The 71,604-nt window shown below is 49.1% G+C and overlaps 1 protein-coding gene across 1 annotated transcript; it reads right to left on the bottom strand.

Annotated features, from left to right (window-relative positions):
- Positions 1 to 13,756: 13,756 nt before the first annotated feature.
- On the bottom strand, positions 13,757 to 53,024 carry BCOR (BCL6 corepressor). Its single transcript, XM_054383674.1, has 14 exons — positions 52,939 to 53,024; positions 51,361 to 51,439; positions 47,618 to 50,446; positions 46,895 to 46,948; positions 46,255 to 46,438; positions 38,354 to 38,635; positions 37,592 to 37,945; positions 31,893 to 32,221; positions 31,287 to 31,559; positions 25,004 to 25,170; positions 17,553 to 17,698; positions 15,594 to 15,671; positions 15,232 to 15,382; positions 13,757 to 14,051 (listed from the first exon to the last, which is right to left on the bottom strand). The coding sequence occupies exons 1-14, from the start codon at positions 53,022 to 53,024 to the stop codon at positions 13,757 to 13,759; spliced, it is 5,307 nt and encodes a 1,768-aa protein (XP_054239649.1).
- Between the last annotated feature and the right edge of the window lie 18,580 nt (positions 53,025 to 71,604).

The raw sequence follows: 71,604 nt of genomic DNA, 5'->3' as shown, positions 1-71,604 counted from the left end.
GTTACTCACAGGCTCCAGCGTGCTGCTCTTTCACAACTTCTTGCTGTCCTCTCACCCCCACCCTCAAGCCGTTGTGAGTGCCTTAATATAGTCCAGAAAGAGGAACCTCCATGCCTGGTGAAGCAAGCCCTGCTGATAGCCACCAACTGTGCCTGGCAAACGACTGCCCCAGCATGCTCCAAGGCTGTGCACAGTGGGAGTGTGAGCATGCAGCCTGCCTGTGCTAGCCTGCCTGCTCCAGGTATGCCTTGCCCACCCTCCCAGCTCACCCCTGCCCATAGTGTCAGCCTCTGAGCCCTGCCTCTCTCTCTCAAGAGCCCAGGGATGCTCCCTGTTGTGGTCATACAGGATGCCTTTTTTCACACTGGTTTATACCCTAGGTTTGCTGTCCTGGTGCTCCTGAAGCCAAATCCTGTGTCTGGCAAAAAGCAGCAGGGGCTGTATCTCAGGGTCGTGGGACAAATACAATGATGAGTGTCACCTCTCTCATCTCCCTCACCACTGCATGCTGTCTGTGCAGCTATCCCAGAGCAGGGAGCAAGGAGGAGCGCACACAGGGATGCTACGCTGATGTCAGAGCCTTCAAAGATGCAACTTTCAGACCTGAAAAGTTACTTATTTTTCCAGCAGTGCTAGAGCTGGATTTTCAACAAAGCTGCAGCTCACTGGGGTTTTAGTCACTCTCCCACTCAGCAGTGCTTGCTGTCTGGGGGCTTATCACCATGTGATAAAAGTTTCCTCCTGAAACTTAGTTTCCTGCTCTTCTTGTGTGCTTCCCTTCGTTGTCCACCCACGCCACTGGCTCCAAATGAGTGCAGAGAGTTCCCTAGAGCCCTCTACCACCTACTCATCACCCTGCTGTCCTTCCTCCCCTGCCCACTTGCCCTCTCCTCTCTTGGACACAGTGGAGGTGGGAGAACACAAAAAAACGGCTGGGCTTTTCCAGGGATTTGTGGCGGGATTTGCTCTCTTTCTTTCCCCAGAACTGAGTGGCCCATCTTTCAGATTTTTACTGGAAGATACACATTCTGCCACAAAACTAAAGGAAATAAGAAATCAGGAGGAAGAAGATAAAGGCAGCAGTTAAAAAAAAAAAAAAAAGTGAAGAACTAAGGTGCGAGGCTCACACATCTGACTGCAGCTTCTTGCTGGCTAAAACTGGCACAGAACTCATCAGAAGCCCATGAGGTCAGAGCTAGCCGTACAGCACAGCCCTGCTGTGGGATGCTCTGTCCCAGCATGTGCAGGAAGAGGGGTGATGTTCCCTGGTCCCCAGGCAGGGCTAGGGGAGGTGGGGGTGGGGGTGGAATTTCCTTCCCTCTCCCTTGGGGAACCAGCTTTGCTGCAGGAGAAACACTGCTGGTAGGAAACAGCAATTTTGTCAAGTCAAACTTTTGCCAGGGGCAAAGGCTTTCCTGGGGCCAGAGCCATGCAAGGACTGGCAGGGCTGGGTTTTCACATACTCGAGATAGCTGGCATTCCTTGGGTCTTGTAGGTGTTGTGCAGCTCTTTTTCCACTTGCTGAGAGTCTCTGAGCAGAAAGTGTCTTTGACAGCTTTGGAGTCAAGGAGTTATCGCTCAGATATAATTTCCCTGTCCTTCATAGAATTATTGCAGGAGGGAGAGGATTAGCAGGTATGCAAATCACAGTGGGTGGGAGAGGGAGGGAAGTCTGTGCTAAAAAATTAATAAATGCCACGGTGGTATTGCTGTTCATGCTCTCCAGTGCCTTTTTAAGAAAAAAATAACGTGTTTGCAGGGTGACTGCAAGCCTTATGGGAGAAGAGAGCCAACCTTCCCCCTCCTGGTCCCTGCCTCAGGTCAGGTAACAGGATCTCCTGCACAGGTGGGGCTAGAACAAGCAGCCAGCACCCTTCTGCACATGCACACCCACGGTGCAGAACTGTAGCATCTCTCTGCATCAGATACTGGGGGCTGCTGCAGGCTGCTGCATGCTGAGCAGAGGAGATGGCAGACAGCAGAGGATCCCTGTTAAGCCAGTAGTGCTGTGGGGAATTCCTGTGGTACCTGAAACACTGGCCTGTGTTGGGACTGTGTCATGCTGCATGCTTGCTCTTCCTGGCTGGCTGTCATCTGTCGGTGACTAGGGCCGGGCAGCAGCCTCGGGTGAGCAGGCAGCTGAGTCCCTGTTTCACCCTAGGCACCTCCCCGGTCACCCTGTCCCCACTCCCAGCCCCCTGCCCAGCTCCGATTTAAACGGGAGGCAGCACATCTGCACTCTCACCTCACCTAATCCAAGACAGTGTGCATTGCTGGGGGCTGGAGAGGCTAATGACAACCTAGGGTGATTTAAATAAGCCCCTTAGTGCCCGACTTCAATTCCTAAATAAATCTGCTTTAAATTGCATTGATTTATAATTCACCAATTTTTATTTGATCAGTCAGCAGGGCTGCAAAACCATCATGTACTTAACGTGTTTCTAATCTCCCTGTCCTGCCAGATGGAGACACCACTTGTAAAAGGCTTGGGTTTAACCCCTGAGCTCACCAGCCACTTACCCAGGAGCAGTGGCCAGAAACCTGTCTCCTCATTCCTCTTACTGGAGCCATCTCATTCCTGGCTTTTGTACATCACGGTGGCCCATTGTGATTGCCAGCATCTCTGGCGTCCCCAGCTGTCATGCTGGGACACTGAGAAGAAACTGGAGTGAGGATATTTTGGCCACTGGCTGTGACAATACACATCCCTAGGAGTTTACATTTTACCATTTGTACCAGGAAATCAGCTCTCTCGGTGTCAGAGGGCTAGACAAATACCTGATAAAGAAATAAACCTGTCAAATAAATTTACTTTACAAAAAGACCAAGCCCTGCAGACGTCTCTGTGGTGTATTTTTAAAAATGCCTGATGACTTCACAAGTGATTGCCTGGGATACTGCACTCCTTTGCACTGTGCAGAAGTGGGCTGCACATATAGGAACATCCTTTGGGACTGTTTTGCTGCAACTCGGCATCAGCTGCCAAGCAGATCCACTCTCCTCCTCCCTCTCCTCTGGGGCTGGCTCACCTTGCTCTGCCTCAGAAGTAACCTCAAGGGCTCCACCAGCTTGCACTGAGAGTTACCACAGGTGAGGTTAAGGCAAACGCGGAGCAGGAAAGGACTCCGACGTTGTTAGAAAGACAGCCGGGTGTTCGCAGCCGGGGCGAGCTAAGCACGGGCTGAGCACAAGGCTGTCCTTTCCACAGCTGTAGCTGTAGCAATAAGCCCGGGAAGGGACTTCCTGCATTTCTCCAGCCTGCGCTGCCCCCATCGCGGGGCCTGCTGTGCTCACAAGGCAGCCCAAGCCCGGGTGCTTGGGCAGCAGTGGGTTGCTCTCCTCCTGACAGCACTTGTTTACTATTAAATAACCTTGAAGACAGAGAGGCTGTTTTGTGTCCACAGAGCCAGGAGCTGGTCTGAGCCACTGGTTCCTCCAGAATAACAGCCTCCCTCTGCTTCTGTTTCCCAACACCCAGAGCTGTTGCTTGCTGCTAGCCAGGGCGCTGACTCTCACAATAACTGAGGCACCTTTTTCGCTGTGGCATATTTGCATCTCCTTGTTGACTTTGCTAATCAAGCTCACTTCTGAGCCTTTGAAAACAGTGGGAATCAAAGGCACACCGGCTCTTTGGGTATGGCAGCTGTTCCAGGAGAGGGACCAGGCACTTTCAGTCACTAGACTGTTAACAGCTGCATGGGAAGCTGGTGGATGGGCTGAGCATCCAGGCTCCAGAGGCTTACCCTCAACCATCTTTCTGAGACAAGGTAATGCCACACTGCCACCAAAAGGGCAACGCTTCATTGACTGTCCCTGACCCTTTGCCCTGCTCCCACAGCCAGGCAGCACTACCTCCTCCTTTTGCAGGAAGCCAGGGTGTGCTCCTGCCCTGTATACTCCTACCACCACGAAGGTCTCCTGGGTCCGGCTTTTCCTAGGTTAGTGAATGCAACCAGCTCATGGGGATGCCAGCTAGGACCACTCCATCCAGCAGCAGCAATCTCTGAGATGGGCCTGCTCTATCACACAGCTGTCACAATCACTGCTCTGCTGAAGTGGCCCCGCAGAAAGCCACGCCAAATCCCCAGGTGCTAGCAGCAGTCAGTGGGTAGCACACATAGGGTCCCTGGGCTAGGGAAACTAAGTTGGCTAGGGCAGCCAGGCAGCTATAAAGCCACCCTTGTGAGGTGGGAGCAAAAGAATGGACTCCACTCTAAAATCAACTCCCATCCCATGCTCAACTCTGCCAGTGTGTTGGCCCAATTCAGAAAGGAGATTTTTTTTCTTTTTGCATAGACTGGCACACCACAAAGATATTTCCTGATAATTTCCTTAAGATGTCAAAGAGAGGGGGGAGATGATATATCCATCCTTCAAACTATTTGTTTTGGTGCTTTATGCCACCAGTTTCAGCATCTCAGCAGGGGAGCCAGAGCCTGGCCCCACTGAGCAGTCAGACACCAAACACCCATGAGATTCCTGTGGTGATGGAGGAACTTCTCCTAAACAAGCACCCACAGACCACTGACCTGTCACGTGGCAGTCACAGCCCAGGTCTCCCCGGGCTGGGCTCTGTGATTAACTGCAGTGGTCTGTGAGCAGCCAGGCCAGGCTGTTAGAGTCCCTTCAGCACGCGTTGGCTCCAGTGCTAAATTTGCATACTGTGTTTGCCAAGGTGTTGATCAGCTGTTAAATAATCTGCCCTTTTCATTTCAGGAGGCCTGTCAGGACTTGCCTTCGCATAGGCTTTACTTAAACAGGAGTTTTATGGCATATTGGAAAAGGGTTTTCATTAGGGAGCCTTTTCCTTGAGATTTCAACAGTGACAAACACTAAACGCTGACATCACAAGCATCTGCCACATGTGTTGCCTGACCCTCTGCATCCTCAGCATGTGAAAATGGCTGCAGCCATGGAGCAGTGGAAATCAGCATATGGCCCAGCTGGCACCCCTTGTTGTGCCAGGGAAGGACCTGGGAGAGGAGATTAAGATAAGGACAGATCCCACATCAGAAAATGAAATTATCCCCTGTTGAAGAAGGGTATTGGAAGGTTGATGCATATAGGTTTTAAAACCAGCCTCACCCTAGTCTGGACCTGCAGGGCTGTAGTCTTTGAAGTGACTTACGGCTGTGTTTCACCATCTTCAGTTTTAGCTGTGCCTTGTTGTGCTGGTTTGGGGCCAGACAGATCGTCTCTTGCCCCGAAAGGGACAAAAGAATGAGACTCACACAAACGGATTGGAGAGTGATGGAAAGTTTAAATGGAAAAGCAATTGGTGAAACTACAGAAGACTACAAAGCATAGTGGCAAAGAGTATCCCAAAGCATACAGAACCCCTCACAGAATTCCCAAAGCTTCCCAATCCTCCCTTCCTCCCACCTGAGGGTATACCCAAAACCCCCAGGGCTCTTTTCTTTCCCCCCGTTTCTCCCACTGCTAGGCAAGTCTCAGGCTGGCCAGGTCTGAGACTGCCCCCCCCGCCTCCATTCTCCTCCTGGCATTAGGCCTAGACAGGCCTAAGAGGCCTTGAGGATACTCCCCCGGCATTACCCGATAAGAGAGGACATCTCCCAGGGGAGCAGAGAGGGAAGAAAGAGGAAGAGAATGACTTTGCAGATGGCCTTATAGGGCGCAGGATTTATGGGTAGAAATATGTCGTTTCCTGTGTCCACCCCTGTGGGTGGGCACCCAGGACACCAGAGGTGTATCTCATGCAGCAGTGGCAGGGGGCACCCAGCCTAAACTGCCACACTTGTCTCTTCAGGGCCATATACCCTTTGCAATTAGCCAGCCACAGAAGCTCCTGAGCCTGGGAGCACAGGTCAGCAGTTCAAGGAGCGTGGATTGTGACTCATAAGGAAACAGTAGGATGGGGTAAGAACTGCTTTTACCTCATGGTTAGGCAGTGCCACAAAAGGCCTCTGGAAAGTCAAGCCAGGAAACCTGAGGACTGAGACAAACTATGCAATAGCCAGCTGGAGCCCACACGTGTAATTACTTCCAGTACTCTACAACTTGTTAAAAGAGCGAGAAAGAGATTAAAAATATGGATGCAGCAGTGAGCTGAAGGGGGTGTTAATAAACCAGTCTTGCATAGCCCAACAGAAAAAAAAAAACTGTGCAACTTTGTGGGCAAAGTTACCGGCAAGTGAAGTAAAATACCTGCCCTCAGCATGGCCCTGTGCTCTACTCCTCCCTTCCCCCCTGCCTACAGAATTTGAGTGCCTCTTGAACTCCAAGGGTTTACCCTTCCCAGTTTCTTCATCACAGGGGTGCACTCTCCCCACCACGCCACGTGGAGCATGCTGCCCATCACCCACCTGCCATGCCAGGGACCTCCTGAGCCACAGCTGGAGTGGCTGTCAGCAGGGATAAGCAGGAGCAGCCAGGGAGCAGCAGGGGCCCTGGAGAGCCACGCTGGCCACATTTCCTGCAGTTGTGTCAGAGAGGGGCAAGCAGGACAAGAAGGAGGCAGCAAGTAGCACACCAGGCACAGTCTTCACTTTCTCTCATACCACTCCTCTGGGGGAAGAAGCAGAAGCAACTATGGAAACCAAACAATCTGACTGTAATGTGTCACAAAACACAGCATCAGCTGCCTGCCTCCCGCTCAGCAGTGACGTGGTTGTGCCTTGCTGGTACTGTGTCGTGGCCATCAGGTGACAAAGCCAGCCATTAGAATTGATTAATTGATCTATACATTAACCAGGTACTCCTGCTCAATTATTGGCAGGTTTGTTAATTGATTACTACGTAAATGATCCTGATATTTCTAATGGCACGCTAATTCATAGATGCACATCTACTTTAAAAAGTGTACCCCTTGTGTCTATTAACATATTAAAGAGAAAATAAAACATCCAGGCTGATACAATGCACAATATGGCATTACTCTGGGTGCTTCCTAAGCTAGGGAAATATTATTTGTTTAATAATAAGTCAATCATGAATATGCAAATCTGCACCAGCACAAGTACCTCACTGCTGTCACTATTAATGAGTTGCAAATTAATGTGACAACAAAAGGAAAATCTATTTAGTGGCATATTTGTGGATCACATCTAGCTCAAGAGAGCAACCATCTACAGTCACATCAGTCTGCAAAACCTGCACGTGGTGCAGACAAGGTTTGCTTCAGGGCTGTCAAGCCAGAAACAAGCAACACACTGCACTCACCCCAAGGGTGCAAGGCAGCTTGGCTCCTAACGATCCATCATGCTTAACCTGCAGGAAAACACAATCCTTTCACTCTGCAGGGATGGTAAACCCATGCAAACCACACTAATGGGTGAAATGCAGAACTGGCAAGACTGATGTAGAATCACAGAAACATAGAATTGTCAGGGTTGGAAGGGAATTCAAGGATCATCCAGTTCCAACCCCCCTGCCATGGGCAGGGACACCTCACACCAGATCAGGTTGCTCAGAGCCACATCCAGCCTGGCCTTCAAAACTTCCAGGGATGAGACTTCTACCACCTCCCTGGGCAACCTGTTCCAGTGTCTCACCACCCTCATGGTGAAGAACTTCTTCCTAACATCCAATCTGAATCTACCCACTTCTACTTTTCCTCCATTCCCCCTAGTCCAATCATTCCCTGACACCCTAAAAAGTCCCTCCCCAGCTTTCTCGTAGGCCCCCTTTGGATTCTGGAAGGCCACAAGAAGGTCTCCTCAGAGCCTTCTCTTCTCCAGACTGAACAGCCCCAACTCTCTCAGTCTGTCCTCATAGGAGAGAAGCTCCAGCCCTCTGATCATCCTTGTGGCCCTTCTCTGGACACTCTCCAGCACATCCAGATCCTTCTTCTAATAGGGGCTCCAGAACTGGATGCAGTGCTCCAGGTGGGGTCTCACCATAGCAGAGCAGAGAGGCAGAATCATCTCCCTGTGTAAATGTGGAGAAGGAGTGGACATCTTGGACACAGTACTTAGAGAATTTCATCTACTTCAGATATATTTTGGGATTTTTTGCCCCTGACAACACTATGAGCTCACAAAGGGAAACTTGTTGGATTCCAGTCACTTCCTCCTCCATCCCAGCCTCCCTAGCAGAAATGCAATGGTGAATAAGTACATTGAGAAAAGACCTAATATGTATCTTCAGAACTGTGGCATTCACTCTGCCTTGTGCACTGGTGCCAAGCCCACTGGACCCATCCTGAAAAGAAAATAAAATGCTCTGCAAACAATTTTGAATAGATATTATTTTTTTTTCCAGTTAGCTTGTATCTGTCCAATTTGAAAGTAGCAATGTGTGCCCTTTTCCTGTACAAACTGAAGAAATTATTCTGAATGTTTACCAGCAGCACCACAGAGCCTGGGAATGGCAGCTGCCTGCGTTTACCACTCCCTGACACCTTGTTCACATTAGTGCACAAATGACTGGGTCCCATCTATAGTTTCATCCTTTAGCACAGAAATGAACAGAGGAGTCAGCTGCAAAACTTTTGATTCATGGAGTGAATCTCGCCCCTGGGAGCACTTTTGAAGGCTTTTCACTCTGCTCTTGTGATCCTGCAAACTAGAAGCTGGGTCAGCCTTCAAGCAGGCATCTGGTCTCTCCCTTTAGCAGTTTGCTTTCCAAAAAAAGCCCAAACAAGGACCAAACACCTCTGGTCCTTGCTTGCCACTCACTGTATCAACATCTGGCACAAGTCTCCAGCTAGGCCACCAGAACAAAATGGGGAGACAACAGCAAAGCAGAAGAAACGAGAAGAGTGTCCAGAAGGAGAAATAACCCAAATGGGAAACTCACAGGTCTGACCTCACTATGTAGAACCTGGTCCTTTTGGGTAAGGCAGGAAGGCACAGGAGGAGTTCACTATTTTGCAGTCCTCAGCAGCATTGCTTATCTCAGGGAGAGCCTTTCAGCACTGCTTATGCTCTCTTCTCTCCCCTGCCAGGCAGCCAACCTGGAGTTCAGTATTTCCTGGGATTTCCCAGCCAGTGCCAAGTAAAAGTCTGACAGAGGAAACTCCCTTTAGTGAGGCTCACCTGCCTCCTCTAGCTGGAGATGGGGATTTTCCCTATTGCACCAGTGGTTCTCCAACACCTCCACAGGGCAGCACAACCTCCCAGCCAGGCAAATCCAAGTGATAAGCAAGGGAAATTCAAGGAAACACCTTAGTTTAGACCCCAGCAGCATCAGTGCTGCATTCACCTTGTAGAAGGCAGGACACAGGATTGGCAGGGCTGTACCATCGCCAAAGGCTGCACTTCGTTTCCTTGTTTTTATTAACCTGGAGCAGAGCCAGCAGTGTGAAGTGAGTTTCTTTGGCCCAAGGAAGACACACAGGGAAGTGCTTTAGAGGAGAGAGTGGTGTGAGTGTGGAAGCTGAAATGCTGATCATCGGCCTCCTCTGAGCCCTGCCCTGCTGTGCTGGTTGGAGCTAGCTCAGTCCCCGGCTCTGCACCCCGCAGTACCCAGCAGGTCCTGGTGCTGGCATTTCAACTCCCCTGCCTGCGTTTGCTGACACAGAGTTTACTCCCTACCGGCATGCTGCCACCTCTCCTTTCCCCAAGGTAACTACCTCCTGAGCTTGCCTACTGCAAAACTGCATGTGCAGCCAGTCTCTCCTGTGACAGACTCCCCCAAACTGCCCAGAACAGGGTCAATCAAGCCAGCCTCATGCACCTAGCAGCACAGGACACCACTCTCCTCCTTCACTGCACTCTATGTGCTCTGTCAAGCACTCTCACACAGCATTCTCATTATAAAAGCACATCCTGGAAGATAAAATGGTTGCATTATGTCAAGGGACAGCACTGTGGTCAGGTGTTCCCCACCACAGCCCTATTTTTAGAGAGCAGAGGGGCCCTGGGGCAGGCACACACTTACATTACAACAGCATGAGGCCAATACTGTATTTGAGCATGGATGCAAGAGCCAGTATGGAGAATTCCCAACTGTACTCAGTGGAGATAGTGGAAAGCTGACTAAGCTGAGACATTTGGGCAGCACATGCTCAAGATCATTTGATGAGGAGCTGGCCAAAGGAGGAAGCCATGTCAATCTTCTGTTTGCCTGTAGGGCACAGTGAGAAATTAGGTGTCTGCCATGCACCCCTGGAAGTGGTACAAAGGTGATTTATGGTCAGCTCAAATCATCCAAGCATTATGCAGCTGATCAGATAAACGTCTGTAACAACTGCTTTTAACAGTCTCCCTTGCCTTAAGTTTTCTGGCCCATTTTTGCTTTCTGGGAAAATTAGGAGGTAAAAGCAGCTGGCACTGCAGAGCACAGACGTCTGTGTGCAGATCCTTGCAAAGCTGGAGGCTGGCTTGAAAGGAAACCCAGTGTGTGAGTGTAAGCCATACAGGAGAAACCATCAGTCCCCAGTCTAGGGGAAAGATCCCAGTGGTTGTATTAGGACTGAAAATTCCTCATCCTGTGCAGAAATAGGGCTTCAGCTGCAAGGAGCAGAAAGCTCTTGGACCTCTCTCTCACCTTTTGGCTCAGCTACAAAACCGCCTTACCCCCAGCAGCAGTCCCAGTGTAAGACACAGTTTGGTAAATGAATCAATGGCAACACACCACCAGAGGCATCAGCTCTGCATCTTTCCATCTGAGGCACCTTCAAGAACGAGAAGTTATTCTCCCTTACCTAAAGGATAACAGTAATTCACACCCACACCCTTTCTTAAGATCCTCCAGGAGTAAAGATTTAACCTGCAGTACACCATCAAAACCTCTGAGCTTCACTGCTCCAATTTTTTTCCCAGATGGGCCAGGTACTCTGCTCAAGACCCTCTTGTGGGGGTGTCCTGGCCCTAATCAGAAGATCATGATTTAAGTATCTCAACTGAAGCATCTATCACAGAATCACAAGAAAACATCTTTTTGGAAGAGACCTCCAAGATCATTCAGTCCAACCCTTGACTCAGCACTGAAGGGTCAACACTAAGCCATGTTCCTAAGTGCCAGGTCCACACACTGCTTGACCACCACCAGGGATGGTGACTTCACCATGGGCAGACCATTCCAATGTTTGAGAACCCTTTCAGTGAAGGATTGTTTCCTAACATCCAGCCTGAACTTTCCCTGGCACAGCTTGAAACCATTTCCTCTTGTCCAGTCTCCTGCCACCAAGAAGAGGCTGGTCCCTCCTCGCTCCAACCTCCCTTCAGGTAATTGTAGAGAGCAATCAGGTCTCCCCTCAGCCTCCTTCTCACCAGACTGAACAACCACAGCTCCCTCAGATGCTCCTTGTAGGTCACGTGCTCCATGCCCTTCACAAACTTCATAGGGCACACTTCTGGTACAAACCATCCCAAAGCAAAACTCAAGGAGTTTGGGCTCACAGCAAGAAGGAACTTCCACAAGGAGGAAGGTCAAGTCTCAGACCCTTAAGAGAGAGTCTGCCCAAGTCCAGTGAGTCCATCCTTTTAGATACAAGTACCCAAACTGTGCAAAACTGCCATTCTGGTCACTGTCCATTTAGATCCTCCAAAAGTGTGCTCATAGCTTTAATGCTCCACGTTAAAAACAAAGCACTTACCCTGGTACCATTTTCCTCCCCTCTGCAGACACCACCGAACAGCGAATTCAGACAATTCAACCTAAAGCAATGACAAAAGAGGGGAAATAATTGAACCTATTCACAATTCTTCAACTAAAAGGCGATGCAGAGAGTGTTGTGAATGCTGCCTTTAAACTTCTGTCCCACAAAAGGCGCCCAACACCAGATGTTTTCTTGCAACCTTGAATTTAGGAAGCCGACACGGATTCCACCTCAGATTTCATCCACTGCTTGTGGGCACCTGTGCCAGCTCTGCTCTGGGAACCTGTCACAAACAGTAATGAGCTGGAGCTCGTTTCATAACCAGGCATAGTACCTTAGCTTTAGGAGTGGACAGAAGCTATTTTGCCCCTTCCCAAAGGAGTAAAATGAAAATTTTCCACACACAGAATTGGTATGTTAAATGGAATACTATTCACAGATATAAACATCAATGCAACATACAGAATCACAAAATTATTGAGGCTGGAAAAGACCTCTGAGATCATCAAGTCCAGCCTATGACCTAACACCACCACATCAGCCAATCCATGCCACCCAGTGCCACATCCAAGCTTTTCTTAAAGACCTCCAGTGATGGTGACTCCACCACCTCCCTGGGCAGTCCATCCCAGTGCCTCATCAGCCTTTCTGTGAGGAAGTGCTTCCTAATATCCAACCTGAACCTCCCCTGGCACAGATTCACACCATGCCCTCTTGTCCTGACACAAGTTGCCTGGGAGAAGAGCCTGACCCCCACCTGACTACAACTTCCTTTGAGGTAGGTGTAGAGAGTGATAAGGTCCCCTCTAAGTCCCCTCCTCTCCAGGCTGAACACCCCCAGCTCCCTCAGCCCTTCCTCATACAACTTTCCCTCCAGCCTCTCACCAGTCTCATCACTGGTTCCCTAACCTGGGCTTACCACAAAACCTCACTAGGTCACAAACCTTCCAAAGCCTCCCCCATGTCTATACCAGCCCAAAACCCAGGCTGTAATGCCCCTGCCCCATACCTCCCTGCCTTCCCCCCCACCTCTAATGGCATAGCTAAAAATTATCTTTGCCAAGGCTGCAGAAGGCTGAAAACCTTCCCCAACATGGCAAGAGATAAGGGTCCACACCAGGAAGCAGGGGGGGAGAGAGAGAGAGAGAGAAAGGGAGGGAGAAAGGGCAGAGTAGACAGAAATGTCCATTTATAAAGGGAAGGTGCAGGAATGATGGGATGGAATAACAAAAGATTACACTTTAGGGTGTCTAATTCCTAGGCTATCTAGTCCCTTCTGGAGGACTGTACCCTCTGGTTAAGACATCAAGACATCCAGTCTTAAACCCACAACACACAGAGAATTAACAGGAGTCACTTTAGCCTCTTCATTTCTCAACAGTTTTATTGCCTTTAAGAAAATTTTTGTAAAATATAAATACAAAGGCAGGAGATTTACTTACAAAGTTAAAACACAGATCTCAAACATAAACACACAATTCAGAAAATTTAGTTTTATGTACAGTTTTTTCAAGCAACTTCAACATGTTAGTTTTTCAATATTTTACAAGGTACAGAAAAAATAGTTCAAAGTCTTCTTTAAATAAAGAGCATAAAATGTTTAAACATATATAAACAATCCGGTTTGATGTGTGAAAACTAAATTTCACAGCTTTTAAATTAGGATATAAAAGTTCTTACAATTAGTTGATGCGTATGGATATGGTTTAATTTATATTACAAACTACTGAATTATATTCAGTAGTGCTTACCTGGCCAAAGCAGGTAATTCTGTAAACAAAAAAAAAAAAAAAAAGGAAAAAAAAAATACCACCAAGTGCCTTACTGAAGTCTATCTCCCAAACAAGCCACACGACTTTGATCACATCACCTAGGAAAAAAGTATGTTCTGTGTAATCAGTGCTTTGTATGAAACAAAGTCAATGTGTGGGTGTGTTCTCTTTAAAAAAAAAAAATAAACCAAAAAAACGTGTTCAGAGTAATAACAAACTTATCCCAAAGCCTGTGTGCATTTAAAGAAACATTATATAACAATTCTGTAAAAACTGATTGAAGGTTTTTTCTTTTTAAAAAAAAAAAATTTTTTTTCTTCCAAAATCCATCCAACTGGAATCTCAGATCTCTTTTATATAAAGGAAAAGATATTTTCCATATTTAATAGTGTCCTTTCTTTACAGAAACAATTGCATTTGAACACATATACATAGAGGAGGAAACTGTATAGAGAAGCTGTACATTAAAGGGCCTGATGGTTCACCAGAGGATGTCGAAGGGAGGGTCCTCGTGCGGATGCAACCAGTGAAGGGAGGAGCCCAGCAAAGTCTTCAGTTCGCTTGTAAACTCCACCAAGTCCAACAGCTCTTTGCTCTCCGGGTTAAAAGCTTCGAGGTCCGTAGCGCAAGAGAACAACTGGCTGAGGGAAGTCTGTTTGTAAAACTCTGCCTCCGTGATGGTGACCACTTCCAGGTTGGGGAAGTTGCAGCGGAAGATGCGCGATGACATTTTTAACCTCTTCACCACGTCCGAGAGCAAAAGCCAGTTTCGTGGCCTGTGGAAGCGAAGGAGAAAGAGGCTCCAATAGACAACATAAACACAGGTTTCTCCACTCTTCACTGTACTGCCACGTGACAAACCTCCCCAGTCACACCCATACCAACAATCCCCTTGGACATCAAGGCCATTGCCCAGGGGGTCAAATACAACAGATGTGCAGATGCATACCTATTTACTCAGTGTATTTACTCAGAGTACTGCTGTCTGCAGCTTTGAGGAAGGAGGGGGACCATGCATACAGGGAGGGCACTGCAGCCTATAAATCCAGGGCTCTCAGTGCAGTTGTGGGTCAGCAGCCATCCCTACAGCCTCTCATATGGCCTGGCTGAGCCCAACTCCCATTTAGCAAGTTAGGAAATGTCCTACTAGAGTTACAATCAGAAACTTGAACACCTCTGACTTCCAGAGATGCTAATATTAAACATAAGTCAACAGAGGGTTTTTTCTCAGACTACGAATAACATTTTTCAATTCAGTCTTTGCACCTGACTTACCTTATATCTATCACCCAAATAATAAAAACATGCTACAACCCACCTGCTTGCACAATTAATATTTGAAACTATTTTACCCATGGCTGTCATCAAAATTGGTGCAAATTACAAACACTGGCTGCTTAGGAACCTAATTTATATCTTGACAATAACAGATGATAACATTTTCCAGGTTTTTATTTATTATTAAGTACCACAGCACCTTCTTCAAGATGTATTATTTGTTTGTTATGTCTTAAACCAGCATTGCTGCAAAGTCTAGAACAAGCACTAATGCTGTCATTTAATCATCCACAACACTGTGACCACTCAGGAAAACAGAAAAGGACATTAAATAAAACTAAGAACACCTTCCAAACACGCTATCCAAATTTAACTGCTAGAAACACTTGCATTTTGGGATGTTAGACCAAGATGCCTGCCTGGGATCAGGAGAGAAATCTGTCCTCAAATGCTGTTTGTTCAGCTCAGGAGAATGGCATTCAAAACACCACCCCAACAAGCCAGCCTTTCCCCCTCTCACCTCCCATTAGCTTGTTTCTAAAAAGCCTGGCAGTTACAGTATCGCTCCCTTATTTACATTAAATAATGCAAACACATTTCCCCACAGACACAAAGCTGCTGCCATCCTGAGCAGAGCGTCTCAGCTATTTTTACCCCAAACTCTGTACTTGTCCTTACCCCTGAGAGAGACACACTTGAATGTTGTAACACGGCAAGGGAGGCTCGTCCGAAAATTCAAATTCAAACACATCGCTAAAGCCATCTTCATCTTCATCACCTGGGCCAGGAGGGTTTGCCAAGATGTCAAAACCAGATTCATCTTTCGGATCTAAATAAAATTGAATAAAGGTGCCGAGTCAGCACTGAAGAGACTGCTGCAGGTCTTGCTTTTTTCTTACAATAACGTGATCTGTAAGTAAAATCAGCTTGCTTCCTTCCTAGCTTCCTCTGCCATTAAACCAACCCAGCCTCCCATCCCCACGTGCCCCATGTTTTGAAAGTCGCCACATACAAAGAAATAAAGGGTAACATTTGCTCACCGCACACAGAGCTGCCATAGAAATCCCAGTACAAACCAGGGTCATCAACACTTCGACCTTGCAGGTCAGTTAAATACTCTGGAGAGGAAGAAAACCAGCCACAAAAACATACTGATGAGAACAAAAAGCTGGCAAGTGTGTCATATAGTCTGCATCCTCCACACCTTCCATCAAAAAACCCACACTGTATTCCTGATGCACATGCTACAAACAACAGCATATACACACCACTCCCCAAAACATTCCTGGAATTCACTTTTCTCCTCCATCCTTCCTTCCATCACATCCAATGATGACACACCACATCAAATAATCACCCAAAGGTCTAACAAAGATAGACCCAACCTTAGCCTTCAGAAACTGAGAGCAGTTTTTGTGGTTTTGTGGAAGATGGCATGTACCACACTTTGTAGCCTGCACAGTTATTCTCTGACACCAACTCTGGGGTGAAACAGTGCCCCTCCCACCTATCTGTTATGTGTGTGTGTTGTCCCCACACCCCCTAAAAAAACAAACAAACAAACAAACCAAAAAACCCCACAACCACAACCACCAAACAAAGGGGGTAAAAAAAAAAAAAAAAAAAACAACAAAAACACACCACCCACCACCACTAATAGAAAAAGGTTCTCCATATGGACATAATTTGGGAAATTTGCTAGTTGAACTGATGAAAAGTTTTTGAGATTCAAGATGCTAACATGTCCAAGACACTGGACTTCACTGGAGTCCTGACACACCTATGCACTTTCTACACTGTGCCATTTAAACAGGTGAGTGGATGAGTTTTTCAAATCATTGACTGCAAACACTACAAACATTTTGAGAGGTAAGTTCCTGGACAATGCAAGTGGTCTTTATCCAAAACTAACAGGAATAGAAACCTATAATCATGTTAGAACGTGGACATGATTCGAGACAAGAGTCTTTAATATAGTTTTACAGCATTTCAGGCATAAAATGAGGCAGAACTTGCAGAAAAAACAAGTACTAGAATGGTAAAAAGCAAGACCATGAGAAAGCAGGATTCTGTTTAACAAACAGCTATTTGATTTGGCAAGTTTCTTATTTTCATTTCAAGCAGAAAACGGAAGGCACCGCAACAGCCTGCTGCCCTCCTACCTACCTACCAAATCTGATAGTTGCATAATCCTCAGGACTTATTAAGAGTTTCAATTAGAAGGAGCTCCCATGCATGGCTTTGCTTCCCACCTGCAGCCAAGGGGTTTTGGAAGCAGAGAGGGAGCTACTGCAGCCTACCCTAATGCTCCTCAGCGTGGAGCCATCCCCACCAGGCAGCAGGGACATCACAGTACATTAGAGGCTGGAAGGGAATTCCAGAGATCATCAGGTCCAACCCCCCTGCCAAAGCAGGATCACTTAGGGTAGTCCACACAGGAATGCATCCAGCTGGGTTTGAAAGCCTCCAGAGAAGGAGACTCCACAACCCCCCTGGGCAGCCTGTTCCAGTGCTCCACCACCCTCACTGTAAAGAAGTTTCTCCTCATTTGAGGTGAAACCTTCTGTGTTCAAGCTTGTACGTGTTGTTGTCTTATTACTGTGCACCACCAAAAAGAGCTTGGCTCCCTCCACTTGACACCCCACCCCTCAGATATTTGTACACATTGATGAGACCCCCTTTCAGTCTTCTCAAGACTAAACAGCCACAGGGCTCTCAGTCTCTCTTGATAGGGGAGATGCTCAAGCCCCCTAACCGTCCTCGTGACTCTCCATTCGATTCTCTCTAAGTTCTGTCTCTCTTGAACTGGGGAGCCCAGAATTGGACACAGTATTCCAGGGCAGAGTAGAGGGGTAGAAGAACTTCCCTAGACCTGCTGGACACACTTTTCTTGATGCACCCCAGGATACCACTGGCTCTCTTGGTATCCTTTGAGGGGCCAGGGAACAATTCTCCCATTTGCCAGGATCAGCAAAGCCCCACACAACACAGCCACGCACCTGTAAGGAAGGTCTCCATGAGCTCACTGTGGGTCATTTTCACAATGGTCCTCCCAGAGTAGGTCGCAAGTGTTGGATCAGCACCGTAAGACAGTAACAGGCGGACAATTTCCAAGTGATCGTTTTCGACCGCATCATGGATTGGTCTGGGGGTGTGGGGGTGGAAACAAAAAGATTGGTGGTGTTACATTTGGACTCAACAGTATTATGCAGATGTGTTTGTTAAGAACCTTCTGAGTTCAGATCAAAGTTATTTATAGCAAATAGCACTATTAATGGCGATGCCAACCATTTTATTGTCGGTTTTACTTGCACATCATCCCCTCCCCTCTTGTCTTTTTCACAGTCAGGACTGCTTGGGGCAAATGTCTCTGTTAGATCTATTCACTGCCATACGTATTTCGAGGGCAAGTCAAACAATTACACCACTCTCACAGAAAGCAGGAGTTTGCATGAAGCCTCACAAACATCATTTTGCTGCAAGTCACTCTACTGTTCCAAAATCTCTGCCAATTTGACAGCATGTCGTGGAGCAAGGCCTCATTCAGCCTGCCTCTGGGCAAACACAAAAATCAGTTACCCAAAGCTCCTAAATTATGGACACAGAACTAAGTTACGAAAATTTGCTGGGAATTTAAACTTCCACACTCTATCCTCTTTAAACTGTACTTGGAAATACATCTGTGGCATGATTCAACCTTTCTACTTGGAGAACAGAAAAATATGGTTTTTTTTTTCAGTTTAGTCCACCCAGATGTTAAGGCATTTTACATGGCATGAGCAATCTATACAAGCTCAGACAGAGATTTTTGTGAGCCTGCTGAAGGATTATTCATTAATACACATGCCTGCAATTCCAGGTTTAGAATTCCTTATCGCTAATTATAAACCACATTAACTTTTGCCTTTAAAATTGATTACACGTAACAAGGAGTTGTCTGGAAGTAGAACACACTACTCTTCAGACTAATGAAGATGGGTTAAAATCCCATCTTTTCCTTAGACCATGAAGAGAGGATGAGCTGCAAGTAATCACGGCAGTTCAGCTCAACTCTACACACCTCCTCCTCTAGGCTGTCAACACCACTTCCCCCCCCCTCCCCCCCTAAGGCTTTCAAGCTCTCAGGTGTATTGAAAGGCAAGAAATATATGGAAAGACTTCAACTAGCATCATGTACTGCCTTTCCTGGAAAGCTTTCAGAATGTTTTAAGAAGTCACCTGGAAGGACAAACTCAACTCCCTCTACCAATCTGCCAAGCAACGCTCAACTAACAACCGTGCCTGAAACTCACATCCCACCACTCCTCCTGCCACACAGAGGGCAACATCCCCTCTACACCAGCACTGCTTTGGTACAGACTGACATCCATGTGAGCCCAAGGCAGAGGAGGGGCAGATCAAACCAGTGAGAGCAAGACTTCCCAATCTATCACATAGTGCTGCTGGTAGGAGAGGGACTCCAATTGTTCTCAAATAGAAGTCTGCTCCATGTGTTTTTACTCCAAGTACTTTTCAGCAGGCTACAGCTTAGGGTGATCAACATCTGCCACACATGAAGCTCCCTCACTTGCCCCCATCTTGCTGGAAAGCTGCATGCAGCTTTGGTTTTGGCATATACACACTATATTGACCCGAATAGGTGCACTTAGGAGAGTCTGCTGCTCATTTCCTATGGAGAGAGGGCTTATTCCGTGCTGCCTGCCTCCTACACACCCCAGGCCACCTCCAGCTGCTGAGCACAGACTTCAGTCCAGCTTGTGTCATCTCTCAGACCCTCAGCACATACACACCTCTCAAAGCCCGATGTGCCACTCTTTGGGAAGTGGTCCATGAGGATTGCAGAATCAACCAGGTTGGAAAAGATCTTTGAGATCATCAAGTCCAACCTATCACCCAGCACCATCTGATCAACTAAACCATGGCAACAAGTACCTCGTCCAGTCTTATTTTAAACACTTCCAGGGACAGTGACTCCACCACCTCCCTGGGCAGCCCATTCCAATGGTCAGTCACCTTTTCTGTGAAGAATTTCTTCCTAACATCCAGCCTAAACCTCCCCCTGCACAGCTTGAGACTGCGTCCTCTTGTTCTGTACTGGTTGCCTGGGAGAAGAGACCAACCCCCACGTGGCTACAACCACCCTTCAGGTAGTTGTAGAGAGCAATGAGGTTTCCCTTGCAAAAGGTCAGGATATCCCTTCTCAATTTCTCAGGGAAGTCTCTAACATAACACTGAAACCACCTGATGTCCTTGAGACAGATGAGACGGTGCAGGAGAAACCAGCCTACCCAGGGTCACCCACAAGCCTCAGCCTCCCACCTCCACCTACTGAGTCAGTTCCTCCGCGCAGGGACTGCCACAGTGTTGCCTGCCTGTGCAGCACCTGGCACATCCTGGTCCGTGCAAAACATCCCAGGTGAGACAGCACAAGAGGTAACAAATAACAGGGATGCTGACACTGAGGCTGAAGAAGTACCAGGGGGTTCTGTCTGTCAGCAAGCATCTGAGGCCTGAGATGTTAGGTCATGACACTCTGAGCATCTACAGTAGGAAAGGTCAGCCCCGCTGCAAACCCTCCTGTCCCCCACTGGGCAAAAAGCATCCCTGGCTGAAAGTCTGGCAACAGGCACAGGGAACAGATGAGAGTTGCAGCTGCCGCCAAATGCTGGGGATGCTTTTTCTCCCCCACTTTCTCACTTACTGGAGTCTTTAATTTTGAACTGGTTTTCATTTTATTTCAGAATTAGGACTTTCTGGTTGGTGGGGGGAGGCAGAGGATGTTGTGGGTTTATTGGTTTGTGGGTTTTCTTGTTTGTTTCCTTCCTTAAACTGACTTACCTAAGTGGCTTTTGAAGCAGTAATGAATTCAAGATGATCCCTGAACTTATTAAAAACAGCAACTAAATCACTGCCCAGTGTTTCAATCGATTTAACAACACCCAGACAAGTTTATTAAAGGGCACCTGGGCATTCCCCAGGAAGGGGAAAAAAAAATCACATGTGGGTTGTAACCCTGGGATGGGAACCTCTCACTTTCTGTGGCTCACCCAGCACAGCATGGTGGTGCAGACAGGGACAGAGGCAGCAAAGCAGGCAGCAAGGCAAGCAGACCTGTCTTTGTCTCCTGCCAGAGCACAAGGAGGCTGCCATGGACACAAGGAGGGCCTTAAGAGAGGCAAGGGGAAGAAAAGGCACAGTAAAGCTGCACAGAAGGAGGAAGAAAAATAAATAGAAGGAAGTGAAGGAAGGAAGGAAAGAAAACACTGGCAGGGAGGGGGGCGGAGGGGGAAATGAGATTCCCCACAGATAAGGCAGCAGAAAAAAGGCAGTAAGAGAGCACTGACAAGACTCCTCTAATAGCCAGGACATCTTTTTGGTAAGCCCATGAGCAGGACTGCACAAAGGCACAGCTACTCCTTTGCTTCTTCCACCAAAGCCAGCAAAGGAGGGAGTATTTGTCAATGCTGGCAGAGTTTAAACCATCCTCTTTGTAGGATGACTGAAGTCAGCAACTTTTTTCAGATGTGAAGAAAAGATCCCTGGGAGTCCTCTCCTGGGCAGCTCCACCCATATAGTCTTTTCTGTCCTGAGGATCGTGGAAATAAACACTCTCTATCCCTAATGGTACAGTTAACAGTAGTACAGCTTGTTTCTAAAACAAACCCTTCCAAAGGCCCCAGAAGGATCTGGGGACATTCAAGAGCTGCAATATCCTACAGGAGACACACATCTCAACCTTCTCTTGTGTACTGTCGAATTCTTCCTACTATTTTTACCACTACAAGAGTTAGGAAAACATTTCACTGGGGGTTTATCATTCCACCACCGAAATTATAAACTATTCAGACCAGTCAGGGTTTGCTCTCAGCCTTTCAGGCACCATCAGAATTTTCCTTGCTGCAAGAAGAGGTCTCACAACTCACCAAGCAATACCATATCTTAGTGTTTTCTTTATACTTCCGTCTACTCTATTACACAACACTGCCCCACAGAAAAGGCAAGACACAAGTTGCAGGATGGCAGCTCTGCTGGCTGCCTCTTCTTTAACACAATTAGCTGCTGGAGGGTATCACTCTGCCAAGACCAGCTGAAAGGATGCAGGAAGAGAGCCATCTTGGCATGGTATTCCCAGGGAGAAAAGGAAAAAAAAAAAAGGAAAAAAAAAAAAAAGGCTGAACTCATCAGCTGCCAGCGAGAAGGATAAAGCAAAACTGGCTGTGGAGAGGGAATCTAGAGAGCGAACTCTGAAGCAAGAGAGAGGCCTTGCTAACAGGCAGGAGATGCCTGTGAGTTTGGCACAGGGCCTTGTTTTTAAAGTGGCACTGGTTCAGCTAGGGCATGCCGCAGAGCTAAGAGGAGCTGAACAGGAAGATAAGGCCAAATACAGCTGCAACCATCCTTACTAATACCAGGCACTGGTCGTGCAAACCCTTGTTGAGCTGCTGAACTTACTGGGGTCCTGTCAGGGAAGAAAAGCGCTCATCTCTTAAGCATGGTCTATTATTATTTATAGGTAAGACGATTAAGAGCCCTTAGTGACTGTGGCACCTCTGAGACAGGTCTTAAAGATCTCACCCGTTCTACAATAATCTTTGATTAGCCACTAATTCAGCAGCAGAGTACTTGTGTATTCAAAGTCTGCAGGCTTGCATTTGGAGAGCCACCATCAGCATAGAATTTAAAAGGAAACAACCCCAGAGCCCCGCTGTATAATTTAGCCCAGCAAGACCCGCTGTGAATAGGGCAGACAGAGGGACACCGTGGGCTGCAGGCAGCAGTAGGCGTGGAGGAAGAACCCCAGCGTTGAGTTGAGGGTGAAGAGAAGGACTGCACCATACCTACATCCCCTCAAACAAGGCCTCCTCCTTGCCCTGCCACTACAGTCTGGCACTTCCGTTTGTTTTTGGCTTCAGCAAGATTTCTGATAGCATCGGGCACCAGGGGCTGAAAGCCTACCTTATCTACTTAACTCAAGACAGAGTGGCTGCATAGGTACATAAAAAGCAACACCAAAGCAAGATGCTCAGATCTTTGTTTCCTTTCCAAAACTTCAATATGTGCATACAAAACCATCGCCACGCTGATCAGAGCACCTGCAGCACTTCACACAGGACTGAGACACACACAGACTTTGCACAACTTTCCTACACCCTTCACGTTGATACGGACATTCGGTTCAGACTGAAGCTACAACCTCACCACTTGTCACAACTTTTCAGAGTGTTCTCCAAAACGCTGACCACAGAGACAGCAAGCAGCAAGTAACACCAACTTCAGGCCAACTGGGATCCAAGGGACACCCCAGCCAGCCACACTAACAAACACATTTTAAGCAGATTTAAGCAGATTTATGTTTACTGGCTGAATGGAACTAAATAGATCTGTTGTTACTCTCTAGAGACTTGAGAACTTCCAGCAGGACCAAAAATAATTTGGGCTAGTGGGCTTGTGAGGTGGCAGAGGAGGTAGTAAGGCATTTTCAGCGTAGTGGAAAAAGCAGGGGAGAGGTAGTCTTTGATGGTGGGTTAGTTTGGGGGGTTTATGTTTTAAGATTTTAATCTTTTCAAGGGGTGAACACCTTCAGCAATTTGAATTTAAAAAACAAGGCATTTGAGGAAGACTGATACTTCTTTCCTCCAAAGAGTTAAAGGAAAAAAACTTCGATGTTTCATTGGTTTATTTTACAGACAGGTAAGTCTGCCCCTACCGAAACGCAGTGGGCAACACCAATCAGAAGTTCCTTACAGAAGCTTCTGCTCTCTGCCCTGCCCAGCTCAGGACAGTTTGGCCATCTTTCATCTGTATATTAAATGCCTTTTGGATTCACATTTGTCTGTTGGGCACCTTTTCAAACAAAGCAAGAAAGTCTGCCATCAGAAAAGAAAGGGAACTGCAAGCCGAGTTCTGACATCAGTCTATGATCAGATCATTATGATGTTCATTTCTAAAATGCATTCGCCCCATGACAACTTTTCAGGCTACAGAAGCCAAGTTTCTTTCTTGAAAATCAATTCCATCTGTGAATCAAAATCAAAAGGTGGACGCTGAACTGGCAAGTGATTAAGACTAGTCAGAAACTTCCTGAGGTTAATTTTCTATATAGGTTATTCCAGCAAGTGAGACACAAACAATTTAGGCTTCTTTTTATGGCAACTAGCCGTTGTTGCATAGGTCACTTATTAAAGCTGGAGACAGCAGAAAATGAGGGGCTGTTTATCAGCCTAGATAGCTGAGACTCCTTAAAAAGGAGTGGGAAATGAAGAAAAAAATCCACTAATCCAGTCAGAATTTCAATGTTTCTCCAGAAAGGTCTCCTTTGGGCCGTGATGAGCTGGTAACAATTGATCATCATGAACCTCTAATGGACCATCGTAACCAGCCCTCTAGGGACTTTTGTTTTCCTGACTCCTCCCTTCCCAAGCTAATAAATAAAGAGCTTAAAAACAAAATACTCAGACTCTTAGTTATGCTAATGTTACCTCCCTGACTATTTGGATGGTGATAGTGAATGTGATAAACTATTTGAGATAGCAAGCTGCAGGAGCTTCACAGAATACAAAGCAACCTGTGCCCAAAATGCATAGACTGGACCCCAAAATGCATGGATTGGATAACGTTCTGCATGTGCTGAAGACAAGTTAACACAAGGTCAGTCCCGCAGAGGTTGTCAAGTAAGCACTCCAGGAGGTGCACAAGAAGCTTGAAAAGGTGTGGAGCTGCATTTCTATCTCCACAAAACAAAACAAGAAAAGCTCATTTATCTACTCACTCAGCACAGGAACTAAGCACCCCTACCACCCTTTTTAAGGAAACTCGACAAAGGCTAATTCAAGAAAGAAAAAACTCCAAACTTCAAAAATATCCAATGAGCAGATCAAATTAAGCAGTTCAGAAAAACAACGTTTTTATATAGCATATATAGGACTTGCACACCCAATCACCACAAAAGCCTGAAGTGCTCTTAAAAGTAACCCTGCTAAACAAGGCAAAGCTCACTCTTTTGGCACAGCTCTAAGGACCTGGAGCACACACTAGCAGGGCTGCAGCTCAAGTATCACTCCTTCCTGCCTTGCAACTGGCAGTTTCACAAAACTCTTTACAAAAAAATAAAGGACAACTTATTAAGATTCCCAGAAGAAAAAAAAAATTACACTGAGCTCGAGTCACATCAAAGGCATGCCCCCACCACTTCATCAACCAGAGAGCAGAGGAGCTCACCAAATCCTGCACAATCTTGGCCTAAGGACCAGCAATAAGGAGAACACAGTAAAGGTGGGCAGTATTACCTGCTCTGGGGGTTGCATGCAGGGTGCAGAGGGGGCACAAGACGAGGATAAAGAAAAGGCATAAACAGAAAGGGAAGGCACACTTTCCTCCCACCATCATGGTCACAGAGAAACCACTGCCCAGTGGTGGTGACCATCTGATAGCGGGCCAGGGTGCTGCTAACCTGGTTCCATCCTGAGCGCTGCAGTTGACGTCAGCCCCGTACTCAAGGAGATGCCGCACGATGCTCAGCCAGCCTCTGGCACAGGCCTCATGCAGGGCACAGTAACCTGCGTTGTCACGATGATTCACATCACACACCTTGTTTTCCAAACAATATAGAACCACTTCCTGGAAATAAGAGGGAAAACAGATATATATATATAGAGAGAGAGAGAGTTATTTCTTGCTGCAGAGATGCACAGACTTTTCTTCTTTAAGCAAAAGGGCAAAACACAAAATCCCTAAAATATGCCTAAGGTACCCTCTTTTAGACAGGTCAGGCAAAAGAGGGAGCTGTTGAAAGCCATGTTTATTCAGGAGACACAGCAGGGACCACAACTTCCCACAAAGCAGACTAGCTTGTGTGAAGGCAGCATCCAGAGCTCTGCAGGATCTTCCCACAGCCCCCAGCGTCAGGAACCATCGCAATGTGGGAACGTGCAAATTTCACAGACAAACCTCACAGCTTTCCACTTCTCAAAACTTCCGCATGGAAAGCGAGCACGAAGGTTTTCGCTCTCACATATGCATTTTTAAGCAGAAAATTCTGCAAGCACAACAGCAGCACAGCCCACGGCAGCACATGACCCAAAAGAAAACACAGTTAAGACACACATAGGACAGTACACTATTGGCAAGCAAGCAAACAGACAATAAGCCCAGCTCTATCAAGATAGGGGAAATCCCATTTTCACCCACCCTGCTTTTCCTGCCATGTGGAACTAAAGTCAGGCACCAGGTTCCAACAAGAAGCCCGGTGCTGTGGGAAGCTACATGAATTTAACACAATTCATCTTACAGTCAAATATACCACGGCCCAGAGCCTAGGCCAGACTTGGCTCTACACTGCCTTGCAGCCTTGAAACAATGACTGCTCCATCACTCAACCAAAAATCCAGGATGGTGAGAGTCTTCCCTCCATTTGTGTCAGATGCAAAGGAAAAAAACCTCACATTTCTGAGTGATGCTGTATGTATAAATAGCCCCCCCACCCCCATATTCCCAGATTAAGTGGCAAGCCATTGGTTTTGCATTTGCTCCTCCAGAAGGCTGAGTGACATCCTTGCAAAGTCAGATACAGGGTGGAGGGGGCGAGTGTTTTGCCCAAAACAAAAGAATAAAACAACTGCTGGGTGCGACACATTTATTCTTCTTGTTTCAAAATCTACTGGAAAAGCCCACAATAATCTGTGCTCTGGGTATACCTGACCCGAGAGCTGGTATCCAGGATACAGCATGAAGCTGCTCTTTTAGCAGGCCCTCACTAACCAGTCTAAAGAGGGGAGTTAATGAGGTTCCAGGCACCAAAGCATCCCCCTCGCCTGCCACTGGAATGGTGCAGTCCACCACCTACTACACCTGATGCACCCATTAGTTTAACCTGGGATCTCCACAGCCGCACCTCTCACCAAACAGGAGCTCTTAATTCCTGATAATCAGTGCAAAGACCAAAAATTAGTCCAGAATGGATGCTCTTTACCCCACACTGGCTAAAACCTGTAAGAAAGGGCTGTGCAAAACTATACCCTAGAGGTATGAATTCTTCAAAACCAGACCACCCTGCCAGGCAAATTAGCAGATGGATATAGGTAGCAGAAGCAGCCACCGTATTCAGCTCCACTTTTAGCACTCAGTTACTATTTAAAATAGATTCTGCAACTCCAAATAAAAGACCTTTCATCTATTTTTGTAAAAAGGAAAGGCTTGTCCTAGGGTGGGATACCTACTACTGTACAAAAAGCCTTAATTTTGTCAGGCCATTCTGTGTTAAGAGGCTATAAGAAGAATGTCATTAACCACAAAATGTCACCATAAAGGCCATAAAACTCTACATTGTTAATTAATTAAATGCCTCGTTAACTTTTTTTTTAACATGACTTAATCAATTTACAAAAAAAAAATTAGTCATTGCTGCCGAATCCAGAAGCGTGTGGTGCCACAAACACACTTCAGGTTTCCTAAGTTATCTCTCAGCTAGGTGTGAGAGGAAGGCTGTGAAAGCACCAGGGGGCAATTTGAAGTCTGTTCAGGTGCTCTGTTTAAAGCAGCAATCTGAAAGCCGCTCGCTCTTAATCCAAAGAGTCAGGCTAGGACGTCACCAGCCAGGACGCGCCACCGCCGCCCCTCCTGCTGCCTGCACTTCGTTAGCCGAACCGCCAACAGCACGCTGAAAGGCGCACGCGAATCTGCACGCTCCCTCCTCATCTACAGAGAGGTGCCCTTTGCTTTCGTTTCTCCCACTCAATCTCTGCAGGAGCTCCTGCTCCTTTTCCCAAAGGAAGGTGTCAGCATCCCTCTGCACATGCTCTGGGCACACATGCTGCCACCAAAGAAGCTATTCCACTCGACCTCGAAACACAGCCATTGGGTGAGGCATTACAAACTGAGCCTGAACCATAGGATCATAGAATCACAGAATCACAGAATGGTCCAGGCTGGAAGGGACCTCCAAAGAGCATCTAGTCCGACCTCCCCGCAGTCAGCAGGGACATCCTCAAATAGATCAGGCTGCCCAGGGCCTCGTTGAGTCTTACCTTGAGTATCTCCAGGGAAGGGGCCTCAACCACCTCCTCAACCACCACGTTGTTCCAGTGTTCCACCATCCTCATAGTGAAAACTTCTTCCTGATATCTAATCTAAATCTGCCCTTCTCTAGTTTGAAGCCATCGCCCCTTGTCCTGTCATCCCAGGCCCTTGTAAACAGTCTCTCTCCATCCTTCCTGTAGGCCCCCTTCAGGTACTGGCAGACTGCTATGAGGTCTCCCTGGAGCCTGCTCTTCTCCAGGCTGAACAATCCCAGCTCCCTCAGCCTGTCCTCATAGCAGAACCATGCCAAACCCCAGAAGTGATGCTTGTTCCCAGGCAGGGGGCAGGAGTCCTATGGGAATTGTGGAAGAGCAAAGCTAATGCTCAGGAGCTTCTGATCCTGTGCCACTGAGGACCCAGGGCCAGACCCTGACGTGAGGCAACCCCACAGCAAACCCTCCCTTCCTGCCTGAATAAGCCCTGTCTTCAGGAGTGTTTAAACTCCTGAAAAGAAACATCATCCTTCCCCTATCCCTATCACACACCACACATTCCCCTAACTTCACTGCTTTCCCGGGCAAGATTTAATCCTAAATTCACCAGAGAACTTTCCAAGTCCAGGCACACGCCAAAAAGCAACAAGCAGCACAAAGACTGTTCGTGTTTCATCTCCCATCAAACTCATTGCACAAGCCTTTTGTGTTTTTTTTTTCCCAAAAAGAAAGACTTTAGGCTCCCTGTAATTCCCTCTTCACAAAAAAGTAAATTACAGTTTTAAGACTACTATTATCTCAAGTCATTTGTTTCGAATGCGGAAAACGGAACAGATTTTAGAGTGTCCATACACTGCCATAGGTTGCTAACACCTTGATGGAAGCAAAGCCTCATGCAGAAACCTAGAGAAGAAAGGGAAAAGCTTCCTACCAACCCCAGCAGGGTTTTGCTCAGACTGTATGGACTTCCAGAACTAAAGACCATTTTGCCACTCTGTAAGTAGCTTTGTTGGCTGCAGCCCTACAATTTATCTGACCAGACACAAGCCACATATGTCCTTCAACATTTCACTCTCTTGTCAGCTTTTACTTGCAAAATCCTGACTGCTTGTGTTCTCCTTTCTGCAACTATCGATGGCACAGCCACACTGTGCAAATGAGAGGGGGATAGAGGCACCTGAGCCAGCAGCATCTAGGCTCCCTGTAGGTCCAGAAGGGAGATAGATAGATAGATAGATATATTCACACAGCTTGCCAGCACCTTTGCGTGTCAAAGGTGCCAGTGCTGCCTCTGGCTTTGGAGTGGTATCTCTGCACAGCCGCAGGGCATCCCTGCTGCAAAGGCAGGCAGGCAGGCAGGCTGCCAAGGGCAGGCACGAGCTCAACCGGTCTCTCTGTCCATACAACATCCCTGCTGCTGCCTCCAGGGCTCCGTGGTGCCTCGCAGTGCCAGCCACTTCCAGCTCAGAGACCTGCATCAGCACTCAGTGTCCCTTTGCCAGCTGTGGCCCTGGTGATGCAAACTCATCTACCTCCCCTGCCACCAAGCTGGCAAGAGGCCACAGGGATGCCTACTGCCCCCTCAGCAGCTGTGAGAAGCCCTCATACACCCATGAGCATCCAGCACTCCCACTTAGGCATCAGGCCCAGTCACTGCGTTGCAGCTACCAAAGCCTGCTGCCCTGCTAATGGAGATGGCAGAAAGCAGACATGTGCAGCTGCCACAGGTCACAGACCAGCAAATCATCAGCAAATCTATCAAGACTTTTTTTTTTTTTTTTTTTTTAAAGAAAAGAGAGCAATTTATAACTTCTTGACCATTGTAATTTTCCTGGAAGTTCATCTTTTTACTAACTGAAGTAGTTTGGTCACTAGCAAGAAAAACACCACAGCTACAGAACTTCCACAGCTGACTGATTTACCACAGCTCACCACAGACCGAATGAGCCCAGCAGTGTGGTGCAGCCACCCACCACTCCAACCCATGAAAAGACACAGATGATGCCAAATCCTGACAGCAGCTGAGGTGCACGGACCAGACTCTCCCCTATGCCCTTCTCAGCTCTCCTGTATCACACCCTGCTAACCGGACTCCCTGCTGCACTGTCAACACTGGCCAAATGATCAAGTCAAATTATTGGAATATTTAGACCTATTAAAAACGTGGTGTTCACTTGACCTGTTGGGTGAATTCAAGTCAGAAAATCAAAATCTTCAATTAGCTGATGATAGGAAGGCATGGTGAACACACAGGGTTGCCCCAGGACCCCCTCTTGGTGAACTCGGACATTCACATCTTTCTGCATCCAGCCTGCTAATGACCAACGCTGCAGAGAGCTCCTGTTACCAGCAAAGCAAACAGAAAGCCCTTGGCCCCTGCCACACAAGACCTCAGCCCATTCCTAAGCCTCTGAGCTGCCCCCAGCGCTCAGCAGAGCAAATGGGTACAAAAACTGAAGTGACCAAGTGTATTCATCTTGACTCAGCACAGGAAGAAAACACACACTGATATCTTGGGGCACATGCTGTAAGGTATCTTGGGGCACACGCTACAAGATATTTTGATTGTGAATCCATAGGAAATATTAGGTCCACAGGAAATTAAATTATTTAAATTATGGAGATTACCGTGGCAACATTGTAACAACCACTTCTCCTCCTCCTAGCCAGAGCTGAAGTACCATGGGTTAGAGGAAGCCTTTGTCTAGGGTAAACAAAACCTTTCCAAAAAAACCTGCCTTCCAGAGCTGGAGAAGGTCTCTCTCCACACAAAGCTCTCCAGCTATACAACGGGTATTTCAAGATTGCAGAAAATTCCTGAGTCTGGGCAAGCCCCACCTGGGTCCAGGCTGATGCCACCTTCCAGCAGGAGGCCCAAGCCCAGCTCTGATGTCCATGCAGTCCCCTGACCACCAAGGCAAACCCTGCAGCTGTGCTGAAAGCAGCAATGGCTGTCTGCAATGAAACACCTCTTGGCAAGATCTGAAGTTGAGCAACAACAACACTCCTACCTACATGCCCACATTCCCCCAATAAAAAGCGTGCTTCAGAACACAGCAGTGCTAGTGGGATTCATCGGGTTCTGATTTTTGTAGCAACAGGGGGGCTGTTTCATTAGACAACGTTGTTCCAGCTACACCAAGGAGCTCCAGACTCCAAACATAAAGCATGCAGAGTGCTCCTACGACGCATGTGATCGTGCAAGAGGACACTCCAAGCGCTACATCCTGTGTCACATACCAGATACTCCTCAGAGAAAACAACAAATAAAAAAAGCCTTCTCCTAAGCTGCACGCTCCTCGCAAATAACAGAAGCAGAAATTGTGCAGCTCATTAAAGATCACCATAAAGAATACTTTGAAGGGAAAAGGGGAAAAAAAAAAAAAGACATCCATTCTGTTTGCAGATGGCTTATATTTAAACGGAAGCGAGGGTTACCAATAAAACTTTACCCTCTGCTCATTCACACAGGATGCTGTGTACTCTCTGCATCCTCACCAGCCATCCCAGCACTGGTGGGGATCCACTCCTGCAGTGACCTGCCCCCTAGACCTCACATGCTAGGGAAGGGAATGCAGCAGGGTAAGGGTGGGCCTGGAAATTCTCCAGCCACCACACTCGAAGCTGTTGCTTTGCACAATTTCCATCTATAAAGCTGGAAAGAGGGTTTTAACTTTTGAGATAAAATAAAACAATCACCCCAGAGGGTGCTGTGGGACCCCTTACCTCATATCCAAGACGCGCTGCCCGCTGCAGTAGCGTCTCCCCAGCATTCTTATTGACGATGAGCCTCCGCGCCTCGGGCGGCATGGGCCGGCTCGGGGTGGTCTCCTGGGGGGGGCTGGTGATGGGCAGCTGTGCAAGCTGTGAGCTGGGTAGCAATGAGGGAGCCTGCTGCAGGCGATCGTATGGCTTCTGCTGCTCGTACGACTTGGCCGGTGAGGAGTCACAGTCTGAAGTAGGCTCTGGTCGCTTCCTGACTTTTCTCGTTACCACGACCTGTCAAAAACCATTATTGTGGAGGGTTTTTTTTTTATCCTCGTTTCCACAAATCAGCGAGGGGATTATATTTTTGCCAGCAAAGAATTACACTTTTCTACTCGTATCTGATTTTTAAGAAAGACCTGCCGCAGCTTTTGAATACCAAGATGCCTCACCCCCTGCAAGAGTGCCTTTAACTTGGGTTAAGAAAATACAAAACATATAAAGCATCCACAGATGAATGTGAATGCAATCTCCACTACCCTGCATGCATGACAGCATGTTAGTTTGAAGCAGGCTAGCTCTGCCTTGTGAGAGACTGCTGGACAATTAAGTCTTAAATAAAGATACCTTATCTTCGGCATTTTCGATATCTGTGGTGTCATCCCCTGTCAGAGATGACCTCCTTCTCCTCTCCTGCAGTGCCAAGTGTTTTGTTTTACACTGACGCTTCCCTGATGGCTTCTCACACTCGCTGTATTTCTGCAGCAGAGATGCATGTTGGAAATCCTCCTCTTCGTCTGTGTACAACCCATCTGTCTTCCGGCTTTCTTTAATTTTCTGCTGTTTGGCAGCCAACCTCGAGGCTGGAGTACAGCTTGGCTGAGCCTGCCTTTTGCTGTTTGCATTGGTGGATGAAAGGTTCTTCATGTGCGGAGACACTGGGAATACAGGCAAGCCTAAACGGGAAGGAAAGGCATTACACGTTGCATGGTGTGTTACGACACATTGCTAGCACTTAATACAAGCTCCTCAACCGCTTAAGAAACCTACCAATTGCATTTTCAAGTCATTAATATTTTAAGCATTCCGCGTTCAAATTGTAAACAGCATCTCGACAGTTAAGGTTACATTAAGTTATAACACTTTGATAAACATCACTAAATTAAATACCCTGCACCAGCTGCCAGGGCACCATGAAGACTGCGTCATGCCATGCTGTGCCATGCCAGCTTGGTGCTATCATAGAGCCCAGCCACCACAGGCAGAGCAGAAAGTCACCACTGCATCGCTTTGCTGGGGGAAATGCTCACCTCCTTACCTGGATCTACTATATCTGAAGGGGAACCAACTCCTCCAGCAGCCTGGTCCCAGCCAGGTTTGGCTTCCCTTGGCTAAGTGCGGTCACAGACGCATGGATGGTGGGGGAGAAGGAGAAAGCAAGAAAGGCAAGGAGCACACATCAAGCCTCGATGGGACAGCACAAGGGGTAATGTTGAGCTTTGCCACAAGACGGCAATAAGACAGGGAATGTCTCCTTGGCAGCATTTTTACTTCAAACAGAAACCAAGAGAAGAAAGGCTACTCAAGGAGCCATCCCTACAGAGGCCTTACGCAAACTCTCTATCAAAAAGTGCAGGGATTTTGCAGGAAAAGCAATCATCTCTGCCTTCCCAAGGACTCCATGCAGAAATGAGTCCTTCTGCAAACCCAGAAAGCCCTGGAACACTGGGGAACTAAGGCTAAGGCCAGTGCTCTGTCACTTATGGCAGGATACTAGCAGGGCTGGGTTTAGGGGTTGGGCCCCAACAACCTGGATCCCATATGCAAAAAGCAGAGTTACTTTTTTTTCCTTTTTCAAAGCAAAAGCAAGTTGACAACAAAACAAGGGCAGAAAAGGTGACACTCTATAGTCTGAATTTTCCTTGGGAAGAGAATTGCGGTGACCTCAGAACCAGCTTCTCTGCAGAAAAATTAAAGTTTCTTCAAAAGGAAGGGACACTTCAGACAAACAATACCACACCACCGAAGGAAGGTGCAGAAAAAACCCTGAGCACTTGAAAAAGGCTCCTTTGCTCTGAGAAGTCTCAGAAGTGATGCTACTTTCAGAACAAAAGCAATGGTAGAAGAAAATAAGGAACAGAGAAGAGACCTTTATTTGAAGAGACTTAATCCAGAGCTGGTCTGTAAAAAAAGAAACTAGAACCTAGAATCCTCTTGGTGGGCACCTTCACACTTTTGTCTTCCTTTAAATAGAACTGTGTAAGCAATTTGCAGCAGGCTTTCTAGATTAAAGATGGAAACAGAAATCCCTCAATTCTTTCAAGCTGTTTTCTAGAAAAATATGCATACTGCAGCTTGCCAAGCAGATGTCAGGGAATTTACAGGACACACGTTGTGCAGATTATTCAGCAAAAATCCAGTGAAGGAAGGTCCTAGTCGCAGGCTAAGCCTATGGTTGCAAGGCTGTTTTTCCAGTTCTGCAAACAGTACGAAGTATGAAGTGTTTAATTCTCTTGTTCCCAACTAACCTAGTTGGAGTAGTACATGAAAAGCCCCATTCCAATACAGAAGGATCATCATTATCTACTTGATCACTTACTAAAAAAAATGTGAGGATGGAAAGCAGCAGCAATGAGATCTGGTGATTGCAAATGGAAGTAAGAAACTGCTGCATGTAGAAAATTTAGAAAGAAAAAGAATTCACAGGTCTGGAAAAGAACAGAAATGCCGTAAGAATGGAGCAAAAAACCACAGGAAGAGAAGCCTGTCTCAAAGAGCTGCAGTCTTTTTCATGCAGGGATGCTGAGGCATTAAAAGTCTAATCATTACAAAAAAAACACATAGTCCAGCCTGCAAGCCTCATATAAACTCTGTACTCAACTTTGACCCTCCACAGTGGTGACAGGAGGCACCATGCCAACTGGGCACTGTAGCCAAGAGATGGAAAGTGGCAGCACTATGCCCAGGAGCTTTGGGATCACAGTAACATTGCAAGAGGCCAGTGATATCCAGAGAAAGCCAAGCATCAGCCTGGGAAACGCAAGACACACAGGCAGAAAAAAACACAAGTGATTAACCCGGGAATCCCACCCCATCCTTCTGACCACTACATACATGAAGGCAGAAGAAAAACAAGAGTGGGCAGGAAAACCTCCAAATATCCATGAATAAACAAACAAATAAATAAATAAAACTAAGCCAAGAACCCAGAAAAACCCAGACCTCCGACTGATGTGGGTTGTGGTGAGTCTGACTCAGAGCAGGACCTGATTTCCCTTCACGCAGGAGCAGGCTATAGAGAGCTCCACACAGAAAAGCCACTGCTGCCACACCACCTGAACGCCTGCTGCTTTAGCTCCCCTCCCGAGAGCTGCCTCCTCCCGGCTGCCAAGCCAGTGGCCACCACGCTGCCAGCAACCTGAGGCTGCTCCGAGGGACAGGCAGTGGCTTTGCCAGTGGGTGAGATCCTCCCAGCTCCTCTCCCTGGGGTTTTCATTTATGCATTTTTCATGTTTTGTCCTCGAGCCGGATGAGCGGCAGCAGCTCCCGAGGGACTGTCAGAGAAGCTGGCAACTGCACCACCGCCACACCAGCAGGCTACTGCTCAGCTGAGACCACGGCTCCTGCCTTGGCCACAGGTTCAGGCAAGCAGCATGACGACCTGAGGCTGCAGGCATCCTCTGGTTTATGGACCTGATGCACCTTAGAGAGCCAGCACAGGCAATGTCACCTCACAAGTGGGATGAGGCAGGGCCCTGAAATTATTTCAGGCAAGCTACATCCTGGCTTTTGTGGTTCAGACCCACAAGTGAGGCTTCAAGGAGATGACAGCTGGAAAAGCCACCAGGGGAACATTTCCAGTGGCTACCGCTTGGGTCACCCAGACAGCAGGTATTGACCAGGGGACAGAGGGGTGACAGTCTGGTGGCAGTTTGCAAGGCAATGCAGGACTCCTTCCACACTAAAACTCTGGGTTGAACACACTGGAACAACAAGTCCAGAAGTCAGCACCCTCTGTCTTCCTGGAGGTTTGCAGGCACAGGCAGTAAATGACCCTGGTGATAGACTAAGGCTTCTCGGGCACAGAGGCAGACCTTGATGCCATGTTACAGCTGGCTTCTTGGGATACCACCAGCTTCACAGGCAGTGCTTGGGGCACTGGGAACAGCTGTTCCCAGCCCCAGAGTGAAAAAAAAAAAAAAGCTGCAAGTGACAGGGTAGTGTTCACAATATCTACTTGTTTAAGGAGGACTAGTCCCAAGCAAGAAACACAAGCTGAGAGCCTCCATCCACATGCAGCTGTCACACAGAGGATGCTCTGTCACACAGGAGGGAAAATTGGCCTTGTTCTAGAGAACTAAGAAAAGGAGACTCAAAGTTTTGCACTTCAACGGGGCTGGAGGAGCACCAGCAAACTTCTGAACGATCGCAAATGCCTCTGCACAATGAATGGCAAAGAATAATTTAGTTAAGTTTATGGTTTTATAACAGCCTCCAAAACCAAGAGGGTTTTCATAGTCCTGGGGCAACTGAATCTGTTGCTTGAATCGAGAGCCACTTCTCTTCCTTTCCTGAGGTCCTGCACTAGAGAAGCCACAGGAGGCATTGCAGGGGAAAGCTAGAGCATCCTTACACAATGTGGCTCCTTGTTAGTGACCCTCTTTTCATCTCTACAAGGTATCTCTTTCTGCAAGTACAAAGGGCAGCAGGTGATGGGCAGGGATGTTTGAGCCAATGCCATGTCCTCCAAGGCATCAGCTAAAGCAAGGGAGTAAGAGTCAAAGCTCTTTTCAAACTAAGTTTTGATCTCCTGCTCCACAAATCCCTTTGGAGAAGCTTCCCTATCAATAAGCATCAACGTCTGGGGGGTTCTGCCCTCAGATAAGCCTACCGAGGGGAAAGATGGGTGAGAAGCTTTAGACAGAAGGGAAGCTGATACTTTTCCTGTGACTGTTTCAGAGACGCTGCCAGGAAAACTCTCACCAATTCAGGATGACCAGGACTCAGTCCTTTCCATGACATGGGACAGACATGAGGATCTACTCTTCTTATGCTTCTCTTTTTAGAGGGAATCTCAGCTAAATTACAGGTTAGGGGTGACGGAAGGTAAATATCCAGCAGTTTGATGAAGCTCTCAGGTCTGGGAAGGAGGAAGGAGCCTAAATATCCAACTTGGAAATCCCCCTCCTTTTCCTCAGCCTTTTCTCAAAAGCAGGTAGAGGATTTGGAGGGGTAAGGGGAAGACAGCAAGGAAGAAAAGTATTTGCAACCTTTTACCTAAAAAGCCTAAAGAGTTAACAAAGGCTCCCTGCTTGCCCAGAGGAGACCAGGATTCACAACGAAGTGCAGAGGATGCACAAGGGGGATTGACCACATGGACTGTGTGCTGCCATTCCCTATCAGTCCTCCACCCAAGCTATGGCAGCAAACAGCACAGGGAAGGAGAAAGGCAGCAGAGCAGACAGAGCAGACAATGTGCCAGGAGGCTGAGGACAGCCAGGACAGGAGAGTGAACTCTGTCCAAAGGAAAACTGGGCAGATCGCCTCCAGGAGCTCTCCCAAGATAGAGAATGGACAGAAAAGGGGAAGAGGATGGGGAAAAGAAGGAAGTGAAATGAGGGGAAGAGATGCAGAAACAAGTCAAGGAAAGCTGATGTGCTTTGAGGAAGCCACCCCTTAGGAGAGAGCCACTGGGAAGATCTCTACCAAAAGGCCAGGCAGTGGGGCTACAGGGCATGCTCGGGATGAACCAGCAAGGCATCCTCTTCGGGAGAAGGATGAGCTTTGCTCTTGAGCATATGCCCTGAGCAAGGCAGGGCAGTGCCCAGGGTGCTGGAGGTGTTGCGTTCCCACGATCAAGAGCTGCTAGCTGTGCTGACGCTGTTTCTGAGGGTCACAACCCCTCAAATCCTCCACATGGTTAAACACTCACACCAACTACCAGCCTGTTTGCTCCCTCCCCCACCCAGAAGCATGCATTTTTTTTCCTCCAGCTCTCCTCTAGAGATATAAACTCCACTGTCACATTATCTATGAAAGACAATTTAAAGCCAAAACACACACACACATACACACAAACACGATTACACACACGTACACAAACACGTTTTCTTGTCTGCCAAGTATCAGCTACAGTGCGATTCTTAAAGAGGAGGTGTCAGTCCTTAAACAAATGGACATCTACAGAAATATATATATATAGAGAGAGAGAGAGATACAAAACAAAAATAATTAAAAAAAGCTCTTGACAGTTCCTTAACACCGGTGGCAGCATGCGTCACTGTAAATGCTAAAGCCAACTGGTTTCCCTAGTAGTCTCTGCATACCTTGTTCATTGTCACTGGTTTTGAGGGACTCTTCAGACCAACTTCTATTGCTTTTGGCCTCTGACCTTTTCTTGGTGTGCCTTTCTTCTGTGAAGTCTTTGACCTTTGCAGTGGCCTCTGGCTGAACAGCCTCAGCTAAATCTTTCCTGCTTTGCCGGCCCAACTTGCCGGACGGGGATCTCTCTGGTGACACCTGCTGCTCCCATAGTTCCCTAAGATGCTGCAGGTGACGCTGCTTTTTGGGATGGAGCCCTGTTAATTCAATGCACACCTTCAGGTTGGTCACCTCATTACAATTGGGCTCTTCTAAGTGGTTAGAGGAATTGTTTGTCATTTCCCTCTCAGGCCAGTCATCTAATGGAAAAATAACTAAAAATTAATCAAAAAGCCCCCTCAACTTAAAACAAAAGCTACATTTCACTTTCGGGGCATATAATCTCAGCTTTACCACCACACTATGCATTTTAAAGGTTTGCTCATTACGGGTTACATGCACTACAATAACTTGCACTGCTGTGGCTACAGTGTCCAACGACTAGTGCTTTTTTACCCTTATATACCAAATTTTATATATATACATATATATATACACACGCATATATATATATATACACATATATATACAGATATACAATTTTAACTGAAATGACAGTGCTCACAATTAGTAACTATCAAGTTCAAAAATGGAAACACATTAAGCCAAAGGGACGTTCCTTTCACAAGACATTGCTTGAGAGAGACCAAAACAAAATGCTGCCTTACCTTTGGAGTTCTTCTTCTTTTTTGCTTTTGATATAAGTTCATCCTGCAATTCATCCACAAAGTTTTCATTTTGGCTGCCATCATTTTGCACTCTCTCACCAGAGTGTTTACGCTTCCTATCCAGACGTGGACATGGATATTGGCCAATATCTTCTGTTGGCTGATCTTCCGCTTTTTCATATATAGAATGTCTCTCTAAATAACATTTCTCCTCTGAGAGATCTTTTTCCTCTGGACTTTCAAGAAGGTGACCTTGGTTGTTTTCTGTACTAGTAAAGTTACCTAAAAATTAAAAAAAAAAAAAATAAAAATACCACAAGACCTACTAATAAATACAAAACAATTCATTGTGAGAAAGCTATTGCTGTCTGATTCTCTTCAGTGTAATCTCCATCATGACTTATGGCTCATGAGGCATGCAAATGAACACAAAATGCCTAAGGCAGCAGTTTCTCAATAGTTAATTACAAAACCCCCCCAAAACACAGTACTTTGTGTAAATTAAAGAAGTACAAAATTCACAATACTTGTATCCATAGAAATATCCCAATACACTTTTTAAATCAAGAAGCATCTTTGAGATAGGGAAAGCACAGATCCTTTTCAGAAGGCAACCTTGCCCCTTAAAACTGTGGTAAGTAATAACCCAAGCTCCAATTCCCAATGACCTTGTTTTCAAAACTACCTTCTGATGATGGTAATAAAGTATTGGTCTTTCACTAATTCCTAATCCTTCCTTAACTTCTCACATCCCACTGCAGAGCCTGGCTGAAAAGCATTTGTCCCTCTTCTGGAGGTCTAAATGGGATACGGAGCACACACACAAGGCACACGGGAATACCACTAAGAATAGCTGTGATATTTTGCAAAAAGCACTACTTGAATCCAAGGTTATAAAAAGGTTTCCTCACTACAAGTAACCAGCCAGTCACCGTACATCACAGGAGCTTTGTCACCTCCTTTTTTAAAGGAAGTCCTCTGTTTTTTCAGGGAATACTTCAAGCAGCAGCATGCAAGGGAGCTTTGAAAAGCTTATTAGAAACTCCTCTGACAAATTAGCCACAAAAACACCTGTGTTGCCATGCTTCCCCTCTCCAATTGTTTCCCCAAATTTAGACTGTTTAAGCAATTTTAAATGGATGCTTAAGTTAATATGACACTTACTTGCCATCTCTTTTTATTTTAGTTTGGGTTTAACCAAACTAGCTGGGGCACAGTTAGGCAGACATGCAATACAGACTGCAACATGTTTATTCAGCTTCCTATTTACAGTTCTGACAAACAACTTGGCTTCCCCACACATTTTAGCCCTCCTGGCTGACCAACACTTTCTGCATGTCTGCCACTGTTTGGTGGACTCTCTGTATATTCCATCCTACTTCCCCACAGCTCTCTGTCCATTTTCCTCTTTCTCCTCTTTGCCCTACCTTCTTCTCCCATTTCCCCTCCTCCAAACTTATCTACTTACTTCCTACTCGGATTCCTGACAGCTCCATTTCCCTTCTCTCCCCTGATTCTCCTTGTCCTTACTCAGCCTCCTCCCCCATACAGCCTGGCCTTCAACTCCTCTGCTCTTCCTCATTTGCTGGGGCAGATGTTGCTCCCCTGAAGCTCCCTCTCCCCTCTGAGACTCAGCACATCAGCATCCCTCGATGCAGCCCAACTCTTTCCCACCTTATCTTGAGAACACCTTCCCACAGCTCTACCAACATCTTCTGCTTTCACAACCGCCCTGTTGTCAGCAAGGTAAAGCTGAGGAGCTTTTCTTCACCGTGATTTGCAAATGTCTCCAAGCAGTACCTAGGGCTCTGGAGAAGTTTGCGAGCACCAGGAGACACCCCAGCGTCATTTTCACACTGCTTGGGAAGCTGCCTGAAGGGCTGCTTAATAAAACAGCAGAAGATATTTGGCCAAGAAAAATCAAAACAAAAGTTGACTTTTTCCAGGCGAGCAGGACGCTTGAGCTGTTCTGCTATTTGGCGATGCTCCTCTCCGCAAGGCCGTCTGGCCAACACCTGCTCCCTTCAAGATTTTTTAAAACAGTTTGTCACACTTCTTCCAGCCAGCAACGCTGACATGTTCCAGAAAACAGGCGTCTCAGCTTACTATGACTATGCCTCTAAATCGCCAGTGTCCGTCCCCACCCCCCCCAAACCAGAATGAATTTGGCAACTCTCCCGTGACTGCACATCTGGCATGAGGATGCTGCCCAACAGCTGTACCCTATAACCACAGCCACAGCACCAGCAGCTCTGCTTCACACAACACAGAAGAAGCCGGACCAGCCGCATTTTAAGTAAGTACCACTTTAGAAATGCTTCTATCAGATTTCATTTTACATTTTTAAGGCAAGTCTGCTATTTTTCCCCCTTTTATATAAGGAAACGTTACACACTCAGTTTCCCCAAACAGATCAGATAAAGGCACTCTTCGCCACGCTCCCACTGTTTATAGCCTTCACATCTCCAGCAGTACCAGCAGCTACAATCCATGGTTTCTACGGTTTCTGCCACGGTCACTAGACTGGGACAGCTTTCCTGCTCCTAACACTGTCTGGCCTGAGAAAAGGCAGGCATATCCTGACCAATTCCCAGAGAAGCTTTCGCAGGGTCAGAGGAAGTAGCAGGCTGTAGGGGCGGGGGTTTGATGGTCTTAATCTTTGGGGCTTGCAGGAAACAGCAAGCTAATTCCAGCCTGCCACCACTGACAGTGACCCACTGCAGATTAATTCCTTCTCTATCTGCAAGAGGACTCGGCACAGGGACGCTACTAAGCACCGATGCCTCAAACCATCCGTGCTAAAAAATAAAAGGGAGAGCAGAGACATTGGCTGCAACCTTGCTAAGAGATCGTCACTGCCAGCATTTCTCCAGGGCTCCAAGGCTCCATGTGCCAAGGAGAACCACACACCTCTTGAAGTTCATCCAAAAAGCCCTCACTGCCAGAGGTTCTGTAAGAACTTTGCCTCCACTCTTTGGTCACATCCAAGGGGGACCCCTCAGGCGACCAGAGCTGTTCCTCCTTGGCTGCCAAGCCAGAAATCCCTCTCCGGGACTGCTCGCTGCACACGCACCTTAGGAATCTGTCCTGCTAGATGCAGTTAAGACCATTAGAGAAGCGACATCCCCGCATGTTAATCCGGCTTGTGTAATCATCCTGCATCAACACGGGAGGACAGCAACAGCGAAGCCAGGGAGCTGCACGGGACATGTCCTTGCCTATCTGCTCTGCTGCCAATGCTCCCCGCCTCTTCTACAGACGGATTTTCACCGCAAAGGAACAAAGGTCACTCGCTGTTTGGGACACAGCACAACCCACAGGCTGTCAGGCTCTCTACATAGTTTGCACGGACACGTCGCACGCCCAGAGGTTTTTTTTTCCCCTTGGCACAGCAGTGACCGCCTCATGGAGCACAGGCTCTATTAATATTTTACCACCAGATTCCACTCTGTCCTCAAACTGTTTTGCAAGCAACCCAGATCAGACGTGATGTCTCCCCAAATTAAGATATAAATGTCAACACGAGGCACAGCAACATAAGCATATCGTGCATGCTCAACAAGGACAAGGAGAATTTATTTGCTTTTGATTCCCCTCCCCCCCTGCCATGTATCTACAACATCCTTTTCTCCACCCAAGGAAGAAAACAACAACAAAATACTTGGGACTTTTCTTATCATCATTACTCAAACAGTGATGAGGTAGCCAGAAACACAGGATAAATGCTAAGTTCTCACAGCAACACACCTCTATGAGTAAGGAGATTAAACTCCTAAACATGTTCCTTCCTCAAGCCTCCAGCATTTGCCAGTCTCATACCAGCTATGAGAACCAGAACCAACAATTTGAACCATTTCTCACTGTCCTATCCAAGTAGAAACAAGGAAGGATTAAGAAGATGATGCTTCTCGTGTAGTTTCTGCCTGAAGACGTATCTCAGCGTACAGGTTACAATCCCATGAGAAACAGTTACACACAGGCACAAACATACTACCAAAAAAAACTTTCCTTCATTTTTCCATCTTCCTGTTGCTGTCAGCTGCTTGAGACCAGACCCTCCCTGTTTGATGCACACAAGGAAATACATCTTAGTGTTTAAGCTGCAATTCTTTTGTTCAAATAATATGGCAGCTAAAAACAGCCTTTCCTCTTCCCTGGAGCAACCTCTCATTGCCGCTTGCTTATGCAAGGCACCCTTTATTCACCCAGGACGGTAATGACTATCCAAATGCTAGAACGCATTTTTCAGCACAGAGATCACAACAACAATAAGAAATTCCTTAAATCACCTTCAGCATCCAATTCTGAGTATCCCATGTGGCAGAGGGAACCCAGCTGATTTCATTTCTCCATCCAAACACCTCTACTTGTGAGCTTTCCACATTTCTTTCCTCCTGCCCAAGCCTGCCACATTGCACAAACAAGCAACTGCCTTCTCCCTGCACAGGCTTTTGTTTCTTCCCCTTTTATTTTACACTGTGACCCGTGGCAGCAAGGTAATAACTGACCAGAGCAAAGGACATGTTTACTCTCTCCGCCTTGCATTCGTTCAGGAATACACATAGCCCAGTGAGAAAAGCAAGGGATTACCATGCAAAAGGACACCAGCATCCCACTCTGACACAAAGATCAGCCCTGAAGGCTCTGGCACACTACACCATTTACTTACACAGAGAGAAATTGCTTTAACTTTTTCCACCTGACCTCATGCCTTAAGATCAGGCTTTTAACATAACAAGTTGGGGTTTTTCCCCAGCTAAGGCTTAAGTGGGCAGTGTCTTCCTCCTACAAAATTAGATAAATGGGTAAAATCACAGTCCTCAGTCAAGAAATTCTCAGCTTGTAGAATTTATTCAATCTTCCGCACTCCAGTATGATTTCCAATACGGCTATAAGAGCTTTGTTACGAACCAACATGCGATCATCACACGCCTGTATTGATGCGCATGTCCGTGCCAATAGCTTAAATCACTTGATCTCTGAACAATCCTATGACTCATGACATATGCATCCCATAATTTATCACGTTTGTGCTATGGAAATGCACCGGAGCAGCATCACCTCAGCAACCTTTGCAAGTCACCTTGGCAACAAAGCAGCTTCACGGCTGCTCTGAGAACCCCCGACAAAACCTAAACAAGATGGGAGAAAGCACTTCTACTTTACTCCTTGGCTTAATTGATCATTATTTAGCTAACACAGCTACATCCCTTAAAATGGGGCCTGGGGAGGGAAAAAAAAATCCTCAAAAAAAAAAAAAAAACAGCATGATTTTTTACCCTTCTCCAACAGGCATGATGAAGTTTAAGAAGACCTCGGTACAGCAAAGCCATGCACGATCAAGTCAGAGGAAAAGTTTAAAAAATCAGATATTGTCCTTCCCTTTGCCTTCACAAAGTCCATACACGTGCTATACAGCAAGGAATAGGAGCAAGTCTCAGAACAAGATGAAAAAAAAGGAGATTCCGTCCCATTAGATGCCCCTGTAAGCATCACTTGTCTCTGTTATTTAGCCTTTTGTTGCCGTTGTGGCAGTAGTGGATTTAGAGGAGCTGAGGAGTCGAGCAGCTGCTAGGGCCCTGAGTGGTTCCTGCACTCCACACTAGACATGGCTGCAGCTGCGCTGAGGGGGCGATTGAAGGAGCTCCGCAAGCTAGCTCTGTGCAACAATCATAGTTTCAGTTGTGGTTTTCCTCTTCCTCGTGACCCTGGGCAGGTGACGTGCTCATGGTGGTGGTCACACCTAACTGCTCACCCGTTTTGGTGCTACATTTCCCGCTCGCACACCTACAGGCATGCCACTTTGCTTTTAGTTGGCACTGGATCAATGCTATGCAAAACGAGGTGGAACATCTCTTCAGCAGCAAGAAAGCTTGCAAGAAGCAGAGAGGGAAACGGAAGAGGTTGCAAACCGTCAGCTAGTTCCCGTTCAAGCACCAACAGCGTGGTTACAAACTGAATGGAAAAGGAAAGTAAGACCTAAGCAGGCCCGGTTCTCACTTGTTTTAATAAATAAAGAGGAAGAGCAGGTAGAGCAGTCTTTTGCCAGTCACTCAGCAAAAGACCCATGCCCCACCAGAGCTCAAGCCACTACACTAGAGGCATTCAAGCAGTGTGAAACTCAGCTGCCTGATTTATCAACTGCTATCCTGAGGGGCAGGAGGTGAACCACCACGATAAAAAACTTTTACTGAGACTTTAATCTGTACCAGTAAGTATTAGCTGCTGTACAGGCAAGCATACTGAAGAGGAGCTCCCTCAGCAGAACAGATACATGCTTTTAGGAGTCTAGACATTCAGCCAAACTCTGAAATAGCCTGTTAAGTCAGAGCTAATTAGTAAAGGAGAGGAATGAGCTAACAGAAGACTGAACATGCTTTCCCTGCTTCCAACCGTTATTTAATAGTCTCAAACACATCTTAGCCAGCAGGTTCAAGTGCCAGAGACCTCAATAAACGATGAATTTAAGAATGTACCATCTCATCAGCCTTTTGCAAGGATAGGAGGCAGGGCGTTTCAGCAAACAACAATGCTCTAATGCTCTTCCTCCCTGCAGCCCCTCTGAGCAACACACCCCATGCCACCAAGCAAGCTCTCTCTCCCTCCCCTCCTTCTCACCCAACCCCTGACCCCACAAGACCACCATCCCTTTCTGCCCAGCTCAACCTGTCTTGCCCTGCAGCCAGAATAAGGCAAGACCCTGCTGCTGCTGTTCACGTTTTCTAGCACACCTAAGGGTGGGATTTAATAGAGGACATCAGCAGGGCACCGTGAGTCCTCTGACAAGCAAGGGAGGTTGCAAGAGAGAGGGCTGGGGTTGCAGCCTGCCAAGCTCTAGGCTCCAGCACACAGAGGATCGCAAAGGCTGCAGTAGCCTTCCTCCCTGAAGCTGCCTCAATATAGCTTGGAGAAGAGAAAGCCCACTCAGCTTCCAGGGGCTCAGCCTGCCTCTCCCCACTCTGCTATCTTCTCCACTTCCACAATTAAAACTTTCCTTTGCTACTTAGCCAGTCCAATTTGTGTTGAGGCTGTTATTTTGGCGACAGCAATAGCAGGGTAACTTTATTTAGGTGAGTAACTGAGCAAGTACGATTGACCGGTATGCTCTCTGCCAAAAGCATTAACCAAAGACCAGAAAAACGATTCAAAGTTATTAAATCACTGAATAAAATTTTCTGCTAGTCCTACTCATGAATCTCCACCTCCAGAAGACTAAACTTAACTACAGAGTTACACACTGCACACACACGTGCACACATACAGCACAGTCTGTAGTGTGTTTCCTCTTGCTTTGCATTACTTTCAGAGTAAGCTTTTTTTTTCCCCCGAGTTGTTAAAAACAAAGTAGCAGCAGAAGGAACTGATCCACTGCAGCAAGAGCTCACCAAGGCAAATTTCTTGTCATTTGGAGTCTTACATCCAGCTTTTATGGATAAGCCAACCTGGCAAACCACATCCTTTCCTTCCCACTCCCTGTCACCCTTCTATCCTTGCTTTCCCTGAAAGCTGCAGTATTGGCATCTCTCAGCACTGCAACAACTTCAAGGAAGCTGCACTCCTCCTTGCCTCTCCCCCCACACCTCCTATCTGCATTTAAAATATATAACCTTGGACACCTTTGCTTTCACTGGTTGATGTACTTCAACAATTCGAAGGACAATTTCTTTAAGACAATAACTTCACTGACAGTTAACTATCTCCTGAGCAGCAGGTATAACTGTAACCAAGTAACTTTCAGACCCCAAAACAAACCATGGCAGCTCCTGCAAAGGCTGAGGTCAGTGACTTTAACCAGCAACACCGTGAGAACACAAAGATGACGTCGCCTGCGCAGCTTTGCCGCCAGCTGCCCGGGCACAGACACACATACACGCTTCAGAAAGCCATCTAAATTTGCTTACATCTGTCATTGTCATTTTGGTCGGCAATGGCATCTTCCAGAGTGACAGACTTTGGCTTCTTTTCACTGTTTCCTTTCAAGTTTTCCCAGTCTGCCTGGCTGAATCTGCAGACCTCTGAGTCTTTGGTAGCTGTTTGGCCTTCTCTCTCTTTCATCTCCAACTCTGAGAAGCGCATCATTGCACGCTAGAAAGAGAATTGATATGGGAAAAAAAAAGTCTTGCAATAAAAGCTACTTCATTTATCTTACCTTATATGAAAGCATTTCCAAAGAAAAATCGGCTCAAAAACCAAGGTTTCAAATAGACAGCTAGGGCAGGAGTTTAACACACCTGACTTGTAAAACAGTATTCTAGCATCTATATGCAAATAGCCACAGAATTCTTTCATATATAAGTATATATATAAAAGATATATATAGATATATATAGATAAATGTATACTGCATATAAAACAAAAAAACATTCCATTTTGGAGGTTAAAAGAGACAAAAACATAAAGAAGGGGGAAAAAAATATAACACAAAACTGTACAATGAATAAAGACGACCATGGCCCACAAACTTCCCTTTGTGTATTTGGAAATGAAATTTAACTCAAAGGTTTATGTAAGAGTCTAGTAATAAAAATTTGAAGAACTGACCTCACAGTAAGCAGCAGGTAGACATAAAATACTGTCCTCTTGTAATCCTTCCATCTATGTAATTAAAATGGGCACTCAATGGATCATTTAGATAATTTCATCCATTTTTATAAGCATAAACCAATTCTTTTCTTAACAATGCAAAACAATTTGGTTTAACTCATTCCTTCATTAAAAATAATATAGCTTAAGGATATTCCTACACAGTAACTGTCTGTCACCCCTCAGCATCAACCTCAACACCGCTCCTGCTCTTCCCTAGCCGTTTGCTTGGCGCAAACGTTTGCCTGAGACCCGTTAACACATGGCTGCGACTCCTCTCCATCAAACGGCACTTTGGCACACTAATCACAGCTTCTGGGTACACTTTGCTAGCTGGCAATACAGGTCAGATGAGAAATTACAGCCAGCACCAGTGCCAAGGTAACATGCATGCCTGTCCAACTCCCCTCAGTAAGTGCACAAACATTTCACACGTACATTACTGCTTTTATCTGATCTTAGTACGAGCCCTTTATAGCTTACTAGCGCGTGCATACGTAAAAGCCATACATACTACGCTTTACACCGCCTCACTCTCAACTAACAAAAACTTAACTTTGCTATGTAAAATTGTTTCTGGCAAAACGATTTCCCCACCTGTGTTGCCTCCTCTCAATTTTTAATACTCGACTGTGACTTCCAACAGAGAAATAATAACAACAAAAAGCGCAGCAGACTCACCTGCAACGCCCTCTGCTCCCGGCTGAGCTGGCTGGAGTCCGCATACAGTTCAGTTGTCACACACTTGAATCGATCACCTACATAACCGGCAGAGTTTGCAATCCTCTTGGCCAGCTTAGATGGCTTGGGTTTCAATATTTTGCCATCAGCAGACTCAGCGTCGTCGGCTCCATCTTTGGTATAGGTCTGGCTGACATCGATGCTCGACGGCACGGTCCCCATGCAGAATGGCTTTGCATCCTCCTGCACCTTGCCAAAAGTCAGAGCCGGAGTCTCGGTCTCGTGAGCACTTTCCAAGAAAGTGGGCGAAGGCTGGACTGCCACTCTCTCTTTAGGCTGGCTCACAGATAAATCATCTTTCCTTACACCAAAAACAGATGAACTCTGGGCTTGCTTGAAATTATAGGTTTCGTGAAGATCATTATTTCTTCCAAAATCCTCTCTCATTACCATAAAATCTCTGTGCTGCGAGGCCTGCTCTACCTTGTGTTTTGTAGGGTCATTAGCCTGATTACTGCTTTCCGTAGAAAAACTGGCTTTTGCTAAGTTTGATTCACTTTTAGCCTCTTGCTCATCTCGCAGAAGATCTGGGAAGAGATGTTTGTCACTTTTGGCTGAGTTTTTGCCATGACCAGAGCTCTGGTACAATTTCACACTCTTGTCACCAGGTACTTCGAAATGCATCTTCCCACTGCCCTCCAAGAGCTCTGGCAACCGGCCCCGCAAACCTGGGTCCTCATAACGGACCCTCTCATGAGAGCGCGACCTCCTTTCCACCTTCTCCTCCTTATTTATCTCCAAAGCCGAATGCTGAAGCAGCATGGGGTGCACCATCCCCATCCCCAGTGCATCCTGGTAGGTCATGAACTCTCCCCGCCCTGCCGGCAGGCTGTAGGGGAGGCCAGGTTTGGGAGCCAGGTGGCCAGGATAGAGGCTGCCGTTGGGCAGCAAGACAGGGTGAGGATACACATGTCCCTTCCCATGGAGGGAGAGAGGGCTGATGGCTATCCCTTCTGGCACCGGGTATGGGAGATAACTCCTCGGGTAGGGTAGAGGCGGGGAACGAAACGCCTCGTTGGGTGGCAGGAAAATGGGGCTGGAGGCGAGGGCAGTCTCACTCGCCTTGAAGTTGGCTTCCTGGCCACAGGATTTGGCCACCTTATTGCTGTGTTTCGCAGGGGTGGCAACAGGCTGCCCGACATGCTGTATAACTGAGGCAGTGCTCTCTGCTGAGCTCCTGACCATCCTGGTGCAATCTACATTGGGGTTGGGAGCCGGTGACGCTGATGCCGGCCTTCCCCCCGCAGACGCAGTCCCCGAAACGCTGCCAACAACTGTCTCTGTGCCACCCATCCTGGGGCAGGAGGAGCTCCGCTGCTGCGGGATCACCCAATCCAGTGCCTTGTTTTTCAGTTGGACATTCTTCCCACTCTCCTCACCAGGGCTGGGACCAGGAACAATCCATGAGGAGGGCGCCGTGCTGATAATTTCAGGCCTGTAGATGGGGCAGCCATTCCCAGGAGAAATGGTCTCTTTCTGAACAATTTCACTGCCGGGTAAATGCGTCCCTGCTCCCGCCCTGCCATGCACCAGCACTGTCGGTGTCATTTTCTTACTGTGCTCTGACTTGCTGGCAGTTTCTGCATCAATAACTTTTGCTGACAAGTCCAGCGGTTTGTCAGTAACGTCTTTGGTCGGGGTCTGCTTTTCCAGAAGCGGGGGGGACCTGCCATCTTTCCGGTCCTGGCCAGCTTTCCGTGCATGGGGCGTGGTTGGTGGGGGAACCTCCCCAGCATCGCTGCCTTTGGGAAGTTTCCCGTTGGACAAGCGGGAGGGTGGAAATTCACTGCCAACGTTCACATAGGGCTTTGGGAGAGTAACGGCTGAGGAGGGAGAGGTGGTGATCCTAGGGAAGTGTTTGTGGAAATCAGTGTACGCATCTCCAACCTGAGCAGGCAGAGGGAGGCGGGGGGATGGCCGGGGTGAGTGTGGCAGCAGGAGTGCAGGGTCCGCCGGTATGTTGGTGGGGGCCGGCTTGGCAGCAGGGACCCGGGGCTGCTTGCTGCTCTGGATGTGAGGGTAGGTGTGTGCATCAACAGCATTGCCAGGGCTGACACCCATCTTCCATGACAAGCTCTTATCCGGACAGTGCACCAAAGGCGGGATTGCTGGTGAAGCTGAAGCAGTTGAGAGCCTCAGGGGTGATGCCAGAGACGAAGGGATGTGGGGGGCAACATAGTGGGAGGGAGGCAGGTATAAAAAACGTTCACCGTTCGTACATACAGGCGAGTAAGCCAGGTGCTGCGGTAAGCTGTAGGTGGACTGCTGAGGTAGCAATGCCTTGTACATGTTCAACGAATACTTATTTGGTGAGTCAAGGAAAGGGTATATGGTGGGCGTTGCACCCTCCATATAGGGGTTTACCCAGGGGAGCCTTAGGTAACTAGCACCATTGACACCGAGAGGACTCTGCTTGTCACCCGCAGCTCGGTCCAAACCCAGTGTCTCCCCTGATGGGACAGAGGTTTTTTGTATTCCAGGTGGTGTTTTGTATATAGCGCTGAAGCCATTGGGGGCTTTTCCGGAGACAGATGTGTTTTCTACTGATTCAGGGGGATTAGACTTAAACTGTATCTCTGGATTTCTTTCAGGAGTAAATCCAAGCCCAGCTATTGAACTCGTAGCATCCCTTGATTTTTCCGAGCTGAGTCCACACAAGCTGGAATAGACAATACTACTGGGGACTCTGAGTCCTTCTCGCATGAGTCCAGACCTGTCCATACTCAGAGCTGCGAGACTGTCAATGCGATGTGCTGTAGTCGCATCCACCTTTACAGAACAAGAAGTATGTTACTTTCACATTTCACTGATCTGACTACCACTCAACTTACAAACACATCAGTACTTTGGAAGAGGAACAATATCAATAAAAATACACATTTTGTTGTGAAAATGTACAGAGGATGATCAAGCTCGAAAATGGGAGAAGGGGAACCTATGGAGCAATATCTATCACTAGAAGCGCCAATACATATCTCTCTGCATCCAGAATTCATTGGCTGGAAACAAAGGTGTGAGGAACCCACAGCCAAAGCAGCCAGAAGTGGCCTGGAGACAATGCTCAGTGGCATTGCTGCTGCGTGGCAACCAGCCCCTCAGTCCCAGATCTGCCAGAGCAAGAAGATGTGAACTGTGACACGGAGAGCAGGAAGAGAAGGTTGCAGAGCCTCTCCTCCTCCAGAACCTCTCCCTTTGCTACAGCTCTGTTCCAGGGCTCACCACCACCACACAGTTCACGGGGTGAGGTGTCTGAGAAGGCAAAGAATGACAGATCTGATAGCAAATTCCTTCCCCACTCACTGCTCCCCACATACACTCAAAGGAGAAAACCACCAACTTTGCTGAAATGTTTGATGTACTTATTGCCTACATGAACTGTTGTTGTTAGATATGCAGGTATGCTGCATGACATTATTCACAACAGAGCAACAGTAATGAGTATGATGCTGTACAATAGCACAACACCACAAAGTCAGTGTCAAGAGATTAATGAGATAAATAAAGTCCCATTTCACTCTTCCATAGAAACAACTCGCATGTGCCCAAGCCCAGCTGGAGCTGCAACAGAAAGATGTTTTAATCATTCCTCCAATCGTGCAATAACACCAGGAGGAGTTGGTAGGAGTTGGGGTGGGGAGGACAGGCATGGATTCAGCTGCAGCATGAAGCTTTTAACTTCTTACCACACTGTGATTCAGGTGATTTTCTTCCCTCAACTCCAGTCTGCTTTTCGGTGCATCACCATCGTTAACGGGAATTTTCCTATTAAAAACCAGAAGTTTACTATTTGGAAACATCCTGAGCATCTCATGTCAGTACAAGATTACATTACCTCTGTATTTTGATAAGTCCCATGATACTGTATTTATCCTTCTGCATAGCCATACACAGCAACTACTTTAGAAAGCCAAGACCACTTGGAAATACTTATAAAGGGTTTTAACAAAAACACACCAAGCAAATCTCAGAGCGGCCTCTTCCAATACAAGTGATTTTTGTCAAGGTCTTCTCTTTTGCCCTTTGCCCTTTTTTTTCTCCAAAGATAAAATATCCCATTTTAAATATACCTTGTTCATTTGTCATCTATAAATGCTACCAAAGAGAACATTCAAAACATGCCCGCTGACATCATACGAATGTCAGCTGTTCCAAGCTAAAGAAGGAGCTGCACATCTGTGTCACAGCAGTGTTGCAGCACTAGGACTTGGTATCACAGAAAGCACCAACAAAGAATATACCTTAGTGCCAAATTTCCAATCCCAGGGATAAAAATCACTGACACGCTGCAGAAGGAAAGTTTCAGCATTATCCGAAAGAACTCCTCAAAGCACTGAAAGTGCTTAAAGGCACATCATCATCTCCAAGTAGAAATCTGGGCTTAATGCATTTGGTTTTAAAAGATTCACCTTCCATGCAAGTAGCATGTAGAATTACTATCCCTAAATAACTGAGAAAAGCGAGGAGGCAAGGGAGACACTTGGCTATTTTCCTTCAGCTTATGTTTGCAAATAGCGTTCCCTGTAATGACCAAAAACTTTCCCCAGCTTCTCAGAGGCTTTTCACACAACACTGAGAACACAGGCTCAAAGAGAAGATAGAAAAACAGCAAAAGCACACCAAACCAGCAGAGAGAAATGCAGGCAAACCTGCAGCTTTCTGTTCTGTGTCATTTTACTTTTTTAAAAAAGCTGTGGTTTAAGGGAAGAGGACACGGGCCAGTGCCTGTATTACCCCATTGAAAAATATTAAATACTGTAATTTTAATCATCAAATGAATGCTATTCAGCAGCAAAAAGGTGAGGAGGAAGAGAAATTCACTTGGGGGAGACAGAAAGGCTGCTGTCCCTATTACACAGGACAAGCTGTTGGCCCAAAGACAGGGAACACCAAGTTGCAGGCAGGAGCCCCTCTGCCAGAGAGTCACCACAAAAACTTGTGCACTATTTGCTTTAATTCCCCTTCACGAATACGAAATAATAAATTAATTGTAAAAGCACATTTAAAGGCTGCTTTGGGGAGTAATCTCTTTAAAGGGCATCCCCGCTTCACTGACCTAGGTTGCCTGATAAACAGTAAATCAGCAGCTGCTCTACTGCTCTCAGGCACGTCTTGTTTCCCCCTCCTCCCCACCCTCCAAGCTGGGCTGATCTCAATGCAAGGCAGCAGCTATCTGCTCCAGTATCAGGGAAGCGAGCAAACTCCGAGACCTCACGCTGCAGAATTATGGTGTGGTTTAACTTGCCAGAAGCTTAAATATTTACCTGTCTTCATTAATTCCACACATGCGGACCCTTTCATTGCTCATCCAGCTATGAACGTTGCCATACAGGGGAGTTGCAGAAAGCATGACGTCTTCTTAAAATCGTCACTTTTCTTCACAGTTTTATATTCTATTAAAAAAAAAAAAAAAAGAAAATAGAAAAAAAAAGTTGAGCAGATTTGTCTACGAGGAAGTGCAAACATCATGGCAGAGCAGCCAGTCTCCCTCCGGGTAATTAATAATGAATGCAGGATTGGTATGGGGAGTGAGCTGCCTACGTTAACCGCTAAGGGAGATACCCTGCAATAAAGGAGCAAATTGAGGGCATTTATAGGTCAGAGGAGATGGATCTTTTTCCCAGCACACATCCAGAAAATTAAGAACCATTCAATGGTATCGACAAATAAAAAGTTTCTCCACTGCATTTCATTTCCACGAGAAATTACTCAGATGGCCAAGTACACAGCAGTCCCCAGATCTTCACCTCCTATCAGCTGAGCCAAGGAGGAAGACCCCATGGGCTGGGGGGCACATGTGTAACTAACCACGGGCCTTCACAAAAGCCCTGCATTAGGAAAGCAGAGGAGCAGGAAAGCATCGCAACAGTCACATACCATGTGTATTAGCTATGCTGATTGATGAGAAAGCTTTCACGCAAGGACTTTAAACTGAAGAGATGCTGCTACAGAAGGGATCTAAATAAAAACCTCCCCTTTAGCGTCTGCACATGACTAACTCGTAGAAAGGGGTTAAAAATAGTAAGTGGGTTGGTGAGCTCCCCACCCCTTGATTTGATTAAGCACCAAGCCCTGGTGGCTTCTGCATTGGAGCTGCTGCTGCTGCAAGTGCTTTCAGTAATTCAATGATGCCTGCTCACTCCAGGGAAAGAAATCATTAGCAGGCTCACTGGAGAAGTATTAGCAGTCCAAGAGGATCGGCACTGTGTGCAGCCAGAGAGGCAGGTGAAAGGTAACCACATTTTCGTGTCCAGCAGTCGAGAGGGAAAGGCTTTTCCTCCCCAGTACCTTGCCTAACACCACCTCCACTCGCATTAAATTCTAGTTTGCTGCATGAGCAAAGCGTCAGGACAAGCTGCGTTTTATTAACAGGATTATCGCGGCGCATGATTTATTCCAGTGCAAGATTTTAATTGCTCTTCGGAGGTTGAGTCGTTTCTTTTGACTGAGCTTCAGCCTGCATCCTGCTGCTAAATGCTGGGTTAATAAGTAGGGGGAGCCTTTAATGCACAGGATATCCCTCAGCTCTTCCTCTCTCAAAAAAATAGAAGCCTTTAAGCAGGAGGCATGATACTCCCTTTTACACACACACAAGCCAGTAACGGGCGATTGACCACTGGGAGTTTAATGCCTAACGTCTCCCAAAGCATCCATGCTTCCCCAGCAAACTCATTTCCTTTGTCAGGCTACAAAATATGCAAATGATCACGTTGGCATTTAATGGGGAAGAAGCCCAGATTGGGCCTTTAACACAATACTTCACACAGGTTCAGAGAGGTTTAAGAACTAAAACGGCAGGAAAGCCTTGTTCCACAACACTTTTTTCTCCCCTCAGAGAGGCCTTTTGTGCAAAACTCCACGTCTGGAACAAATGTATATTAATGAAACAGCGTGTTGACCCTCCTCTCTCCAGAACGGTTAGCTTTCCCTAATAAAGTCCGCAAAAATCACTGAGAGGAAGCAAAATCCATGGAGATTAGATACCAGGCTATCATTTAAAAGGAGCTATTTCACTGGAAAGACGGTTTCTGGACAGATTTACTGTTTTCCAGATGCGCCACTCGTAATGTTTTCAATAGCGGCAGCAGCAGCAGCATTGAGAGAGTGATTTAGGGTTTTACATAAGGTTAGTAGCCACGCAGTGCACTGAGGGACGGGATGCTGGTGGCTTGGAGGGACCTTGGTGGCACATGGCCTCACTTTTATCAGGGCTGCATGAGGCTAAGCCATGCCGCTCCTCGGAGGGGCTGCTTGCGCCCAGCCTGGTTTCCTCAGTGGAAGTGTATCATTAAGATAAGGCACGGTGCCTGAATTAGAGCCCGTCAATCCCCTGACATGCACAGATAGTGAAACGCTAAAGCTGCATGGGCGGCCGACAGCGGACTCACGCATCCTCCCACCACCGCCACAGATGGGCAAAACCCACCAGGTTGGACTCGATGATCCTCTTTTTCAGACCTAAACGACTGTATCTACCAGTCTAGGGAGCAGGACATGGGGTACTGGGATGCCCCAGGGCCCACCCAGGCAGGTCAGAGTCCACATCCCGATAGCGGTCAGCCCCTTCCCCAAAGCCGCCCCTCGCTGCTCGGCGCCCCGGGTGCATGCAACGTGCGCAGTTATAATCGCCGCCCTGATGAACTTCTTGTGAACTGTTTAGAAGTGGAGGTCTGCTGAACGAGCAACGGCGCCACTGCCAGCCATAATTTCATTGCAACAAGCAGCAGACTTTTAACTCTTTGCACGTCCCCTTCCCCCCTTCTCCTCCTCGTCCTCCCACCCATCGGAAAGGCGGCTCGCAGGGGACTCTAGCGGTTCGGCCAAACGCCAGCAGTTCCGCAAGTCCTCAATACTGCGCTGACAGGGCGTGGGGGTAGGAAACTCCGGGATGTGGGGGGCACCGCTCCTATTTATGTGAGCATGTACGGGGGCGGGCGCTGCCTGCTTCATTATGCAACTCCGACGGCGGGCTAAATGTCCCAGCGCTCAGAGGAAACCAGAATACGTCTCTCCCCCCTTCCTCCTACCCGCCGGGCAACCGCGGCCCCCCCGGCGCTCCCCAGCACAGTCAGCGCGCCCCAGGGTGCCGCAGTCCCGTCCCCCGTGTCGTCCCTCCCCCGGCTGCCCCGGCTGCGCGGTTGGGCGGGGAGCGGGGCTGGGCCGCCGGAGCGCGCACGGCATTTCCTCCGGGAGGTGTCTGGCCGATAAAGCCATTTGCGGCTAAATATAGACGGTGATGCACAGAGGAGGGAGACGGAGAGATGGGGGGAGAGACGCGCAACGTACACGCGGTTCCGCAGCGATGCCGCCGTGTGAAACCAGTTGTGAAAAGCGCCTGCAAGCACTAACCTGCTCCCCGACGTGCTGCCGAGCGGGGCCCCAGCGTGCCGTGCCGAGCCGAGCCGAGCCGAGCCGACCTACGGGAACACCCACCGCCCCCCGTGCTGCCTCTCCGGCCCCGCGCCGCAGAGGCAGGCAGAGGCACACACAGCGTTGTTTGGGCAGCTAATTAAAAAGGGAAACGTTTGGGTCTCCCTCGCAACGTCAACAGACTTTTGGCAGCCATTGACTCCAGCAGCAGCAAAGTTTTGTTAACGCGCTCCTGGCGTGGAAACGAGAAAAACCCGATGCCCGCGGGGGTGGGGGGAGGGGAAGGAGGAGAAGGAGGAAGACGCCTTTTCCCTATGCCTCCGGGGAACAGAGAGGGTGAGAGCAGCGGCTCCCCGGCCGGGGCAGCCTCCTCTGGCCTCGCCCTCCCACCCCACCCCCTCTCTGCCCCCGAGGTGCCCGGCGGCAAGTGGGCTAGCTGAAAGCTGGGAGGGGGGAGAAAAGGAGAAGGGGTTGTTAGATGGAGAAAGCCCGGCGGTGCCGGCGGCTGCAGCGAGCCAGGAAGCGGGGCGGGAGGAGAATGGCAGCGGCGCACGAGTTCCCTTTTGGCGCCTTTACTCTTTTCCACCTCCGAGCTCTGACTGGCAGCCCGCCAGTTTCCACTGCACAAGCCACAGAGCCAGCAGCAGCGTGACGGCAGCCGGCAGGGAGGGCTGCCTGGGGTACAGAGGGAAAAAAATAAGTCTGCGTGCGCCGGTGGCACCGACGGAGAGGCAGCCGCTTCAGCAAACAGCCTGGCCTTTCGGAAATTAAAAACGATGCATTAAATTACCCGTCTCTAATACACATACACACCGCTGCCGTCGCCACCCGGTTCCAGGCCACTGAAAGGATCATTTCTAGATTTGTGAAAATCCCTGCGAGAGGAGTGAAAAAGCAATCGGGGACTCGTAGCGATCCACTTCGATTAGCCCTCAACCCGTTCATCTGGAGCTTGATTTAAAGGGCAGCGCCCGTACGGTATTTATAAGCTTAAATACGGGCAGTTGCTTATGAATGGGTTTAGGTACCTCGTTTATCTTATACCTCCGACTTACGTATTTACGACTTACGAAAAAACAACGACCTGTGCCATGGTTAGCAAAGATTCTAAAGACGCTGTATTGCTGCACCGTTTACAGTGCGCCGTATAAAACTGTAGTAGCAGCCAGCCATCTAATATTAGACAAGTGTTTAAAGAACAGGAGTGGCTGCGCTTTAGAATATATATATATATATATATATACACACACACACATATATATATAAAATAAAATATCGTGGGCTTATTTTGTACACTCCCCACACGGCATCACTGCTAGCGCCACGTTTTGTAAACCAGAGGAGGAAACTGCAGACTAAGTAGCCGCCGCACGGATCCGCGGATTAGAGAAGAAGTTTGACCTTTACCCGGGACGTGTGGCATTTCATTTAACCATAAAGCTAAGCACAATGCACCAGCGAGATCGCTAAACCGCTTTAAAATACATATTGAGTCATGCACGACAGTAGTGCATTTCGGTTTAGCCAGGCAACGCAAGGGGGTCGGCGTCTATTTTAAGCCTCCTGCTGCAAACGCCGTCCTCCCGGTCACCATCCGTTCAGTCCCTCCCCCGCCCCCCGCCCCAAACACACACACACACACACACCCCCGCTGCTCCCGCATCGTCACGTGCCGGACGGCGACCGGGACTTTCTGCCCTGTAAACACGGCTCACCGGTGCTGTCCGAGGGCAGCCGGGGCCGCCGAGCCAGCACCAGCAACAGCCGGGCATCCCCCCCTGCCGCCGGGCACCGTCGCCCCGGGCTGGTCGCAGCGCACCTCCTGCCTCCGACTCGGCGGAGATCCAACACCACCACCACCTCCTCCGCCTGCAGCGGGTCTCCAGCGGGGGCGACCCCCCCACCCCCGAGGGAGAGGCGGGCCCCACGCCCCCCCGCGCCGTCTGTCACGCCTTGGACCCCGCACAGACAGTCACTGCGCTGTGGCAGCAGCAGCGTTTCCCCCCTTTCCCATATGCTGCAAGGCGAATCATTGCATCGCTCTCAGCGCCGGCGGCAGCCAAAAAGGAGAGGAAAAAAAAAAAAAAACACAAAACAAAAAAGTTTTCAATTAATAATAAGCCTAGAACTGGGGAAGGGGGCGGGGGAGGAGGCCAATAAGGGAAAGTTAAAATGGCTGGCGATCCTTCAAATAACCCTGGCCGTCTTCCCTCTAAGCCCACACGGCACTGCTTGCCGCGGAGCCTTGGGGGAAGCCCCAGATCCCCAGACACTACACTCTGGGGCGGCCCGGGGGTCCAAGGCTGCCCCCGCACAGACCTGAAGGTTATGGGACGCCTGCAGGGCGAGGGGCCTCGCTTCCATTCCCCCTTCCGGTTAAAACGCATCAAAAGGGTACGCTAAAGGAGCTGCAAAGGCGCCCACACACACACACCGAGGGGGGCGAGGGGGAGGCGAGCGGCTGGTACCCAACTTTGAGGCATCGTTGCATGAAGGATTTCCCGGGGATTCGCGGGAAACACCGACCCCGTCCGCCACTTTGGCAGCTCCGCACCACTGCTACGGCATCGTATATGCGTATGTGTGTGTGTCGTGCCGTCCCCCTCGCGGTGCGGGCGATATCTCTGTTCCCCCCCTACCCCCCCCCCCCCCCCCCCCACCCCCGCAAGCGTATGCCGCGGCGGCGGGCGGGCAGGCTGCTCTCTCCGGGAAGGGGTGGGGGCGGGGGTTTACTGCCCTGCTCGCCACGCCGGGTAGCCCTGCGGATTTAGCCTACTGCCACTCCGGCCGTGCCGTAAGCAGGGCTGCCGGAGTAGGCGGTGGTGGAGAGAGCCGCAAACCGGCTCTGCCGCAGAAAACCCCGGGCCCCTGCGCAAACTGGGCCCCCCAGCGAGAGCCTGGCCTCCCCTCCCTCGCCCACCCGCCGCGGCATCTCCCTACCCCAACCGTCCGCGCCATTTTAGAGGCACACACAGTCGCCCGCACCCGCACACGCACATGCACAGGAGCGAGGTTTCCGCTGCTGCTGCCAGAGACAACAGGCAGCCGCCAAGCCCGGGCTGCGGAGGAGGAGTAGCAACGGGAGAGGGACATACACGCACCACGGGCTGGGCTGAAATGTGCGTTTCGGGCCGTATTACAGGGCGAGCAAAGCGCAGGCCTGCGCGCCCCCACCCCATTAACCCGCTGCGCACTCGGCATCCCAGGAGCCCTTCATTGTTGCCTTTATTCCGTATGGCTTTTTCTTTTCAAGAGGGGGATAGAAAGAAAAGAGAGAGGAGGGGGCAAACGAGAGGAGAGAAGAAAAAAAAAAAAAAAAGAAAAATACCACCAAGCCAGCCCCTTCACCCCGCCCGTCCCCCATTGTTCGGCCGAGGGAGGCTGGGCAACCGCAGCGGCACGGGCTCGCCATTCACCGGTTCCACCGAGACCCCCAATGCCCTCCTCCCCCGCTGACAGATCGAGAAACTTAGGGGCTGAGGTGAAGATTCTACCCCCCACTGAATACAAAACTACCAGTTCTCCTGCGCGAGAGACAGCTGGGCTAATGCCCCTTCTCACTTCCGCAACGTTATCCTTGCAGAAATACCGGAGCGCGGCCCCTGCCTCCTTCCCCCAGCCCCCGCCGCACCCCCGAGGGGTGGAGTGATTAATGGGACGTACGCCCTCGGTTTCCCTCCGGCCACCCCAGCGCACCGCTCCCCGGCGCTGGGCCGCCGCGGCACGCCGGGCGGGGGCGGCCCCCCCACGCATCCGTCGGGGACGTTGGGAGATATTGATCACGGACGACTTCATTTTGCATAATTGCGGCTGACAGGGCCTGTGGTTCCCTCATTTACGGAGCAACAGCTTCGAGGAGCTGATGGATGGGGAGCGGCTCTCTCCGCTTCCCTCAGCTGTGCCCCCCCTCCCCCGTCCGCCCCCTCCACGGTAGCCCTGCCGGGGGACGGCAAGCTCCGCGCTTCATGCAGCAAATGGCCGGCGCACAACAGCGAAATACTAAACTTGGGTGCTTCCGTCTGTCGTTTCACCTAGCGCGGCCGCCCTGAAAGCCTCCCGCTCCCCGCAGGGCTTTGTCTGCACAGCCGCGCCGGGGCTGATGCCCAGTGTACGGAGACCTTTGGCGGCCTCATACATGAAAAAAATGCTTGGGAACTTCGGGCTTTTTCCTCCTTCCCCGCCCCCCCTCCCTCCCTTTCCCCCCCTCCTCCCCTTTTTCCCCCCTCTTCTCCTTCCAACCACAAACACACAACTCGGTTTCTGCTAAACAATGCATAAAAATTAGCCTCGCCCCAAAGTTCGGGTTTACAGCACTAGGGCTTCTCGTTGATGGGAATAGCTTTCCTAACACTTCTGGAAAGCGCTGGCAAACCCAGCGCAAGCAGCATTACAAGCACCTCGGCAAACGTCTCCGCAACTCCGTGTCCCAACCTGACATCACCTTCTCCAGGCCTTTAGAGGAAACATACGTCCAGGGCAAGCACAGCCAGCTCCGCGCACTGCCCATGCCTGCATGCGGAAAACGCCATGTCCAAAAAAAAAAAATCACCACCACCACACGGGTTTCTTCATGAAAAACAGGGAAGGGGGAAAAAGAACGGTGTAAGAAATGAGCATATAAGGGAAATAAAGTTGCCGGTGGCAGCGGTGCCCCGCCGGACGGGAGGGCAGCGCATAGGCCGCCGCCGGCCCTGCCTGCCCATCCCGGCGCTCCGCACCGAAACAAAGCAGCGAGTCAACTGCGATACAGATGGGCGGCTATGAATTTTTTTGCTGCTGCTTAGAGCTTTAATTACTCGTTCTTGATCCGTGGGACTACGACACGACACCGCCAAGGTTAAAATGCTCTGAGCAGATGTGAACGAGTTGGCAGACGCGCAAATGAGGTCTGCCTCTAAGCATGATAACAAGTGACTAATACATTGCATATCGCTGAAAGAAAATTATTTTTCTCTCATTTGCATTTTCTTTTCTTTCCTTTTTTTTCCTTCTTTTTTCTTTTTAAGCCAGCGACATTCCTTCCTCAGAGGCAGTAGCATAATCCTGAAAATATTACTCCGTGACTTTAAAAGATTTGGAAAGAGGCAGAGATTGCCAGTGTTTTGGCTATGCAGGCTTGTTTATCTTTCCGCCTTTGCTCCAAGGCGAAACTAGTTTCGCAAGCAGTATTCTTGAAGAAAAAATGGCACATGTCATATAAAACACCAGTTTATAGGAATTGATGCTAAAATTGCTGAATGACTACTGGTACGCTTTCATCACTAATAGCACAGTGTAATCCATAAAAGACCAAGAGGACAGTCAAGGCCAACAGAGGAGGAAAAAGGAAGGGAAAAAAAAAGACTGGAGAGAAATACATAAAGGCAATTCATTGACCAAAATGACAAAAAGAGGGGTGGGGAAGGAAATAAGCATATCCCATTTCCCCCTTCTTTCCATCCCAGAGCCACATCATCAGAAAGACAACAGTACTTGGAGGTCACTTACTATATAAAACACAGTGATTCTCGTAGGTAGGAAAACTATGTCAGGTAACAAATATAGGCCAGAACCCAGTTCTCCAAGTTCCCTCGACTTTCTGGAGGCTCTTCTGAAAGGGCCATGAGATCACTTTGGGTACTGGAGCAAACTAGAAGAACAGACAGCATTTTACATTCTACACTCAAAAGGCAAACAGAGAGGTTTCAATGCAGAAGAGGCTTTAAGGAGAAAATAGCTGCTTGGGCTATTTACACAGGAGGAGTTTTTCATCGAGGATCTATGCCAGGGGTGCCTACACGTCCAGGTTATTTGGGCTTGGGCGCTGCCATCTCAAGAGATAACTTCTCTGCCAGCACGTGCTCGGGAGGCAAACATGCGCTGCCAGCCACCGTGCCCTCCTGCCCGAGGCCAGCAGCGGCTCGGAGCTGAGCTGCTGTCGCCTCCCACGGGGCTCCCGGACGCTTCGCCCGCCGCTCCTGCAAAGCCACCGAGGCTAGTGGGCTAGTGTAAGCCCGCTGGCGGGAGGGATTTCCCAGCGGCCGAAACAACCAGGTCGGGCGCGGAGCCGCCCGCTCCTCCCGCAGCCTCTCTGCGCTTGTAAATCAAGCGGAGGAGGAGAGAAGCAGGGGGCGGCTTCTCCCCGCCCAGCGGCGATGGCTTCAGCGATGCCGGCGGCGGCAGCAAGGGAGGGAGGCTGGGCGTCCTGCGGCCGCCCGGGATGCTCCGCCGAGCACCCGGGCGCCCCGCCGGACCCCGCTGTGGCTGCCGGTGCCTCTGGGAGCGGCGGGGTGGCCCCGGGGCTGGTTCGGGCAGCAGCGAGAGCTTTTGTGTGCGACTGCCGGCGAGGCGCGGGCGCTTCGCGCTCCAACAGCTGTCACATTATTTTCGCTCGCTGTAAACAGCCTTCGCCTTCCCCTCCCTCACCACAGAGTTAAACCCAGACTAACAATCCCCAGTCAGAGATCAAACCAACAACAGCAGTATTGTCTCTGCCTTCATTGCTTTACCATCAACTACTGCAGCTGGTTTACTCGAAACAAGGAACACCCTCTACCCATCTCCCCTGTCCCCCGCCCCCGGGGCCAGAAACGTGCCTGTTCCCGGCGGTTGGCCAGGCGGATCAGCCTCTGTCCCGGGCCAGCAGTGTGCAAGTATTGCTCCGCCAGCCCTATGCCGGCGGGGTTCCCATCACTGCGGGGCTCTTCCCCCACCGCGGAGAGGCGTTTTCAACCCGCACTCCTGCCCGACGAAAAGCCTTATTAGAAGTTGAGCTCCACTTTCAGTTTGGCTTTTGGGAAATTGCTCGGGGGAACCCCGCAGCAGCGGTGAAAACCGCGCCTGCAGCTGTGCGACGGCACACGGGGAGCTCGCCCCCGCAGCGGCGCGCCCCGGAGCAGCCCTTCCCGGGGAAGGCCGGGCTCCAAGCCCCCGAAACCCTTGTCCCGCCGCCTCGCACCCGGCCGGTGCTGGCAGCGTCGGGCTTCTTATCGCAGCAAACCTCCCACCGAGGGGCCCCCCTCTCTCCTTCGTCCGGCCGCCCCCGCCGGCCGAGCCCCGAGCGATGACCCCACCGCGCAGCTGGATGGCAATAGACACCTTTCCACCTTCAGCTGTTTCCCTCGTAAGGAAAACAAGAAAGCAAAATCCAAATAACCTAAGCCACGAGTCCAACTTGGCCCACGATACAACCACCTGGCAGCAAAGGAGTGTGCTGCATGCTCTCAGCGGGTCTTTCATTTGGCACAGCGGGAATTGGGAGTGTAAATCCCTGTACCTCCTTCCTGGCCCTTATTTATTTCTGTATCAGTGGCAAAGTTAAGAGGAGAGGTGGTACTTACTGAAAAGAAGCAAAGGAAAAATAAATCATTTCGAGGAAACTTTTCCTTGCCCGATTTGACTCCTTGTATTATCCACATTATTCATCTCTCTAAGAGAAAACCACAACACAGCAACTTTCTCACAGATTCGGTACCACACAAAGTCTTGAAAAGGCCACAGGAGCTGGAAGTACACTTTTTTTGGTGCTTATATGCAGTTTGGGAGCCAGCATCAGCAAGGGAAAACAGCTGATTGTGTTGGAAGCACATCTCCATCTTGGCCTGACTCCTGCCAAAGGGCTGTGCTCCCTAGGCAGGTAAGGTCCTTCACACCAATGCAATGCATCTCTGATCGACTTCCGAATCAGATTCACCAACAAATGATGCCAGTACGTACTCACAGGTCAGTATCATCGACTATTCATTGCCTGTATGTAGCTAGAAATCTGCTGGCCTGGTAAAAACCACTGCTAACAAAACAATGTCAGCAAAGGCTGCAACACACTCTTGTGAGAGACCAGCAATTCATGCCTACTGAGGCTCTTTCAGCACAAAGGCTTTTAGAGGAAGAAGAGAGGGAAGGGGGAAAGAAAAGGAGGGAGGGCTCTCGTGTTTCAGGGCTGTTGTCCCCTGGGAACCAAGAACCAAGTGTAGCTTCAATCAAATGCTGACTTCTCCTCCGGGAGCTCAGTAGGAAACCTGATCTCAATAGCTCATGCCTGCCTCCATGCATATAGGCTGGGTTTTCTTTCATACCAGAAATTTGTATAAAGAGGAGAGCCAATACAGTTTATTGCAAGTGAGATCTCACAGTAACGGATCTAGAGGTATATTTCTGTAGCTAAAATAAGACAACCTTCAACTGCCTGATCCGGGCAGGCCACACCACAGCCGCCCCCAGCTCCACACACACAGCTCTGCCGTGGGCACCCAAGGAATGGCACAACACAGCCTCCTACACATATCCCTGAGCCCTGCATCCTCCCCAGCTGGCAGCATCCACCCTGGCTTGGATTTTTTTGCAATGCCAGGTTACACTTCCATTAAAACGCTTAGCTCAGGAGATCACTTCCTGCTTGCAAGTATTGTTCTGTCTTCCCCTGCTGCCCACAGCTTTAGCCAGAGCTATTTCTATCCTCGCCCACTGGGGCGTGGAGTCCCCAGGAAGCATCCACCCTTGCCCACCAGCCCTGGCCTGCCCTAGCACAGCACAGCACAGGAGGTCTGCAGGTGCAGGGCAAGTGAGTCCTCCCGGCAGACCTCAGCAGAACTTCACACCGGGCTGCTTAAGGGTTTTGTTAATCCACTTTGTGCTTGACTACTGAAATGGGAGGACAGGTAAACACTGTGTGGGGAGCACAATCAGGCCAAAGCAAGGTGAGCCAGGGGGACCACGGCCTGTGAGAAGGGCTTCCTGCAATACCCAGCTCAGCCTCCTGCTGCTTTCAGCATGCGGGAGAGGCTTAGAGCACAACCCACCACACCAAGGGGGCGTGGGAGCGAAGGGGATTTCCCAGGGATCAGGGATCCCTGTAGGATCTCTCCAAAGCCAAGAGCTTTCACATGGAGAAAGTTTGGCTCAGGGAGGGAATTTACACTTAGAAAGAAGACGAGCTCAGCCTGTGCCTCCTCATGCCATTAGCGAGTTCTCAGTGAATTTCAAGGAGAGCCAAGAATCCACCCCTCCAGCTTTCATTTCACTTCTGTCTCTATCTGCCACCATGCACGAATTCCTTAGTCAAGCCATGTCTAAGTGAGCCCCACAAAGCTCACGCATCCTCTCCAGAAGACTCCCAGCTGCAATCCTATCCTGCTGCTGGGGAGCATGGGGGAAATACAGCAGTGGGTGGGAAACAGGCAGCCCCACAGAACCTGGTCCAGCCAAGCCATTGGGCTATCCCAGGAATGGTGTCTATGGCCTGTGCAACTGCACGCATACTTCTTTCTGCTATCAGCTGTGCCAGGCATCAGCTACCCCAATACTCCCATGAAGGAGGAGAACTGACGTTCACAACTGAGAGTAAGAGGCACAAATGTTTTGTAATTTGTAAATACTAAAAGATGTACAAGGCTGCTAGGGGTGAGGTATTCCCAAGTGTTAAATGAACACCTGGGATAAGAGCAAGAGCTACTCCAGATGAAAAATGAAAAGCAACACACACTCAGAAAAGGAAGGTCAGAGTGGCAGCACTGGCGTAATGCAGCCCACCATGGGCCGTATGGAAGTGCACAGAGAACAACCCCAGTGCATAGCTGCTCAGGTGTGGAGATTGTGGGAGATTGCTTCGAGAGGAGCAGGAGCTGTGGAAAGGAGAACACATTTGGCTGGAAGCACACTTGCCCCTCCTAGCCAAGGAGCAGGCAGAGGAAGCACAATGCCAGGCTTTCCTGGTGCAGGTTCAGCCACCGAGCGCTACCCCAAGCCTTCCCCTTTCCCCAGCGCTCTCTATTGAACACACTCAGTTCTTTATACAAGCCATTCCCAGTGTGGCTGGTGGATTCTGCGCTTTCCACTTTAATTGTCTTATCCAAATAAAGCTTTGTTTTCCTTAGCACGACAATCCCAACATTCAGGCCGAGATTTTCATTGGACAGAGGAGATATTTTATTCTCCGATTGTTTAGAGAGTCAGAGCTTACACAGAACAGCCCCGGCTTGTGTGCCTCTGCTCACAATGGGGTCTTTGCAGCCCCAACCTCCCTCATGTAGAGTCATTTTCCGGAGTGATTGGGATGAGAATCTTTTTTGTCTGCATTTCATAGTTTTCCAAGTCCACCCTAGACTTTAACAAGTCTTTTAGTTTGCACCTAGACAATAAATTTACTTTAATTTAGCTTCCGGTCTTTAATTTTAGCACGTCTTCTTTTTGCATGCAAATCAATATGGCAATTACCATCTAAAAGCTCACCCAGCCCCAGGTCAATGTAAATTGATCATTGTCCGCCTTCTACAAAATAACACCGGGAGTCTGTGGTGCATAATGAGATTATACTGGAAACTGTCTTTCAGATCACAAATTATATTTCATGCTGTCAGGATCTTCTCCAAGTGGACTTCCTTGCATGCCTAATCACATGACACTGCATCTATTAGCTTGTGAGACAGGTTTGGGGTACAAGGAGCAGGCAGAGGGAGAGTCTCAAATAATTCAAACAACGTTGCAGGGAAACGAGCAGGCAGGTACTGAAGCACACTCTAACTTGCTAACTTTTCCAGTGGTGGAAGAGAGCAGGAAAAAAAAATCTGCTTGGCCAAGCACTGCTATCCAGCAAACAAGGAAAAAATAATTCCCTGCTGGAAACCAGGAGAACTTTCCTCAATCTACATTTACATGGAGTTCTTGGCCTCCTCCTTTCCGTCCCTACCTCATTGGCTCGGCCATTCAAAGAAATGCTGGCTGCCCACTCCGGAGAAATCCTCACAAAAGACACATTCCCCTGGGAGAGACAGCCCTGCCCTCCACAGCCTCGGGGCCCGAGCAGGTCGGGTCAGAGGGACACATCGCTCCGGAGCAGCGACTGCTTTAAGCAAGCTCCCTGAAAGGCCAGGAAGATTAACGGGAGCTGCTCACGGCCAGGGGAACTCCCCCTGCCTGCAGCCCAGGCCTGTACGCGCTGCCTCCCGTGCATACACACACAAGCGGAGCCAGCCCGAGCTGCTCCGCTAGTTAAAACGGGTTTGCTGGACTCTCCCCAGCCAGCTTGCTTGGCTCCACCACTAGCACAAAACCAAGAAAGAAGGGGGCAGGCCCCATCTAGCCAGCAACTATGTCTAAAGCAACACCAGCCTAAGGAGGAAGCATTAAACTCAGCTTTATGCTTCTCTTTCTAAACCCCCACTAAAACGTCATCTATTGCGCTATTCCGCTATTCGGGAGAAAGATAGCATCACACATCACCTGTGCAACCCAACTGCGCTGCAGTCCCGTCAAGAGCCCACACCTTTGTCACGACGTGCAGAAATCAGAGCGCATCTCTCCTCTCTGCCGAGCACAAATTTACTCCAAGCTACAGTTACTCCAAGGGCAGTGTGGCTGCTAGAGCTATGACCTGAGCTGGAGCAGGCTTTTTGACCATCTTTGCAGGGGCCACCCACCGGTCAAAGTTGAGAGACCCTTTAAACGACAGCCACAGATTGCTAAAACTACTTTGGTATGCATATCACTCATTTTGGGCTGTGGTAGCCTGGGTCCTTTTACTCCACAAACGAAGGCCTGAAAGCATGTCAACAACTTTGTGCGGTCTGGCAGCAGCACAGATCCACAAAGTTTGCTTGTGTGGACTGTACAGGAGTATACCTGGAGTTTCGTCTCCCTGCCTCTAGCATCCCTGTTAGGGGACCCTGGCTACTTTAGTAACCTTTTAAAAAGAGAATTGCCATGAGACTGGGGAAAAACAACAACAATTTTGCACTGCCTGAGAAGCTGCAGCTCTCAGCACATCCTGGTAAAGGCAGATGCAGTGCATGACAAGGAGCCTGGATTGTCCACCAGATCAGGAATAAAGCCAAGGCACCACTATTGTTTCTAGACCCAGTCCATATTTGGGCATTCAGTTCACACATCTTAAGTATTGCTTTAAATATTAGAATAGAGACATTCGCCAATGTGGTTTATAATACACTCAAATGGGAGAAGTAATTGCTGTTCAGTCTCAGATTACTAGCTTGGTTTTGCTGGTCTTTTTTTTTTGGGGGGGGGATTGGGAGGGAGAAGGGAGAGGTGAGGAGAGGGAAAGCCTGTTGAGTCTGTTTGCATTGGTCTCTATTAGATATGCAACAAATCTGCCATTTCCGGCATTGCTTCTATCTAATTAGAGATGTATTTAGATGTGACGTGTAAATAAGCGCTGAGCTGCCTGCTGCCCTGGCTGCATGGACTACTGAGAAGCATTTCCAATAATGCTGTAGCGCCCGGAACCAGGGCTCAGACAAAGAGGAATGGGAATGGTCTGCACTGCAGGCAAATCCAACAAAACCAGCTTTTATTTATCGCTCTAAAGCCTTAACTGCTTTTAACCTGTACGGCCCAGGCTTGCACGCCACAATCGCATCTTACCCACCGAGGATGTCTCAGTACAAAAGGAAGCACAAACCCATGCAGGAGCTGCAAGTAACTCCTGGCCCACCCAAGCCCCAACATGGTCCCCCCCTCTCCACTTGCCCTTGCATCCCACGAGGTCTGCGCGCCCCCGTGGGCTTGCAGAGCCCCCACGGCAAGTATGTCCAGCTTCTGCATGCACTGACACAGGGCCGACGGCTGCCCCACGCTGGGAGCATACGCGTGGTCCCCTGTGGCAAAGGAGGCCGAACTGCCGGGAGGGAAACTGAAGGGACCTGAACGCAGCAGCCCAAACTCACCACCACCACCGCGGGGCCGGGAACCTCCACCGCGGGGTTTCCACTGCAACATACGGGAAAGGAGGGTGAGTGGGGGCCATGGGAAGGCCGAGGGCGGCGGATAGCCGCCCCGACACTGGTGTTCGCCCGCTCACCACCGCAGGAGCCCCGTCGTCCCCGACCCTGAGGGGCTGCGATGGCTTCCCCGGCCCCGCGACGGCCTGACCCTGGCGCCCAGCGCTTTTCAGAGTTTCCAGAGAGAGAAGACTCCTGGGAACGAAATAATCTGGCTCTCGCCTAGTGAACTCTCTCCCTGTTGTGGTAAACAGCTCTTATAAAGTCATTAGATGGCCGGGACAACGCCTGGGGCCTGAGGCGAGCTGCCTTGTCGCTCCCGGCTCCGGCAGCACCCTTGCGACCGCTGCTGCTCTTGCAATCCCCCTTCCAGGCCCGAGCAGCCATCCCCGATCCCCTCTAGGCTTTAAGGGTTAACAACCATCGCCACCAAAAAAAAAAAAAAAAAAAAAAAAAAAAAAAAAAAAAAAAAAAAAAAAAAATCGCAGTGACCTTTTCCTCTCCGACTCCCCCACTCTCCCTTTCAGGCTCCAGTTCCTGAGCTCGCAGGGAGCCTGAGCGGCTGTCTAGACCGATCTATCACAGACGGACAAACAATACCAGGAGAAGCCCCTGCCCCGTCCCTCAGCCTCCACCACTCACCTTAGAAATGGCGAAGAACAGAAAAGTGACCGCGATACAATCCTCCCCGGTGTATTTATAGCCTTCCACACAGCCCACCTTCATGCCTGACAAATGAGATTTTGTCTGCTCTCTCAGCGTACGCTCCAATAAACACACATTGACTTTTTTTTTCTTTTTTTTTTTCCCCGCGCCTGTTTGTTTTTGGTAACATTACGGGCTCATCCCTCCCACCTCCAGGCGGTCGAGGGCCCACCACGCCCGTGAGCTAAGGCAGGTTTGATGGCCATGGCGGGAGGGGCTGGAGGAGAAGTAAGCAGGAGGGGACCCGGCCGCTCGTTCACACGCAACCTCCCAACCTGGAAACTTCAATGTCCGTATTCATCACGCCCCTTTACACCCAGCCCCCCCCTCACCCGGAGTACTCCCGTGCTCCCTGGTCCTTGCCAGCCCTCCGGGTTGCGTATTACAGAGGTATACGGGGCGAGGAGCCGGAGGTCCAATGCTGCAAAAGGCTGGGGAATAACTAATGAGCTGTGCAGCCCATTGATCCGGTGCATACTTCCTAATTAACTCTGAGTCACCTATTTGTGACAGCAATTCAAAGAACTGCATCAGGGATAAACTGCAACCCCGGCGCGCGAAGGCAAGCGGGGGGGGGGGGGGGGGGGGGGGGGGGAGGGCGAAGGCGGCGCTGGGGGAAGAGGAATTTGCTCCTAATCCTCCTAAAAGCAATTAGGGTGAGCGCTGCGCTGGCTACCTCTCGGGAAGGAAGGGAAAAGAAAAAAACGAAAAAAATAAAATATAAAAACATCGACTCGGACAGCAGAACCGAAAGGAAATAAATCGGCGTGTCGCAAGCGCGACGGCACCGGGCTCCAGACAGATAGACAAGCACCAGCGTTTCGGGGACGAAAACGGGCGAGAACCGCGGCCGAAGGACGCGGAAACGCCGGGCTCGTCGGGCAGCGGCCTCCACGAAGCTGCGGGAGAAGCGCGGCCCGCGGCGTCCCGGGCACGGCGGATCCACCGACGGGAGGCGCCGAAGCTGCCCCGGGGGCCGAGATCCCGCACCGCCTACCCGCTCTCGTCCCCAGCTTTGTTCCCAAGCGGCCCTGGCGGGGCTCGGCTGTCCGCGGACACCCCGCGCCGTAGGGCCAAGGGAGAGGGCGGGAGGAAAAAAAAAAAAAAAAAAGTTAATAGAAACCTTTGGAAAATCCGGGCTTTGCTACGAGGCTAAAGCTATGTGGTGCGGGCTGGGCTCCCCCCCCCCTCCCTTTTTCCTTTTTAATACAAACACGAATACAAAAGCTGCAGGCTCCAAAGAGCAGATGAAAGCAATGAACGGAGTTTCTGGAAAAGATTCATTAGTGGGAATTAATGCTGCGAGGAGCTCCGAGGCGATAGCATTAAAGCCAATCCCCACACTTTGTTTTACACCGCTCACTACGGCCCGGTCGCGCTTTTTTTCAGTCGGCGGGGGAGGGAGGGGGGGGGTGTGCTCTTGGCCTCCCCGCCCCTGCCGCGATCACCAAACCCAGGACCCGACAGATACTGCGGAAACAAGAGGGAGGAAAGGGGGATTAATAAAAGAAAAAAAGAAAAAAAACATCGAGAAAGAGGAACGTGAACGCCGCGCAGCCCTCGCCCCCGGACTCTCAGCGAACATCAAATGCATGCCTCATATGCTGCGCAGAGACGCCCCACTTGGCCCCAGCTTCACAAAGCAGCCTCCGCTGCCTCCATGCCTGGCCGTCACCCCCCGGCCGGCCCTTTGATGGCAAGCCCCGAGCCTCCCTCCGGCTCGCTCTCCAACTCCAAACTACATTTTAGGGCTGACTAAACTTCCGTGTCACGCCGGACCTCACGCCAGCAAAGCTCCGCGCACGGGAAAGCCCCGGGCCGCCCTGCCCCACGTGCACGACGGCGCCCGCCCCGCCGAGGCGGAGGGAAGGGGGAGGGGGGGAGGAAGCGGAGCCCCGGTCTCTCCTGGCGAGGCGAAGGCAGCCCTTAGCTGGCTCTCCCCGCCACTCACCTGCCCGCTCCCTCACAGACCGCCTGCTGCTCTCGGCGGGGAGCGCGGAGACCGGCCCTCCCGGCGCCGTTCCCGCTCCACGAGTCGGCAGCGCCGCTGCTCGCTCGCTTCATCCCCAGGGAGCCCTGCACAGGCGCTGCCCCGGCGCCTTCCCGATCGCAAAGTGCAAGACGACGGGAACACAACACAAGCGC

This window comes from Indicator indicator, chromosome 1 (genome assembly GCF_027791375.1).
Source record: "Indicator indicator isolate 239-I01 chromosome 1, UM_Iind_1.1, whole genome shotgun sequence".
Taxonomy (NCBI): Eukaryota; Metazoa; Chordata; class Aves; order Piciformes; family Indicatoridae; genus Indicator; species Indicator indicator.
The sequence above is the reverse complement of the archived record's forward strand: the minus strand, read 5'-3'. Positions and strand labels throughout refer to the sequence as shown.

What these genes read in the sequence shown, in the direction of transcription:
- BCOR (XM_054383674.1), bottom strand. Translation starts at nt 53,024, where the DNA reads ATGCTTTCTGCAACTCCCCTGTATGGCAACGTTCATAGCTGGATGAGC. An exon ending in CCAAAATGACAATGACAGAT is followed by an intron (nt 38,636 to 46,254) that starts GTAAGCAAATTT and finishes TTTAATTTTTAG; the next exon opens with GTAACTTTACTAGTACAGAA. An exon ending in CAAGTGTGTCTCTCTCAGGG is followed by an intron (nt 14,052 to 15,231) that starts GTAAGGACAAGT and finishes TCGCTTCCACAG; the next exon opens with GCCACGAAACTGGCTTTTGC.